Source organism: Pinus tabuliformis, chromosome 1_1 (assembly GCF_031772625.1).
Source record: "Pinus tabuliformis cultivar Carrire ecotype Pingquan chromosome 1_1, CPIR1, whole genome shotgun sequence".
NCBI lineage: Eukaryota > Viridiplantae > Streptophyta > Pinopsida > Pinales > Pinaceae > Pinus > Pinus tabuliformis.
In genome coordinates, this window is record NC_142297.1 from 345,116,031 (window position 1) to 345,188,119 (window position 72,089).

The window sequence follows — 72,089 nt, forward strand, 5'->3', positions numbered from 1 at the left end:
AAAGAGGAGGTGGAACCGGTATATCTAATGAACCAGCATCGTCAATGACAAACACGTCGGGCAGGTATGCCTATAGAACCATCTTCATTCCTTCATTCTTTGCAATTTAATTCTCAATAGTATTTAGGGGTTGTATGGAAGAAACAACCACCTTTTTCTACTTGGCCTCCTCAAGTATTTTCTATGCCAACATGGCCTAACCAATCAAATCCAAATAATAATTGGCCAAATTCCTCTTACCCTCCACCATTCTGGCAGAACACCCCCTATTCCTCTCAATTGGCAACGATCTTCAAACAAACCCATGGGAACAGTTCCTCTACCTCAACCAACCTTGACAGCACCTTATACATTGCAGTAAAATCCTCAACCTAATATACGACTGCAACTCACAACTCAACACAACCCAAATCCTAACAACAGACCGATCCAGTCAGTAGAAATTATTGAGAGTCTGGACCTTGAAGTTGAGATGAGAGAATGTAATGAAATTAATATAAGGTCTGGATGTATAATTGCTCCATATCAGGAAAACAATCTACAACCTGGAGTTAAAGAAGCATATCTGAATAAGCCTTCGACTATAGATAACCAACAAACAAAATAGGGAGAAGATACAGTTGGGTAGAAATACCTTGAACAAATCATAACTACTTCTCCCCCGTTCCCAGAAAGATTGATAATACCTCAACCTATTGAATATCCTGACTTTGATCTACTTGGTGAACTCAAAAATCTCTGTATAAAAATACCCCTCCTCCAGGCCATTCAAGATATTCCAATATATTCTAAAACCATTAAAGAATTGTGTGCAAATAAGTTTGTGAGTAAAACAAAAATAACACCAACTCTCCATGTTGTCAAAACATTGTCTAATTTACTACTAGGCAAAGAGACACCTGTAAAATATGAAGACCTAGGAAATCCCATTGTCATAGTCCAAATAAATGGCTACTCTTTTCCCGATGCTTTAGTTGACTTAGGGGTAACCATTAACATTCTTACGACATAAACTTGCGATGTGCTTGGCATGACAACCTTAAAACCAACCACTACCTTGCTGGAACTTGTTGACCATTCGCTAATTAGGCCAGAAGGAACATTATAAGATGTGATGGTTTCTGGGGAATCTTGGGAATATCTGGTAGATTTTTTTATTATTAACCCCAAAAATCAGCTAAATGGACATCACTTAATACTAGGAAGGCCTTGGCTATCAAAAACTGATGCTTATATAGGTTTCCAAATAGGAAACATGAGCATAACTAGAGGGAATGTTGTTAAGAATCTAGCTTTATACCCTCCTGCACAACCAACCCTGACCATTGAAAAAACTAGGAAACAACCATTATCATTCACCATTAACCGTGGGAGATGCACTTGAATTCAAAAACCAAACAGAATATGATGTCATTAACACCTTTATTAATCACCCTGTTGCAGTGTCTAATTTGAGATGTCACATGATTAAAGTGGTCCTTGATAATTAAATTGAAGAAGATTCCTTGAGAGACAATAATGATCAACTGATACCAACAACCATTGTCTATAATAGAAAACCTATTGAAATCGAGCAAGGGAAAATCTTGAACATTAATAGTAATCTAAGTAATGACCAACAACATAAACTTATCCAAGTCCTTAAGAAATATAAAGGAGCTTTTGCATGGGACTACCCAGACATGAAAGGGATTGACCCTCGGTTATGCATGCACGGAATCTACACTGAAAAAGATGCAAGACCCATTCGACAACCACATCATAGATTAAATCTTCATCTAAAGGATATTTTGAAAGAACAGGTTCAAAAACTGTTAGATGTGAATTTTATTTATCCTATGTCTGACAGTAAACAGGTTTCTCCATTAGTAGCTGTCCCCAAAAAGAATAGAAATGGCGTATATGTGTTGACTATAGAGAAATCGACAAAGCAATGCAAAAATACCATTTTCCCGTTCCATTTATCGACCAGGTCCTAGAAACAATAGTAGGAAATAAATTCTTCTCTTTCATGGATGGCTTCATTGGCTACAACCAAATTCAAATTGCCCTTGAAGACTAGGATAAAACTACTTACACCTGCCCCTGGGGAACATTTTCTTATAGGGTATTTCCGTTCGAATTGTGCAAGGCACTTGCTACATTCCAAAGAGCCATACTCAGTACTTTTGTATACTTGATAAATGAAGGTTTGGAGCTGTACATGGATGATTTCACACACTATGGAGATGAATTTGATTAGGCATTACAAACATTGGAGAAATTCCTAGAACGGTGTATTACTACTAGACTATGCTTAACTCATGAGAAAAGTCATATGATGATTACAAAAGGCCTGATTCTAGGTCATTACATTTCTGCGGTTGGAATTCAGGTAGATACAACAAAGATACATGTAACCCTTTTATCAGCTATTCCTTGCAGTCAAACAGAGGTACGCAATTTTTTGGGTTTTGCTGGATATTATCATAGATTTATAAAGAATTTTTCATAAATTGCTACACCTTTATATACCTTGATAGGAAATGTTGATTTTATATGGACTGATAAATGTGACATTGCCTTCACAGATCTGAAACGGTTAATATCGACAACACCAGTATTACGAGGCCTGAATTGGGATACACCTTTCCAAATATCATTAGATGCATCATATATAGCCATTGGGGTTGTTCTTGGCCAACAAGAAGACAAGAAACCCTGCACTCTATATTACATCAGTAAAAACCTAACTCCTACTCAGTTGAATTACACAGTAACAAAAAATAAGTTTCTAGTTGTTATTTATGCTATCAACAAATTTAGACACTATATAACTGGATACCCTATATTTTTGTATACTGATCACTCTGCCATTAAATATTTAGACAATAAACCAATTACAAATGGAAGAGTGACTCATTGGTTAGTACTTTTGTAGGAATTTGACATAACTATAAGGGATCGACCAGGGAAGGAGAACCTTGTAGAAGACTTCCTCTCCTGAGTGCCAAGAACAGATGATACAATGGCGATAAAGGATCATTTCCGAGATGAAAAATTGTTTACTGTGGCCATTAAAATGCCATGGTATGCATACATAGCGAATTACTTAGTAGCGGGAAAATTGCCCAAACATTTGACACCTAGAGAAATGAAATTAATTGTGCAACATAGCACTCGTTTCTCCTGGATTGGAGGATACCTTCTCCACACAGGAGTTGATATATACATCCGTATGTGCATGATGGAGGAAGAAATTTATGATATCTTATCAGCCTTCCATGTTGGAACTTGTGATGGACATTTTACAAATCACAAAATTGGACATAAAATGCTACATATGGGCTACTACTGGCCCACTATTTTTAAAGATGCTAAGAAATTTGTCCAAGCATGTGATAGTTGCCAAAGGATGGGCTACCTTGGCCAATATGATGAAATGCACATGCATCCACAACTGGTGATAGAAACTTTCGAGCATTGGGCATTAGATTTTCTTGGGCCATTGAAACCACCATCCAACTAGAAACAATATATATTTGTTGCAACATATTACGTAACTAAGTGGGTGGAAGCAGCAACGTTACTAAGAGAAACATAAGAAACTGTTATTACTTTTCTTCTCGAAAATTTTGTGTGGTATGGCTTACCCAAAGAAGTAATTACTGATGGGGGACCAAAATTCATAGGTCACAAGATTGCTGCTACAGTGAAAAATCATGACATCACACAAAGAATTACTTCTCTGTATCACCCACAGGAGAATGGGTAGGTGGAGAGAACCAACAAAGTTATTGAAGATATTCTAACAAAGACAGTCTCATCACATCGACACGACTGCACTGCTAGACTGCCAGAGGCCTTATGGGCATATTGCACAACTTGGAGAAACACTACTGAATACTCTCTGTATCGACTCGTATTTGGTAAGGAAGCCATTTTTCCCATACAATTTGAAATACAAACACTAAGGACAGCCTAGGAAGTGGGATTGAATTTAACTGAAACCCACGTTAACAGATTATAGTAGATGAACGAATTAGATGAAATTCAGCTACTGTCTTTATAGCATATGACAATTATTCAACAACAAAGAGCCAAATGGCATGATGCCTTGTTTAAGAAAAATACATTTCATGAGGGAGACTCAGCACTTCTCTATGATTCTCAGTTTCAAGACTTCCTTGGCAAACTACAGACTAGATGGTTAGGCCCCTATGAAATAAAGCAAGTACATGACAATGGCACTCTTACACTGGCCACAATTGATGGTTATGGTTCTTCTTTTAAAGAGAATGGGCATCGGGTGCATGTTTCCCAAAAACCACTTACTAGAGAACCTTTCTGCCACCAGATACGTGAGGAACCCACCATGCAAGTTTTAGCTACAGAAGGCAACCCTTCGACAACTTCATCTTTATAAATTTTATTTCTTCTCTATAAAATATGTAAATATGATTACTGAGTTTATTTTATTTTCTTTATTTTTCTTTTTCTCTGCTTGTTTTTCTATTCAGTTAATTGAACAACTGTTTTTCAATCTATTGAACAACTATTGTTCAATCTATTGAGCAGCTGATGTTCAATCTATTGAGCAGCTACTGTTCAATCTATTGAGCAGCTGTTGTTCAATCTATTGAGTAGATGTTGTTCAATCTATTGAGTAGCTGCCATTCAATCTAATGAACATCACTTTGTTTTCTCTGCGTTGTTTTTTGTTCAATCTATTGAACAACTGCCATTCAATCTATTGAACAACACTTTCTTTCTATCCGTTGTTTTACTATTCAGATAATTGAACAATTATTGCTCAATCTATTAAAGAGTCGTCGTTCAATTTATTCAACATCACTTTCTTTCTTTTCGTTGTTTTGTTCTTTAGATAGTTGAAAATCTATTGTTCAATCTATTGAAGAACTTCCATTCAATCTATTGAACAACACTTTCTTTCTTTTCGTCATTTTGATGCTCAATCTATTGAACGACTGTTGTTCAATATACTGAACAACTATCGCTCAATATATTGAACAACACCTTCTTTCTTTTCATCATTTTGTTGTTCAATATATTAAACAACACTTCTTTTCCTTTCATTGTTTTGTTGTTCAATCTATTGAACAACTGCTGTTTAATCTATGAACAACTGCTATTTAATCTATTGAATGTTTGCCATTCAATCTATTGAACAACACTTTTTCTTTTTTCGTTGTTTTGTTGTTCATTCAATTGAACAACTCCTACTCAATCTATTGAACAACACTCCTTTTATTTTTGCACTGTTTTGTTGTCCATATAATTGAACAACTGTTGTTCAATCTTTTGAACAACCATTGTTCAACCCAATTGAACAACAAAATTTTTCTTTTTGTGTGATTGCTCTTCACTTGTCTCAGCTCCATTTTTTCTTTTTGTTTCTCATTTTATTTTATTTTCATGGCATGAAGTACACTACTTTTATGAGGACAAAGAATTTGTGGATTCTATTGAAGGGATTTAATATCATTAACGTTATGATCTTTAACAAGACAACTTCTTGACGATAGATTATTTTCAAGAAATGAGACACAATTATTTATATACTACTTTACTGCATCTTTTTTTGTTGCACATGATACTGATTGATCATCTTAAATACCATGTTGGTTCCACCCTTCCTGGTTATAATCTTCTCTTTCTACAAAAAATAATACTATGGATATACTTTTTCTATTGACATGTTCAATTTCTTCCACCATCCTTGCTCTTAAGGAGTACTGAGCCTCCCTCTATTTATCATAAAAAAAAAAAAAAAAAAATGTGTAATAACAACAAAATTTTGTTTTCATATGGAGGATAAGGGGTCTCATTACAAGCCAGCCTACCATGTTCATAATGTTGTAGCAAAGTGACATTCCCACAATGACCACCACACTAGGGTTATGATCCATGGGATAGCCAAAATATCCTTGGAACAGTAGGTCTCATCATGAGCCGACGTGATCACTTTTGCTACATCCTATTGAATGGTAGTGTGGTCATTTGGTTACCACACCAACACACTGATCTCTTCTGTTGAACATCACTGCAATTCTCCATTTATAAATTGAGGATCTTGGCTCATATGGGTTAAAAAGAAACCCTGTTGAGGCTATTGATGACTGCCAGTAGCAGAGGTTCTTCTTATATTATTGAAGTTATATCTTTTGTCAATTACTACTATAATACCCTCTCCTTATTCTTTTTTTTTTATCAGAGAAATTATTTCCTTAATTTTTCTCCATTTAGAACCGTTATGCATGAGATACTACTTTTCAATCAATCGTATCATTCTCGGCTAAAATACCGTCAGCAGAGCATCTTTTTGGCATATTGTTGTGCTTTTCTTTCTCTCATAACTTATCATCCATCCATAGAATCCTATCCCTTACTCATAACTATCTTTACACACTACGCTCTCATTATAACCATACCTCTTGCCATCCTATCACTGATATCCATACTCTATTTCATTAGTTGTCGTACTATTCACCCCCTTGCCTTGCCATCAGAACATCCCTTTCCTTATCTACTCTATTGTAGGCAACCTCTAATTTTAAGGAGGGGGAGGACTCACATTACACCTTTGCATGCACTGTATTTATTTCGTTTATTGATCTTGATATTTTTCTATGATATCCCATGATCAAATGGCATGTGGTAGTATAATAGTCCTTGAATTAATATTTTTCATGGAAATTCCACTTAACATTATGGAATTTGGTTGTTACATCTACTTGTTGTTCTATTTAACCAAAAAAATTGATGTTCTCTACTCCATCTTTTATGTTGTATTAATATTTGAAATTGTAGGGAGAATATTGGAAGAATTTGAGCATTATGGGTGGAAAATTAGTTTGCTGAGAACCCTTAGTGTTGGAAATTTCTAACAGATCCAGGGAAATTATGGTGCGCATAGGGTGGATGTCATATTCCACCAGGCTTTAGGTCCCTAGCAGTGAAATCGCTCTCGAATTTTTACAACGCTTATAGAATGGGAAGTCCACAGTAAAGGGTATACGGATAACAATATTAGAGGCTATGATAACTGAAGTTTCTAGGCTACCAGCAGAAGGCGTAGTATGGCCTAAAAAGAAAATAATGTTGCATGACGCGGTGGAGATTTTCAAAGACAAAGGCAAAGAATTAACTCGCAAAAGAAAGGGCATTCAACCATCCTCTCTTGGAGAACTATGGTGCAAATTGGAAAGTGTCATCCAGAAGTACATTTCTTTTGATGGTCGATGGGATGTGGTAAAACCATGGAAACTCAAACTCTTAGCTGTTTTCAAGCAAAAGCTTAGTTTCAATTTGCCATTTTTCTTAAATTCATTATTTCATGATACAACTGGCAGAGTATGATAGGCTAAACATCTTGATACTATAATCAATCATGATCGTTTGATCATACTGATTGTTAGTCACAGTCTTACTCAACAAAATTTAATTTGGGATAATTTTATAGCGCCACTAGAGATTAGGCTAGACCTTGTAGTCCAAAGGTCCGTAACGTTCGAAATTGGACAGCAGAATCCTATTCTGAAGAGGAAAAGTACTGCCCATATAGTAATAGGACCTCATAAGAGTAGGAATTGTACAAGGCTAAACCCAGTTCAGAGGACTTTTGTAGATCCTCAGGGTAGCGCCGAACACCTAGCAGAGCCATTTAGTCCAATTATTGTATAGGAATCTGAACCATAGTTGGAGGAAGAAGGTAATTCTGAATCAGGAGAGGGTGAAGAATATGATTCTAAACATGAACAAGAGGAAGAACCCAATTCTTGATTGAAACAGGAGGAAGAACCTAATTCTGAACCAGAACAGTAGGAGGAAACCAATTCTGAACCAGGACAGGAGGAAGAAAATGATGATGAACCATAAATTGAACCAGGTCCTTCTAAAACACCAAATATGAGACCCCAAGATGATTACTTGTAGGAATTTGAGGATGGGATGGCCTTGTAGGTTTTAACCTCATAGAGAAATTACCTGCATACGAATTCTAAAACACAGAAAATAAACAATGCAAGAGAATAACACATAAAACACATATACACAAAGAATTTCCCCTGGATCCCAAAACCAGGACTACCAGCTTGATTTTTCATTATATTCCTTTCAATGTTATAATACATATTTATACATGCTAAAGCATCTAATACCATGGACTGAAAACCATCGCGTCTAAAACCATGGACTGAAAACCATCACATCAAAAAAACATGTGTGAAAATCATGCACAAAACCATAGGTGGGTCCGCCCAACCTAACATAGGTTCCAAAACCAAACTTTTTTTGGGTGATATCCTGAACCCCATAAAGTGGTGTTATGGGTATGCCTCAAATCCCTTGTGACCTCCCTCCCCCCTGCTACATAATCGGCACAATGAAGGGGGGGCTCCACCCCCCCTCTAAACCCTTGGTTAACTATGTGGGCTAGTTGTGGAAAGAATATAACAGAACCCAACAGGCCTAGATTCTTGCAAATTTAAATGCATATATGCAACCTAGAGGACCATTTGACCAGAACCTGAGCAAAGTTCAATCCTTAGGAGATTCTAGTCACAAGGAAAGTTTTCCTTCCCAAGAAGCTACAGACTGGGAAGAGGAAGTGGACACAACAATAATTCATGAATCTCATAACCAGTCATGTGACATGGTTATATTGGAACATAGCCAAGATGAGCGCCAAGAACCCTCAGATAAAAAGCCTATTGTTAAACCTTTTCTTACAAAATATGCTTCTCAGAAGAAGCAGGTGGCGAAAATAAAGTTAACGAAGCTGAGGAAGAAATTCCAGAAGCTTCAGAAGATGGTTAAGCAGCTACACTAGAAACTAAAAGAAACTTCAAATAGGAAAGCTCAGATCATTATTACTAATTTAATCACTGTGGCCACAGAAACGGAAATGTGTGAAGGTAAGGCAATAGGAACTCAGACCAAATCCATTTGTACTCAAACGGTCACCACACAAACAATCCCTCACATAGATTTGATAGATATGGTTATTTATAAAGATGAATTATCCTCGCACAATCAAAGCACCCAGACAGAAGAGATAGTCAATAATGCGCCATCAACCAGTGACCCTATTCTCCTAGAGTTACAGGAGGAGCTGGTACAAGCCTGGTATGCTTTAGAGAAATGTAAGAGGGAGACAGTTCCTCAGCAAAAGTATCAGGAGCTGTAGAAGAAATTCTGAGAATTGACCATAACTGAGAGTGAAACTTTTGACAAGTTTAGGCAGGAGGAAGAAGAGCATAGGAAAGTAAAAGTCAAGCTAGATAAGGTCATGGTTCAGATCGATGTTATTTTCTCTTTATATTCTGATGTCTTATCTTCCAGGTCTCTTGCTACAAATTATGCTATGTTTTCATTAGAAATATATTTACTATTGAAAATTAAAGCCATTAAGGCCAACAAGTCAGTTGAATTGAATACAATGGGTGAATTCATAAAATGTTGTAAGGACCATGGGATAAAAGTCCAATGTCTTCTCTATGAACTTTATTTGCATAATCTTTTACTAGAAGGGGAGGTGGATAATAATCCTAGCCTTTTTTGTTGGGGACATTTAGTTCCAGGACCTCATTTGCATCACAGCAAACCAACTCAAGTGGTTAAGGGCTTATAACACCTTTCAAAGAGAAGAACATGGACTAGATTTGTGGGTAAGGAGTGACCCTACTCAACCCTTGCATATTTTTTTAAGACACAAAAGGCTGATGACACAGGTGGGCGTAATTATGATTCTTGGTCCTATACATAAGGAAATTGTGCAAGCAGGAAGGATGTATTTCTTATCCATACAGGAAGGGTCCTTACTTGCATCCGAATAGAGATGGATGGCCTCTACCAATAGTGTCAGGAACAGAGAACCATTTGGCTACAGGAATTTTAAAGCTTCCGCAAGCCATTTTGTCATATACAACAATATTATCTTGAGGGGAGGACCATATTGGCTAGGATGTTGATTTAGGAGCCCTATTATTTGGTACCCTCGTAAAGGATACCATTCTAATTATGAGTTTCCTAAATGTCAAGAAGGGAGCCTTTGCAAATTTAATACAAAAGCATGGTTTTAGGTCGTATAAAGAAAAGGCCTTTTCTATTTACTCTTTAATTGCATTACATAATAACTACTTATTTCCATGTGGACATGGAACAAGGTAAGCAGGGGATTATGTTGGGCCATGCAACAAGTATAAATTTACGCTTGATTACATTACCTTTTTTCTCCTTTTTATGCATTTGTGACATGATGTAATAAGGTTTTAATAGAATTTCGATAAGTGAACGAAACTGCTTTTAATGCAACTTGGCTATCAAAACTAGCTTCGTTGCTTTTTATGCAGAAATTAGCAAATGGAACAGCTGTTGTTCAAACTAGTGAACTGGAAAGGCTAAACAGAGAGAAACAAGTGTGTCTTGTGTGGTTAAATCGGGCACTGAATCAACAGGATCAGCACAAGATAGAAGACTGAATGATAATAGTATTTGGTTGGAAATTCCTCAAGATCTACTCATCCTGAGGAATCACATTTATCTCCTTTCCTCTTTGACTATAAGAGGGGACAAATGAATAGAATAGGGGAGCTTAACTTTCGCCCTTTTACTTTGATTTTAATTCTAAGCTACGGAGCATTATTTTGAAGGATACATCATGTTGTAATGAAATTTGGATTTGATGAATAATCTATAATTTCTGTTGTAATTAAGCAGTAATCACTGGAGGCTTGGGCCCAGTCACCGATGAATTTAGTTGTTGTTCCATGTTTTATAGTTTAGCTTTCTTTTACTACAAATTTAATTACTATATTTTATAGCTTTATGTTTGGATTACTTTCACTAGTGTTGAGATTGTGTATTCGTTGCATTAATTCTTATTTCTATTGATTGGCTCCATTTATTTATGTCGTAGATTGATTTAATTATTAGGTAATAATCATTTCTTGTTAATTAAAAGCCATATTATTATTGATTATATCAGCTCTATTACTTTTATGTATAAGTTTAGATTTACCTGAAAGAGCTCTATTATCGCTACAGTGCACTCGGTTGATGTAATTGCAATTAGAGTTTTTGATTAAGATTGAGTTTTTATGTTTGAGTAAGTTAATTTTTTTGAAGTTACAAGTTGGTAGTTTATGGTTTGATCCATTTACTCTTGTATTGAAATCAATAAGTTATTTCAAAGAATTACTCTCTATAGATATAATGATTTCCATCACTTGCACATATTGTGTACACTCTTGAAAAAAAAGACTTACCTAGGTTGATAATTAATGTGGGGCATTTAAAATTTATAAAAAACACCTTATTTGCGCCCAACAGTTGGGCCTACTAATAAAAGCACACTCACATCCATACATCATTGGGTGGCTTCACCAAGGACGAGATCTATGCATCAGCTAGTAGTGTTGCCTTCCATGCAACATCAAGCCCTTTGAAGATGAGGTATTGACTGATGTTGTGCCTCTTGAAGTTTGTGATGTATTATTAGGAAAACCATACTCATGGAAGCGACATGTTGTATATGAGTGTAGAAATCACTCTTTTATTATTACTTTGGGAAATACGTTGTATAGGATACCGGAGGTAGACTCGCCTACTGCCATCTCTTTCATCACTACAAAGGAATGTAGTAAGATCATTTCCCAGACTTGGAAATTTGTTTTCCTTATGATTCACCGTGATAGCAAGAAGAAGGTTGTGGCCATGACTTATAGACAAGTATCCTTCGCACAGTAATAGCTGATTGACAAGGTCGTTGTGGAGTCTAGGGACATTTTCACCTCATCAACATGGATAGCTATGCACTGTCAGGACAAGCACTCCATTGATCTCACCCCAGGCACACCACTACCCAATGGATCGATCTATTGGTGATTTTTTCTAGAGATTGACGAGATCAAGAGGCAGATTAAGGAGTTTTTGCAAAAGGGGTACATCTAGCCAAGTTCATTACCTAGTGGAAGCCTAATTGTATTGGTACAGAAGAAGGATGGGACTTGGAGACTCTTTATTAACTATCGGGTGCTGAATAAGATCACTATCCAGAATAGGTACCGAATCCCACAAATTGATGACCTTATAGACTAGCTCAAGGGGGCTAGATATTTAAGCAAGATTGACTTGAAGTCCTGTTATCACCAGGTGCCCATCTAACCCTTCGATGTATGGAAGGATACCTTCAAATTCAAGGAGGGCCTTTTCGAATTTTTGGTCATGCCTTTTGAGATGACAAATGACCCCGCAACCTTCATGATATTGATGGAAGACATCTTGCGACCCTTCACCAATGCATTCATGGTGGTGTATTTAGATGAGATATTGATCTCTAGCCAAATTTAAAAAGAGCATGTCCACCATATTTGAAACGTCCTTTAAACCCTGCAACAACACACATTGTGTTCCAATTTGGAGAAATACACTTTTGTCATGACCCAAGTTAAATATCTAGGGTGCATCATTGATGAATAGGGTGTGCATGTGGACCTAGAGAAGATAAAAGTCATTCATGATTGGCAAACACTAACCCCTCTAACTGACCTCCACACATTTTTGGGTCTTGCCAATTTCTACTATAGGTTCGTGTTGGGTTTCTCTCATATCACCTGGCATTTAAGCAAGTCACCAAGGGCAGAGCAAAAGGAAATGTCTTTTCGTTAGAAACACAATATAAGGCATTTTTTGAGTTGAAGCATTGCCTTTGCTCTGCACTCATGCTCACATTACCAGACTTGGAACAAGCATTTGAGATTGAGATAGATGCCTTTAACTATGCTATTGGTGCAGTTCTTACTCAGCAAGGGCATCAAGTGGCTTACCATAGTGAGACACTTTTGCATATAGTTCAAAAGTATCCCGCTTACAACAAATAGATGTATTCCATTTGTGCAAGCTTGTCATCAATGGAAGCATTACATTCCGAGGAAGGAAACAATAAAACCCACACAGACCACCAACCCCTGTCATCCATATAGATATTAGGGAAATTGTAGAATGATCACCATCATAAATGGTCCACATACGTGGAATAATTCCATTTGAACATTAAGTACAAGAAAGGAAGCACCGCTAATTTTTCACACTTCCTCAGCCGAGTGCCAATATGGTGCTAATCATTGTGCTCGACACCTGAGGGCACAATACTTCAAGGTGTTTGCATCTTTACAAGAGTGATCTGGAATTCAATAGCACAAACCAGACACTCCTGGAAGGTAAGAAAGCTCAAAATTTTCACCCCCAAGATGCAATATTATGCCACTTAGAACACATCTATGTTCCTTCAAGCAAGTTTTCCAGGATTATGTGGGAGGGCACTACAGTCAAGTCACTGCACATTTAACAATAGAGAAAACAGTGGCAGTAGTGTAGAATTATTTTTATTAGTCGAACCTTCATTGAGATTTTGGGAGGTACATTAAATCCTACACTGCCTATGCCATTTCCAAACCAACCATCAAGAATCAAGGCGTATATACTCCTCTTCCTTCTCTTAGTTGATCTTGGGAATTCATCTCCATGGATTACAAGTTGGGCCTTTCGTCTACCAGGCACGACAATGACTGTGTTTTTGTGGTCGTCGACAAATACTCTAAGATAAGCATTACAGTGGCCTACAAGAAGGGTATCACAATAGAGCCCACTGCTAATTTCTTCTTTGAGCAAGTGTGGGTACACTTTGGGAACCCAATGTCCATTGTCCTTGATTGGGACAACAGATTCCTAAGTACATTTTGGTCAAGTGTTTGGTCAATGCTAGATACCAAACTCACCAAGTTCAAAAATTTCCATCCTGAAACTAATGGCCAAATAGAAGTCGCCAACAATGTTAGACTCCGTCTCAACATGAGATTGATTCTTCTTCAAAACAGGGTTTTGAAGAAGAAATCATTAATGTTGCTTTTCAGATTGTGTAATTTATGCTTCAGCTCTTCAAAAGGCAGCAGCGACTTCAAGCTCCTGTACCTACACAAGCCAAAAGAATGTCAGATCTATAGAGAGATACTTCAGCGGGCACTGACAAAATGGAAGGATATTGATGTTTTACTTGATAGTTTTCCCTATTTTCTTTCGGATAATACAAAGACTGCACTATTGGATGCCATACATTCTACTGGAGGCAGGGAAGTCAGCAATGAGATATGGTCTACTGCATGCTTCAGGCATACATTTCATGGTTCTGCCAGCGTGAAGGTATGGTGCAAAAATGTGTCCGTTCTTGGTGCTCACTCTTCACATCGGGGTGTATTGAAGGAATTCTTTAATCATGACTGTAGTTGCCCTGTGGGTGAACCTGCTGGAACTGTATTACAATTGATTGCTCCAATAAATAATTTTTGTAGGCAAATTGAATCAATGTGGGTAGATCGGTCTTCTATGATATGGAAAAATAAAAGAGATACACTTACAAAAGATGCCAGAGAATTAACATATGCCGTGGAAGAACATGCTACCAAGAAAGCATGTGGGATGGAACTTGGTGCGAATAAAGATGTTAGTGGGCATTTTGTTCGTCGTATCTTTTCAAGCAAAGACTTTAGTGTTGTCCTTGTTGGCATTCTACAGGTGACAGACTTCAGTGTTGTGGTTGAAGGTTTTTGTGGGCTTTGCTGTTCACTAGATACAATGGATTATGTTCAACCATTTTCATGTGCAAGAGTCATTGATGGATTTGTTTCTAAACGCAAGCTTTCTTCGGTAACATATTATGTTCATTTTTACTTGAAGAAGGCAATTAGTTTCAATGTGCCTAGATGGCCTGTAGCTTGTTTAAATAAAACTATTGATATCAAAAGGCAAGAAGTACAAGAGGGACAGATATTCTGGATAATTTTGGTGACACATAAATATGTCATTAAAGGTAAGGTAGGTGTTGAGAAGTCAGATTGGAATGCACATAGTTCTTTTGCTGAAGCTGTTGTCCTTCCATATAGAATTGTCACAGAAGATAGAAAACCTAGTAGTCATAACAGAAGTCCTGTAAAAGACAAAACTAGGAAAAAACTGGAAGGTGACATCTTCACAGATATTAACACAAACTATTCTTTTGAGGAATCCAAATGTTCGAACACATGGGGAAAAAGGGTGGATACAAAGAGATTTGATAATACAAATGTGAAGTGCATGTGCAGTATTTCAACTCCAAACAGCTGTGATGGTGATGGGATTCAAGATCACCCCTCAAGTTATTTTCATAAGGAGCATTTATATACAGAAAATGTTTTGCTTCATGGCAACCTTTTCATGCTAATTAATTGTCTCGAAGTCAAAAGTAAGTCCTTCTAGAATTTGGTTGTCAAAGTTTGAGCTATTATCAATTACTGCAGATTGGAGATTATTATCTGATTCAATGCCAAGCTGAAGATTGCTCTTCGGACTCACTCATGGGTTTTCCTTTTTTGAAGAATAGTAGAATTGTGGTGTCATCTCACAACCCTATTTGGAGTCTCTCAGTTGTTTCTTACCATTGGATAGGAAAACAAATTGGGCATCAAAACCCCATTATTTCTGCAAATGAGTACAATACACCATTTTGACATTGCAGTTATGTGACATGAATGAACCTACTAATATTATTAACTATGGCAAAAAGGAAAGATGCATGTTGCTGCTGTGGAATGCTGCTATAGCCTTCTGAATGTCATCCACAGCCTTTGGATTCCCCTGGATGGTGAATTCGATGACTATATTGTGAACCCCACGCTTAGTGGCTATCAGTCTCTTCACACAACAATGCAAGGACCTGATGGATCACCTTTGGAAGTTCAGATTCGCACACAGTATATGCATGAATATGCTGAGTATGGACATGCGGCACACTGGCTTTATAAAGAACCTGGAAGTGCGGGAAGAGGAATCTCCCCCCCATCTGATAAAAATGTCATATCATTTCAAAGTGAAACTGTTGGCATTGGAGGGAAATTTATAAGCCATGAAACAAAGCAGTATGTCAATAAGGAAACAAATCTTAGTGTGGAGGATAGCCGTTTATGTGCTGCAGTGATTCTGAGGCAGGATGGGAAGACGGACAAAGCGATGGGAAGCTTATGCAAAGCTTTACAAAAAGGTATCGAACGAATGGTGGTTTGAACCTGGGCAAGCTATCATTGACCAGAGCGTCATTTCATGGACCGACTAGAGGTTCTTGTTGCACCTTCAAAGCACAGAAGAGGATAAGAAAATGCTGAAGCATGTTTATGTGGGGTAGATATTTTCAGTTCTCGCTTCGAATGAAACATTTAAAGCAACAGGACTTGAAAAGAAAACAAAGCGAAAGCAACTCAGTTTTGTAAAGAAGCCTTCACTGGCTAATCAGCTGTGGCAATGATCATTTTTCTTGTCTTTGGGATATTCGCCAATTAGAAACTGGGGCTTTCCTGGGAGAGTTGAAACACCCACGTGTTGTGAGCTCTACTTATTTTTCGGCAACAACTGGCAGTAAAATCATAACTACCCGCCCAGCTAACCGGATACGTGTATAGGATTCTATCTTTGGTGATGTGCGCTGTACAAGCCATGAGATCGTTGATAGTTATGATTTTAATGGTCGCTTGGCTTGCTTTCGTGCTGAATGAGATCCAAAGTCCGAGTGCCTTGCAGTGATTGGTTGTTGCATAAATGATAATTTCGAGTGGCATCACTCTGCATATAAATGGACAGCGAAAGATTCTATCTTTGGTGATCTCCTATTTTCAAGACCCCAGTTAGTGATTTAAAGGTAGCTGCGGCCCCAACAGTTATTCCAGGTGCCAATCATCAGCGGATTTAGAGCAGATTTAGAGGAAGAGGGACGCTGCATTATTTTAGGATGATGTAACTCTCCTTTCTAATTTTAATAATTGTAGTGGAAATAGCGCAGAGGTCTTGGGGTCGATCTGTTTTCCCCCAACTATTTTTTTTATTTCATTTTTGGTAATGTGACTAAAACTGCGCCCAGCTTTTTTATTTAATGTATTAAAAATTCATTTGTAAGGGAGTTTTTTTTTTTAGAGTGAGAGAGGGGAGAGAGTTTTTCTGAGCGCTGGGAGCTGCTGGAGAAGCAGAGAGTTTTATAATGTACAGTTTTCTGCAGAGAATTTAATGGAATTTCACAGCTCTGTTTGCCGAGATTCATGTGGTATGTTGATTTAGCATAGTTTTTCCCTTTGTCTCATATGTAATCAGTTATATTCCATTTCATTTCATGACCTTTCAAGCTGAACAAATGAAGTGATTAGGTAGGAATTCATAGTATTATATGCTCCTATAAATTTGTTCGCATTCGATGTTTTCTACTGTTTAAGGAGGATTCAGAGTTATTGTCTGCCCTCCTTAACTCCTCACCAGTCTTGCCATCCCGTTTGAAACCAGATTTGGTGTTAAATTGCATGCCTACCTTGCCTCAGTTGACAACCTGTGTAGTCATTATATTTTTCTGTTTGAAGCTGTGATTTTGCCCATGTAGCCCAGAAAAGCCCCGTCATTCCATTAAAAAACCCCAAAAATCATCAAATCAAACCCCCTATCAATTTACTAGCCTAAAATCCTTATTCTTAATTGGTCAGCCTAATTATATTATAAGATCTATCAAATCTGACCCGAGAGAGCCTTCTCATACCTCGTAGGGCTAGCTACGAGGTGAAATGGTTTGATGTAGCCTTGAGAGTTTGTCTATCTCAGCCTAGGTGAATTCCAAGCGCTAACATATTGGCGACCATACTGGGAAAAACAAACTTGTTTGTGGGTTGATGTGTTTGTTTCATAAGTCTTAGACGGAGCCTGAAGTTACGCCAGAAGCCTTCGAAAACGCTCTTGTTTTACATCAGCGCAAGTAGATAAACGCTGCTTCAGTCAATCTCCGTGAGCTTGTGAATACGACCACTTCGATTGTATTTTACCCCAGTACATGTATCAAATTCAGATCTGATGCTGATGGTGGACAGCGATCAGATACATATGCAGGCTGAATCATTCACCTGGCGACTCCAACTTGATCCAGACATTCCAGTGCCTGTTGATATGTTCATGCAATGGTAGGGTATGTGGCAGACCCTGCACTTTGTGAAGTTCTAGATGGAGTTAGAGAGATGTTAGCGGATATTGAAATTAATGAAGAATTTTTCAGTATTTTCCTTCAATGTGTGAAATCTCCGAAGCTTCATCTTGAAGGCAAAACTAGATTTTATGAGTTAGTTGTTGAAAGAGTTGAAAATGAGATTCAGTATCTCGATGAGCAAATTCAGTCTTATGATTTCCAAGACCCTAAAAAGTTCTTGGAAATCCTTCTTCCTTCGAAACAAGCAATAACAGATTTGCCTATAGAGGTATACATTGACAATGTGCAGCTGGAAGTATGCATTGCAGAGTTGGGGCAGCCAACAGAGTCCGGCTTCCGTGATCCTATTGCGGCATACATGGACACATTTTTCAGGTTGATGGACAGATCAGGCTGTATTTTCTGTGACCAGGGTCAATATGTGCATGAAGGGCTGCCAGCAACTGCATCTGTGACTTCGTGGCAGCTTTCTCAAGTGGCTTCATTTTCAGGTCTATTAGCATGGTTAATATGGCATTTTAGCATTACTTGATCTATTCTTTGTACAACAATTTAGAATAGGTTATGTACATAAATAAGCAGCCATAAGGGCAGCATCTTGTTTCAAGTGTCTTTTAGTTTGTTTGAGTTCAGTTTCAGTGTGAAAATAAGTCTTCAGCTGTGTTGATTTGTTGATGATGACTCCATTGCCCAATGGTGGAGGCACGGTCTGCTCTCCCAAAGTTCTGCGGTTCTTGGCACCTCCAGGAAGCTGCAGCTGCCATCCCAAGTGGAGCCAATGTTAGACTCCGTCTCAACATGAGATTGATTCTTCTTCAAAACAGGGTTTTGAAGAAGAAATCATTAATGTTGCTTTTCAAATTATGTAATTTATCTTCAGCTCTTCAAAAGGCAGCAGCGACTTCAAGCTCCTGTACCTACACAAGCCAAAAGAATGTCAGATCTATAGAGAGATACTTCAGCGGGCACTGACAAAATGGAAGGATATTGATGTTTTACTTGATAGTTTTCCCTATTTTCTTTCGGATAATACAAAGACTGCACTATTGGATGCCATACATTCTACTGGAGGCAGGGAAGTCAGCAATGAGATATGGTCTACTGCATGCTTCAGGCATACATTTCATGGTTCTGCCAGCGTGAAGGTATGGTGCAAAAATGTGTCCGTTCTTGGTGCTCACTCTTCATATCGGGGTGTATTGAAGGAATTCTTTAATCATGACTGTAGTTGCCCTGTGGGTGAACCTGCTGGAACTGTATTACAATTGATTGCTCCAATAAATAATTTTTGTAGGCAAATTGAATCAATGTGGGTAGATCGGTCTTCTATGATATGGAAAAATAAAAGAGATACATTTACAAAAGATGCCAGAGAATTAACATATGCTGTGGAAGAACATGCTACCAAGAAAGCACGTGGGATGGAACTTGGTGCGAATAAAGATGCTAGTGGGCATTTTGTTCGTCGTATCTTTTCAAGCAAAGACCTTAGTGTTGTCCTTGTTGGCATTCTACAGGTGACAGACTTCAGTGTTGTGGTTGAAGGTTTTTGTGGGCTTTGCTGTTCACTAGATACAATGGATTATGTTCAACCATTTTCATGTGCAAGAGTCATTGATGGATTTGTTTCTAAACGCAAGCTTTCTTCGGTAACATATTATGTTCATTTTTACTTGAAGAAGGCAATTAGTTTCAATGTGCCTAGATGGCCTGTAGCTTGTTTAAATAAAACTATTGATATCAAAAGGCAAGAAGTACAAGAGGGACAGATATTCTGGATAATTTTGGTGACACATAAATATGTCATTAAAGGTAAGGTAGGTGTTGAGAAGTCAGATTGGAATGCACATAGTTCTTTTGCTGAAGCTGTTGTCCTTCCATATAGAATTGTCACAGAAGATAGAAAACCTAGTAGTCATAACAGAAGTCCTGTAAAAGACAAAACTAGGAAAAAACTGGAAGGTGACATCTTCACAGATATTAACACAAACTATTCTTTTGAGGAATCCAAATGTTCGAACACATGGGGAAAAAGGGTGGATACAAAGAGATTTGATAATACAAATGTGAAGTGCATGTGCAGTATTTCAACTCCAAACAGCTGTGATGGTGATGGGATTCAAGATCACCCCTCAAGTTATTTTCATAAGGAGCATTTATATACAGAAAATGTTTTGCTTCATGGCAACCTTTTCATGCTAATTAATTGTCTCGAAGTCAAAAGTAAGTCCTTCTGGAATTTGGTTGTCAAAGTTTGAGCTATTATCAATTACTGCAGATTGGAGATTATTATCTGATTCAATGCCAAGCTGAAGATTGCTCTTCGGACTCACTCATGGGTTTTCCTTTTTTGAAGAATAGTAGAATTGTGGTGTCATCTCACAACCCTATTTGGAGTCTCTCAGTTGTTTCTTACCATTGGATAGGAAAACAAATTGGGCATCAAAACCCCATTATTTCTGCAAATGAGTACAATACACCATTTTGACATTGCAGTTATGTGACATGAATGAACCTACTAATATTATTAACTATGGCAAAAAGGAAAGATGCATGTTGCTGCTGTGGAATGCTGCTATAGCCTTCTGAATGTCATCCACAGCCTTTGGATTCCCCTGGATGGTGAATTCGATGACTATATTGTGAACCCCACGCTTAGTGGCTATCAGTCTCTTCACACAGCAATGCAAGGACCTGATGGATCACCTTTGGAAGTTCAGATTCGCACACAGTATATGCATGAATATGCTGAGTATGGACATGCGGCACACTGGCTTTATAAAGAACCTGGAAGTGCGGGAAGAGGAATCTCCCCCCCATCTGATAAAAATGTCATATCATTTCAAAGTGAAACTATTGGCATTGGAGGGAAATTTATAAGCCATGAAACAAAGCAGTATGTCAATAAGGAAACAAATCTTAGTGTGGAGGATAGCCGTTTATGTGCTGCAGTGATTCTGAGGCAGGATGGGAAGACGGACAAAGCGATGGGAAGCTTATGCAAAGCTTTACAAAAAGGTATCGAACGAATGGTGGTTTGAACCTGGGCAAGCTATCATTGACCAGAGCGTCATTTCATGGACCGACTAGAGGTTCTTGTTGCACCTTCAAAGCACAGAAGAGGATAAGAAAATGCTGAAGCATGTTTATGTGGGGTAGATATTTTCAGTTCTCGCTTCGAATGAAACATTTAAAGCAACAGGACTTGAAAAGAAAACAAAGCGAAAGCAACTCAGTTTTGTAAAGAAGCCTTCACTGGCTAATCAGCTGTGGCAATGATCATTTTTCTTGTCTTTGGGATATTCGCCAATTAGAAACTGGGGCTTTCCTGGGAGAGTTGAAACACCCACGTGTTGTGAGCTCTACTTATTTTTCGGCAACAACTGGCAGTAAAATCATAACTACCCGCCCAGCTAACCGGATACGTGTATAGGATTCTATCTTTGGTGATGTGCGCTGTACAAGCCATGAGATCGTTGATAGTTATGATTTTAATGGTCGCTTGGCTTGCTTTCGTGCTGAATGAGATCCAAAGTCCGAGTGCCTTGCAGTGATTGGTTGTTGCATAAATGATAATTTCGAGTGGCATCACTCTGCATATAAATGGACAGCGAAAGATTCTATCTTTGGTGATCTCCTATTTTCAAGACCCCAGTTAGTGATTTAAAGGTAGCTGCGGCCCCAACAGTTATTCCAGGTGCCAATCATCAGCGGATTTAGAGCAGATTTAGAGGAAGAGGGACGCTGCATTATTTTAGGATGATGTAACTCTCCTTTCTAATTTTAATAATTGTAGTGGAAATAGCGCAGAGGTCTTGGGGTCGATCTGTTTTCCCCCAACTATTTTTTTTATTTCATTTTTGGTAATGTGACTAAAACTGCGCCCAGCTTTTTTATTTAATGTATTAAAAATTCATTTGTAAGGGAGTTTTTTTTTTTAGAGTGAGAGAGGGGAGAGAGTTTTTCTGAGCGCTGGGAGCTGCTGGAGAAGCAGAGAGTTTTATAATGTACAGTTTTCTGCAGAGAATTTAATGGAATTTCACAGCTCTGTTTGCCGAGATTCATGTGGTATGTTGATTTAGCATAGTTTTTCCCTTTGTCTCATATCTAATCAGTTATATTCCATTTCATTTCATGACCTTTCAAGCTGAACAAATGAAGTGATTAGGTAGGAATTCATAGTATTATATGCTCCTCCTATAAATTTGTTCGCATTCGATGTTTTCTACTGTTTAAGGAGGATTCAGAGTTATTGTCTGCCCTCCTTAACTCCTCACCAGTCTTGCCATCCCGTTTGAAACCAGATTTGGTGTTAAATTGCATGCCTACCTTGCCTCAGTTGACAACCTGTGTAGTCATTATATTTTTCTGTTTGAAGCTGTGATTTTGCCCATGTAGCCCAGAAAAGCCCCGTCATTCCATTAAAAAACCCCAAAAATCATCAAATCAAACCCCCTATCAATTTACTAGCCTAAAATCCTTATTCTTAATTGGTCAGCCTAATTATATTATAAGATCTATCAAATCTGACCCGAGAGAGCCTTCTCATACCTCGTAGGGCTAGCTACGAGGTGAAATGGTTTGATGTAGCCTTGAGAGTTTGTCTATCTCAGCCTAGGTGAATTCCAAGCGCTAACAAACAACATGATCATACACATTCTGTGCATGTACAACTTGAAGCATCCATTCACATGGGATGAAATGCCCCCCTATGTCTAACATATCTACAATAGAGCTCTCCACAGCTCAACAGGACACAAACCCTTTCAGGCTAGGCTGAGATTCCAGCCATTATGTCCCATTGATATGGCCATAGAATTTGTAATTACTCAGGCAGATTCATCTCATGTCCAGTCCCCAGCCGATAAGGCTAACAACTTCACTGAGAAAATTCAATACATTTGCTAGTAGGTCCATCATATATTGGACAAAGCCAATGATAAGTACAATAAGAACCATGATCAGCATCAGCTGCCATAGAAGTTCCATGTGGGCAATAAAGTTTGGCTACATTTGTAGAAGAAGCACCTCGATTGACCCCATCACAAGCTTTGGTTTCTCGTATATGCATCGTACACCATCACCAATCTCTTAGGGGATAACGCCTTCAAGCCCAACATTCCATCATTCCTTGGTCCACACCATTTTTCAATGTAGACTAACTTCAGCAATATATTTCACCATTGTTGGACACATCTGACATTGCAGAACAACTCACACCAACAAAGAGAAACCCAGATTTCATTCAACATGCCAGAATTGGTCGAGTGATGGAGACACAAATCAAGAACACTTTCCAACAAAAGATCCAACTATATCGGATTGTCAAAATAAACCAACTCCTGCACTAAGACAAGTGGCTCACCAAGGACAAAGTTTAACAAAATTTTCCCCATCTCAGTGACACACTCAATGCAATGGGGACCATTGAATCCTAAGGGGGGAGGTTAGGTCCAGGTGGATATTGGTGGCCACCCTCCTATTCCACTTTGACCCCCAACAATGTCTCTTTCAGTTTTTCAGTGTCCTTAATTGTAGCACAATTTATTATTTTTGGTTGTTTTTCAGGTCATGAACTTCCAGAGCAATTTTGACGCCATAAATGACTTTTTTAGGGAAATCAGAGAGTCTATAAAAGCTAGAAATGGTTTTTCCAGTTTTTTATGTGACCAATTCTTTGATATATTTGAAATGAGGTCTTGTGACAACCGAACAAGGATCGTATGCCAAAATTATGATCCTGGGAAATTGATGTACCAATTTACCCAAACAGTGCCCACAGTTTTGGTGCTTAATCTCCTAGCATTAGTTTTGTAGATGTTTAGGGTTTTTCATTATTTTTAAATAATAAATAGGCCTTGGAGCCTCATTGTATGATCTGATAATCACCCTATGGGTGACACCAATTTAAGGTTTGTTAAAAAAAGGTATTACAGACTCATGTGCCAGTGTGTGTTCTGTGTTATTTAAGCAAAAGATTGATTAGATTGCCAATACATAGACATTTAAATGGAAAGACAACAGAGAAATACAGTAAGCAACCACAAAAACACAAGCAACTTTAATAAGGAGTTCACCCTATTCTCTAGGGCTACATCTCCGGTCTAGCTTTCAGTGGTGGCCTTGTTTTATTGGGTCTTTAAGTAGAGAATTACAATGCAGGGACTCGAAGGGAGTTCTCCTAAAGCAGGTTTGCTTGGCAGGGTGATTCCTGGATTTCCCAGGCCACTGGAGTGCACAGACTCTTCTTCCTCCTACCAGCTCTGTGACCTTCAGGTCTACAATGGACAGAGCCAAATATGATGCTCAGTCCGGACAGATTCCTCTATGGGATGGCTTGAATCTTCAATATCTAAGGCATGATGCTGCCAATGGTCAGCTCGACCCCCTATCTCTTCTGCTCTGTTTGCTGTTCTCTATGTTTATTCCTCTCCAGGTTCATTGTTCCACCTTTGTCGTCTCTCGACTCTCTCTATGTGTCTACTTCCACTTGATTTGACTATCTCTATCCATGGCTTTTATCCATTCGTCCCCATGCCCATTTAGTTCCTCTTCTGCCTCTGATGATTCACCTTCTGTAGCTGCGCTTGGAGTTCCCTACTCACCATCAGCATGAATGCTCAGGGAGTGGCCACGTGTCCCCATGTGAACAACGCCAGCCTGCACGTCTATTCGTTTCTCCAGTTACGCCATCGATGAATTCTTCCTCCACCATGGCGGTGAAATGGACCTCAAATCTTTACAAACGTGGCTTAATCCTTCATCTATTATGCTCTCCATTAGGTGGAATCTTAGCCGTCCAATCTGGGTCCCCCAGATCCAATGTCGTATGCATGTCCCGCGCAGTTGACCTGCTCGACCGGTAATGTGCGATCAACGGTGGTTTTCTCTCACCTTTGTCGCCATGCGTCGATCATTAAGTGGGATTGCTCCACTTTCTCCAAAACCGTTTACCATTTGAGGGCCCCCCGATCAATACCATTGGTTTCCAGAGTGCAGGTCCCCCTTTGTACGATTAGCGCTTTTTGCCTTTCCCGCTTGCGATTCTCTGGTTCACCATGCGTCCAAGTGCTCAGTCTTCCCCCACTTTGGCCCTATTCACCCAGCAATCACACATAAAAAAATCACCTCCTTTTCCCGATCTGGGCCTCCCAGGGGCTACTTTGACCTCCTGCGCAGTCTCCATGGGCCTCGGTCAACGCACTTTGACCGAGGTCCTCGCCGTTCCACGCTGGCTTCCATTGCCATTGGTTTAGGGTGTTTTTGATCGATGTTTTTGGAATTTTTATAGATTTGTCCCAACCTTATACAGTCATGGGCCTTTGCCAGTCTTTGATGGATCCAATTCGGATCACGGCCTTCCCACTGAAAGAGATTTTGGACCATCAAAAGTTGGTTTTCAAGCATCGACTAAGTGAGGGTATTGCTTTCTCACTTTTCCAATATCAATCCACTTCGCACTGCTTGGCTTCAAACCTTTGAGCCTAATCTTGAGGTATTCCACTTGTCCACTGTGTGTCGTCCTTACCTTCCTGTCCAGCACTGGGTCTTCCCGTAATTCCTTAAGATATTTAGGTAGTAGGTCATCAACAGAAGGTAATTGACTCTGCTCTTCATGGTCCTCAATAATTGAAGGTTCAAGATACCTTAAGAGATCTGCATTTACGACTGAGTAGATGTGCATGTAAGCTAGAAGATCAAGGCGAAAAGCATTTTCACCAATCTTCTCAAGTATCCTGAAGGGTCCATACCTAATAAGTTTTAGCTTTAAACCTTCACCTTGGATCATGCCCTTGCTGATACACAGCCATACTTGGTCTCCAACTTGAAAAATATGCTCCATCTGATGCTTATCGTGCCTAGCCTTGTACTTGGCCTGGCTCTTTTCTAGTTGTTCTTGTGCTGCCTGGTGGATCTCCTGGATCTGTTCAATGAACCTAGTTGCCTTGGCCACATCACTGTGTCTATCAACCATGGTATCTTTACCAAAGACAAAATCCAAAGGAGACCCTGGTATGAAACCAAAACAGGTCTCAAAAGGAGATCTCTGTGTAGAAGAGTGTTTGGCTCTATTGTAAGCATGATGCACATAACACTAGCATTCATCCCAAAGCTTAGGGCGTTTGCTGCAATATCCTCTCAGTAACTGGATCACCGTCCTGTTGAATACTTCTGTCTAGCCATCTATTTGTGGATGAAAAGTTGTGCTTTTCTTTAATTTAGTGTCCATTAGTTCCCATAGACTTGACCAAAACTTCCCCACAAATAGGGTGTCTCGATCAGATACAAGAGAAGTGGGTAATCCAGAATGAACCCATACATGTTCAAAGGACAATTTTGTAGTTTGTTCAGTTCTGATCTATTTACTACAGGGTATCAAAATAAACATTTTTCTGAACCTATCCACAACAAGATATAGATAATCACAACCTTTCCTAGATTTAGGCAGTCCTCCAACAAAATCCGTGGAAATGCTTCCCCAAGGGTGAGAAGGAACTAGCAATGGAGTGTAGAAGCCTAGTTTTCTGTTGCTGGGCTTTCTTTTCACACAGATAGCACATCCCTTTACATATCTAGAAACTGACTCACTCATTCTCGGCCAATAGCAAAAAATTTGCGGCTGTGCAACTGTTTTACTTACCCCAAAGTGACCTGATATCAGAGAAGTGTGTGCTTCCCTAATTATCTTTACTCTCTCAGTTTTTGGAATGCAAAGTTTCCCACAATTATATAAAAGTCAGTCCTTCATGTGGTAGTCCAATTCTTCTATTCTTTTTCCTTGACTCAAAGTTGCATATACATCTTTAAAGTCCATGTCCTGAGCATACTGTTCTATGTAGCTTTCATGGAGCACAGAATTATGCTTAAGTATGGTAGATGCATTTATAATGGGTCTAGATAAGATGTCTGCAACCTTGTTATGTATGCCATTTTTATATCTGATGACTAAATGAAACTATTGTAGAAAACCCATCCATATATAATGTCTTGATTGCTGCAACTTAGTTTGGGAGTGTAGGTATTGAAGTGGCTGATGATCAGTGTGTATTACTGTTTCTTTTCCCATTAAGTAATGTTTCCATTTTTTTTACACTCTGAAGTAATGCATACAATTCTTTATCATATGTAGGATACTTAACTACTACGGGATTAAAAGTCTCAGAATGATAACATATTGGTTTACCGTGCTATGTCAACACTGCTCACATGGCATAGTCACTGGCATCAGTTTGGATCTCAAATGGTCTTTGTAGATCTGGCAGTGCTAGTACCGGAGTCGTACTAATTTTTTATTTCAAGGTGTCGAAGGCTTTTTGTTGTTTCCCTCCCCACTGAAACACCTTATTCAATCCTGTCAAGGCATGTAAGGGAGCTGAAATTGAGGAAAAATTTGAAATGAACTTCCTCCAATATTATGCTGCTCCTAAGAAGCTTCTCACTTCTGTAGCAGACTTGGGTTTAGGCCAACTTGCAGTGACTGCCACTTTAGAGGGATCTATTTTGAATGCACCACCCCCTACTATGTGACCCAAATAATTTAGAGAGGTTTTGCCAAATTCACATTTGGAGAGTTTAACATAAAGTTTTTCTCTTTTCAAAACATCTAATGTTTGCTTAACATGCCTTAAATGTTCTTCCCACGTTTTACTAAAAATCAGAATGTCATCCAGATACACAATAACAAAATCATCAAGAAAAGGTCTGAGTACATCATTCATTACTCTCATGAAAGTAGCAGGAGCATTAGTTAGGCCGAAAGGCATAACTAGCCATTCATACAATCCTTGCTTTGTTTTGAAAGCAGTCTTCCATGCATCTTGCCCTGCAACTCTGACCTGATGGTATCCACTGTGTAAATCCAGCTTGGTGAAATAAACAGCTTCCTTCAATTGATCTAAAAGATCATCTATGCGAGGAAGGGGGTAACAATTTTTGATTGTTATCTTATTCAATGCTCGGTAGTCAATGCACATTCTCCATGATACATCTTTCTTTCTCACCAAAATGATTGGTGACCCACATGGTGATGAGATAGGCCTGAAGAACCCTTTCTGTAGCAAGTCCTGCACCTGCTTCTTGATTTTAACATTCTCTAAAGCAGACAACTTGTACATCCCAATGTTAGGCAATGGAACATCTTGCTGCAAAAAATATCATGTAATATTCCCTTTTTGGGTGGCAGACCTTGAGGTTCTTGGAACAAGACATCATATTCTGAAACAATCTTTTCTATATCAGCTTGCTGATCATCATTACAGCCCTCAAATACATTGGTTTTATCAGGTTTCTTTTCCTTTATAACCATCAGTAGGAACTGTTTTCATGAATTTATCATTCTTTTCATCTGTCCTGAGTTTATGAGAGTATAATTATTCTTGAGCTTGTGATCTCTTAAAAAGTATTTGATTCCACATTTAACAAGTAGATACTTGTTCTCATCTCTATAGAAAATAGTCTTTCTATCATACAATTAAGGACTTCCTAAAACAATTCTACACATATCCAAAGGAATTACATCTAACTCAACCTCATCTACAAATGCTGACCCAAAAAAAAACTAAGTTTTCACTGTCTAGTCACTTGTAGTTGTGCTTTATCATTCAACCATCCTAATGGGTATGGTTTCTTATGAGGTGTAGTTGCTAATCCCATTTTCTTTACAATTGCTTGAGAAACTAGATTTACTTGTGAGCCACTATCAAACAAAGTATCAATATTTTGATTTTTGGAAACAACTCGAATATGGAAAAGATCATGTCTTTTTCTCTCATGTTCTTCATCAATAATGAATTGAGCAAAATTACTAGTAGATGCTTCAGAATTCTTACCTTTTATACTTTTGGCTGCAAAGATTGTTTCATCTCCCGAGTCTAACCCCAAATCTTTCTGAATAGCTGCAGCAATCTTCTTCTTCTTACCCTTGGACTTCTTAGGTCTCATCTCTGGATGCAGAATCCAACAGTGCTCGTCATCATGTCCATCCTTTTTACAGTGAGTGCATGAAGCTTTGCTTTTTTGTACAGTGTTAGCCTTCCTTGCTTTCCACTTCTGCTTTCTTTTCTCCTTGCTCTTGGTTACAGTGGGTTGGGATGGTACCCCAAATTTTGGATTTCCATTCTTTCCTCTAGCTTCTAGATGAGTAGCTTGTATAGATACCTCATCTATACTAGTGGGATTAAACATGAGGATGGTATGCCTCATGTAGCTATGTAGACCACCAATGTACTTCAAAATAGTTTTTGGTGAGTCTAATGAGATACCCAACATCAATGCTCTCTTTCTGAACTCTTGAGTATACCTTTGAACACTTTTCCCTTTCAACAGCTGAAGAGTTTGCCAACTCATCATAGCTTGTTACATGTAGGCCAATGGATAGAACTGCTTTTTGATTGCAGCAACAAATTCACTCTAGACAGAGATGGTCTTACCATGCTTCTTCATATCAGCTTGGGTTTTACCTTCCCACCAAACCAAGGTAGTGCCTCCTAGGCGTAGGCTTGCTAGTTGAATCTTACTCTTGTCCGAGTCTACGTTTTGTACCCTACAATATACATCAATTTGTGTAATCCAATTGTCCAACCTTTCAGCATTTAGCTCTCCATCATATATAGGAAAATCAAATTTAACATCTAACTTAATCAAAGATGCTTTCTTATTATGCATAAGGCTATTAGGAGGTGTGAGAAAGCTTTCCTCTTTCCCCTTTCATTTTGAGTGGTCATGGGAATGAGACTCATCTTTTTCTTTATCTTGTTTAGAACCTGATGAATCTTCATCCTTATGCTTTCTAAAGTCCCTATACATTTCTTCTACCACGGACTTTATAGCTAGGAAACTTTCTATGAATTGAGGGTCTGGCCCCATAGAACCTTCCTCTGAGATTGTCTTCCGAGGATAGACTCTCCCAATTTCAGGATTAGTTCCCACCAAGTTTCCTTCTCCTAATTTGAGCTTTTGATCTAGTGAGCATTCACAGCTAAACCAACACAAGCTTGTCTAACCTTATAGCCTACTACTCTGATACCACTTGATCTAATAATCACCCTATGGGTGACACCAATTTAGGGTTTGTTAAACAAAAGGTATTACAGACTCATGTGCCGGTGTGTGTTCTGTGTTATTTAAGCAACGGATCGATCAGATTTCCAATACAGAAACATTTAAATCGAAAGACAACAGAGAAATATAGTAAGCAACCACAAAGACACAAGAAATTTTAATAAGGAGTTCACTGTATTCTCCAGGGCTATGTCTCCGGTCTAGCTTTTAGTGGTGGCCTTGTTTTATTGGGTCTTTAAATAGATAATTACAATGCAGGGACTCGAAGGGAGTTCTCCTGAAGCAGTTTTTTTTGGCAGGGTGATTCCTGGATTTCCTAGGCCACTGGAGCGCACATACTTTTCTTCCTCCTACCAGCTCTGTGACCTTCAGGTCTACAATGGACATAGGCAAATATGATGCTCAGCCTAGACAGATTCCTCTATGGGATGGCTTGAATATTCAAGATTTGGGGCTCGATGTTGCCACTGGTTATCTCGATCCTCTGTCTCTTCTGCTCTGTTTACTGTTCTCTTTGTTCAGTCCTCTCCGGGTTCACTGTTCGACCTCTGTTGTCTCTTGACTCTCTCTCTGTGTCTACTTCCACTTGATTCGACTATCTTTGTTCATGGCTTTTAGCCATTTGTCCCCATGCCCATTCGGTTCCTCTTCTGCCTTTGTCGATTCACCTTCTGCAGCTGCGCTTGGAGTTCCCTATTCGGCATCAGCATGAATGCTCAGGGAGTGGCCATGTGTCCCCATCTGAACAACGCCATCCTGCACGTCAGTTCGTTTCTTCAATTACATCATGGATGTGTTCTTCCTCCACCATGGCAGTCAAACAGACCTCAAATCTATACAAATGCAGCTTAATCCTTCGTCGATTCCACTTCCTCCATCGGATGCAATCTCAGCCATCCAATCTGGGTCCCCCAGATCCAACGCTGTATGCACGTCCTGCGCAGTTGACTTTCTCGACTGATAGCGTGCAATCAACAACGGTTTTCTCTCACCTCTGTCGCCATGCATCGATCGTTAAGTGGGATCACTTCACTTTCTCCAAAACCAGTTACCATTTGAGGGTGCTCCAATCAATATCGTCGGTTTCCAGAGCACGGGTCCCGCCTTGTACGATTAATGCTTTCTTCCTTTCCTGCATGCGGTTCTCCGGTTCGCCATGCGTCCAAGTGCTAGGGCTTCCCCCACTTCGGCCCTGTTTGCCCAGTGATGCGCATCAAAAATCACCTCCTTTTCCCGATCCGGGGCTCCTAGGGGCTACTTTGACCTCCTGTGCAGTCTCCATTCCTCGTCCTTCCACGTTGGCTACCATTCCCACCAGTTCAGGGTGTTTTTTATTGTTGTTTTTGGAATTTTTAGAGATTCGTCCCGACTTGATACAGTCATGGTTCTTTGCCAGTCTTTCATGGATCCAATTCAGATCGTTGTAAGATAGTTCAGAGCATGTAGCCACAACATCTCTTGTTAGAGATAAGTTACCATTGCTTGAGCTAGTTTATTTCCATTCAGTGTGTAATCATATTTCAGTATTCTGATATTAATGAAATGAAGTGTTATTTCTGCTATATTTTTATATTTATGGTTATATATGTAATTCGTTGTGTTCCTATTTATATTATTTATCACCCTTCATGTTTAACCTAGGATAAGATTTCAAATCCTTATGTTCAAATATGCATTCATGACCTGTAGGTTTCATGTTTTCCATTTGTTTGATAGAATTCTAGTCCCAATTGGGAGGAGTCAGTTCAAGTCTCGGTTCAATTTTTGGTGTATAATCTTTGTTCCTATGTCATTTATGATTTCTAGAAGTTTCACTAAGTTCTGACCAGAGGCTTAAGTTCTGCCCCTCACAACATGGCTTAGAATTCATGGTCGCTACCATAGAACTAACTCAAAAAGTCAATAGTCACATGGAGGTATGCTTATCAGTGTGACTAGAGGGCTATAGTAACTTGAATGTCATTGAAAACAAGAAGTTGAGGCTCTATGTTACTAAAAAAGAAAGTTATGTTATTGACTCCATTTTCTTAAGGTCATATATGAGGTTTAATCTTATCATAGTGACCCTCATCTCATGTTTACCCCAGGAAAGTCAATGAAAGCAGGTAAATGTGGGAGGAGATAGTTACAATGTTATCAAATCCCACAACAATGACACTCTTATAATTGAAAAAGTGTGGAAAAAGTGCATAATTGAAAAAAGCCACACATAGCTAGTGAATGTGAAAATAGGGGGACAAGACAAACATAGAGGTAGATAATATTGAAGATAAAGGATGAGTCAAGGAGCATAAGGAAATTTCCCTTAAGGAACAAGACTAAAAATAGAGTATAGAGAAAGAAATTCTAGTGAGTTTTGGAGTTGGAAAAGTGTTGAGAAACTAATAGGTAACTAGTATGTTATTTGTTAAATTTTAAGAAAGAAGTTAACCCTTGTAGGTAGAAGAAACAAAAAGAGTTTTAAATAATTTGTAGGGTTCTTAGAGCAAGAGGTAAAGAACCCTTGTGGTAAGAGAGGCTACTAAAGAAGAAAACCTTGTCACACTTGGAGAGTGAAGTGGATAGAGGAGGTGCTTTAGAGAAGAGAAGAATAGGAGTTTTCAAGATGTAAGCAAGGTGGAGCACAATCCACAAAGGAGCATGGAATGATAAAGGGGTTCCAAAAGAAGGAAACAAGGGAATACCAATAGTCCATGTTGAGGAGAAGTAGGTAAGGTGTTCAATTAATAATAGATGGAGAAGACTTATTATAGGGCCTCATATGAAATTCACAGTGGGCAAGTGGAAGCTCATCAGGAGGGAGGAAAACATATTTCTATGGATTACCATAATCAAGGTTAAACAAAAGCCACTATAGAAGAAAAAATGATGCCAATCGAAATCGCATGAGAAAAAAATTCATTCAAGAGGAATTTGATAAGGAGATGTTTGAACTAAAGGAGAGGCTCAATTTAGTGAAGATTTTACTAAAAATGGATTACTAGAGGTAGAGATGGAACCTAAGGATAATGTTCAAATTATTGGTTATATAGAAGAGTTTTAAGAGGAAAATTATCAAATCCAAAAGTCTTTAGAGGAATACAAGTTAACTATTGAGCACATAACAAAGTGAAGAGGAGCTTAGAGCAACTAAGTCTAAGGATGCAACAATTTAATATTTTGAACTGACATAGGTCATAACCCTTCAAGGATAGGAAGACATTGATGACACACTAATTGAATATCTCAAGGAATGTGAGGAAGGTATTACTTAAGGTCAGCAAGAATAATTGGTAGTAGATATACAAAAATGAGTTATATGGGCTTTTGTCTTTAAAATTGGTGATTTTATGTGAATGCAAGCTAGAAGTATGGATAGAATGTCTAGTAGAGAGGACGAGATGCAAGAACCATTTGTCAACACTGAGGGAAAGAAAAATGGTAGCGTTGTAACCAGTTTCAATAAATATCCAAGATGGTAAATGAGCATAATGATGATGATGGAAAGGAACGACCATCAAGATATATTATAAAAGAGAGGGAAGGTGATAATGAGGATAAAGATAAGAGGCTGGTAGAAATCCTCTTCTATGGGAGATGTTTAGGACGATGGAGATGCCCATGAAAGAAAATGGCACAAGGAGCATATCTACCACTGTACATGATAGATACTGAACAAGGTTCAAGTCCAAGACTATGTGACATGCCTAGGAAAACAAATCACATGAGGAGCATCTTTGCAATTGTAATGGATATATTCTAGGCATGGTTCAAGTCAAGTGTTGATTGAACATGATGAATAATTTGTGTTTCTTGAAGAAGTCCAACCAAAATTTCATGGAGGAGAATGGAGGATAGAGGATGAGACTACAACTTTATTTCAAATTAGTTTTGATGATTTGTATGAGGAATTTAACTCCCTACAGGGGAGGATAGCTAATTTGAAGGTGCACATCTAGTGCACTAAGCTGGAATTTGAAGAAATTGTAACTGGAATATTTAGAGAAAAAGAGTTGTATAAAGGGTTTACAACACTCCAAAAAAAGAAATGTCATGACTGGAGGATTAATCTAAGAGAGAATTTAGATTGGCATGGATATTTGGGTGTAGAGATTTCAAATGAGGATGAAGAGCCTTAAATTTTTAAATGAAACAAGTTGTATGTGGATGCAAGTTCTAATAATAATGATGGGGGACAACCACCAACAATTGTCACAATATCCTCTCAAGATATGGAAATAATAAGGGAATTAGAATCTTTCATAAAGGAGGATGACATAAGCATGTATCATAAAAGCCATTAGGAGAATGAACTTCTAAAGAGGAAAAACTAAGAGGTTGGAAGTCAGCATGTTTTAAAAATTAATATACATGTGAATGTAAATTTCACAACAACCAAGGTTGAGTAGAATGTATAAGAGGATGAAGAGGAGGAAAAATTATTCCAAAGAGACTAAAATTGGCTTGTTAAGGGAAAAGACATTGAGGAATCCTTGAGTTAGTTGAATGACACTATGACCAATACCTTGATAGGGAGAGTAAAAACATATCTGGGTGCAATCATAGATCTTACTGAAGATTAATTTGTACTTCGTGGAAGCTACATGGAAGAAGCAACCACACAATGGTACCCAACAATTGCGAATTTTTTGGGAGAAGAATATGATGGAAGGACGATTGGTATTTTGGAGAAAGGAGAACAAATTCTTTCAGAATAAGAAAAGGAAAAGAGGTGTGAGAAAATTCTGTCTCATGGAACATGTTTTTATTTCCCAGCAATGAGTATAGGGAAGGAAATTGTTTCGGAAAATTACTAGCAATTTGAAATGGTTGAGAGTTATAATGAAGAAAAAGTAAAAATAATTTTTTTTTGTAGGTTGAAGATATAAGTCTACTCTCCATAAAGTTTCCAAGGAAAATAATGTTAATTATTTTCAAATATGGAGTTGAGAGTAAAACCCTGAAGGTATTGACGAGGTTGACTATCGCTAAAAAGTTGGACCAGCTAGAGATGTCGATGAAAGGATTACCGTAGAATGGTAGAAGTATGAGGAAAGAACAATCAATCTTACTACATGGATGAATGTAACGGGTTTTATTAACATAGTAGGTGTGGGACAACAAAAGATATGGATTTGAAATCATGGAAGGATAAGGGAAGCCAACAACAAGTTGAATTCACAAGATTCCCTTGAAAAGGCAAGTGGAATGCAGTAGAATCAAACTTCGGATCTTGGCAAAATGAAGTCATGACTACAACAACGGGATGATCAGGCATATGCACAACAAAACCACGTTTTATGGGACCCACAAGGAGTGAAATATTGGAAAAATCATGACTCCGAGGTCATGGAAAATTTTAACCTTAGGATTCTGATGTAGGAAGATAAATCCCAGCAAACCATCATTTTGAGACCCAAATGGCATGATCAAAAATGATTTATTTCCTAATTATAATTAATGTAAATTGTAATTAAGAAATCATAATTTGGAGATAGGTGCACTAATTATAGAATAGCCTAAGAGAAATATGTTGTTTGTTTATTCGTTGATATGTTGTTTTGTTTGATGAGATAGTGATTTGGGGATAATAGGGAGTTTACAATTGTAATAAACATTTTCTGAGTTATTAGGGAAATTGGGGCTAGGATAAGTGTCCAGATAAATATGTCAATTCATCGCCCTGTTTATATGCATATGCATAGATTTAATATACATAATATGTTTTTGAGAGAGATAGAGCTTAATAGCTCGAATAGTGAGTGCACATTTCACTATCTATATATATATATATATATATATATATATATATATATATATATATATATATATATATATATATATATATATATATATATATATATATATTTAATACAATCGGGATGATTTGTTGTGTCTGATCATTATCAAAATATTTGCTAATTTCCTATCAAAGGAAGGAAATTCCTTTTTCTAGTAAAGAGCATAGGGAATTTGTACGAGGATATGAAGCCAAAGTGATGTCATTAGAGGGCTAATACATTTCATCCAAAAAAAGGAATCAGTGTGAGTGGATGAAAGTATTATAGTCATTGATCGCCAAAGGGATCAATCCCCATTAGAGAGATTGAATTATGAAATCACTCATGGATGAAAATCATTAAAATTAGTAAGCGTGGGAATATGAAGGTTCATGTTCTATTTTTTATTGTTTTGACATCTGTGTCAGTTAATTCAAATCTGTATCAACAAAGAAGCCTCTCACTACAACAAGCCTAAGAATCTAAGGAGATACAATGTTTTAATATGTTTAATGATTATGGCATTGGTTTAGGCTACATGGTCTATTTTGTCAACTAGTGAGCACCAACATTGCTGAAATAATGTTGCAACTCTTGGCCTGCCTACTTTACTCTTATCAACAATTATTTCGTAACAAACATGGAAGTGACAGTGTTGTATGCACAAGTACTAGTCCTTACTGTAGGTTGTTACTTGCTCAACCAACGCAAGATCACTAGGAGCTCAAGCCAAATTCTATGGATTCCAGAATAAGCTTTATATGTGATGGAAGGAAAAAAGGATTACTCTATTGATGCTATTCTACTTGCAGAAAGGAAGACTAAAATGTAAAGCAAATCGAGGGAACCCTAGTTAACCACTAATCCAACTTTTGCAGAAAATGCTATGAAAACCATGAAAAGAATGCCATTATCTACTCAAGGAAGTAAACAACATCTACCTAAGCTATTTTTAAAGTAAATGAGCAAAAAACATCTTTTTGGATTTTTATGTATTTTTATGTGGATTTGTTATGCATGTAATTCATTTGTTTGTGAATGTGGCAGTGAATAGGTGGCGATGGAGGGAAGATTTTGGACTTGAGGGGATATAGGATGGTGTGGATGGGTCGTAGGAGGTCTCAGGTGGCCTTCTGGAGGCTTTTTCCCAAACTTGGACTTCAAAAGAAAGCCTACAGGAAAATCTACAGGAGGACACAAGAAATCTATAGGAGGAAAAACAATGTTCTATAGGAGGCCTACAAGAGGAGGCCGAGAGCAGTTTTCACTATTTTGAAGGTGTGAGACTGGATGGAGAAGGTAGATGAAGGTTGGAATGAAGTGTTAGGGCATCTAGGGTCTACCAAGAATCATTAGGAGAGAGAAAAATGATTGGATTGTCTCTTGGAGAGAGAGGAAAGTCTATGGAAAATGCAGTAAACTAGGGCAGAATTGAGGGGAGACTTGGGGGACCTGTAGGGCATGGATTAGATGGAGGATGGAGTGGATGATAGGTTGGACTATTCCTAGAAGATATATTCTGCATAAAAAACTAACAATCAACCATTGAGATTAAGCAAGGAAGGAAATAAGTGCATCTATAAAACATAGTTTTTGCATGAAAGTAAAATATGATCTATGGAAGAAAATGTTGATAACCATAGCATGAAATAAAATCATGAAGGAAGACTATTGAAAATAAGGAAATGAGCATGATGAACATGTTCTGAAGCAAAGAAAACTAAAATATGAACCAATTAGAAAGCTTCAAACACTAGAAGTCCTATGAAGAAGGGAAATCCATGTTTTTGGGGTAGCAAGAGGGTCTTTGGTTCATATCATTGTCCCAAAGGGAGGAAGAGAGGCCAAGGCACTACTACTAGCCTTTTGGATCTTTTATTTATCACTGCTTAACCTGCTATTGAAAAAAAAACTGGAACCAAACTATTGAATCATCAAAAACAACGCATTCTTAACCATAAAAGAAATATATTTAACAGCAACCTAATCTACGAACTGACATAGAACTAAAAATACAAGAAAAGAGGAGATTGGATACCTGGATTGGGCCCCAAACGAAGAGCTTCATCCCTCTAAGGTAACTCGGTGCTAACTCAAAAAGGATTCCATCTTTGTTCTCAAAACAATAACAAGGTTACATGAACTATCAAAATAATGAGCTCGATGTTGAGTAGAGTTTACCTAAGAAATACTGTAGCAAAAAATCAAAAAAAATTCAACCAACTTCCTAGTGAGGCCCTAGGCCTCCCTACTTATACAAATTAAGCTCCCAACAGCTTCCTCAAAATTAGTGAGGCTTGGCTCCCAAAACTCGAGATAAACATCAGTTATCCTCCACTTTTCTCGACTACCTGGTAATGTGTGACTTGGCTGCTTGTACTCTGAACTGAATGAAGGGAAGTTTGAAGTGAGGAGTAATAAATGAGGGAGATTACCTCCTATAAGTCCTATCCTTTGTCTACTTTGAGTTATTGATGCCATTTGTCCACTGGATCCTTGACTTTGACCACAAAAATCATCAATAATCTGTATTAAACACATATTAGACCTCATTGTTATAGACATTTCTGTGCCTCGCGTCAAGGAGCATGGAATGTCAATAATTACAGGGATCCTCAGTCCCTAAACATGTTGTTCTTACTCCTAAAAGAACAAGGTCATCAACCAACAGCACTTCCAATCAGTTCTCCACCTGAAAACACTTCAAAACAGGCTTATTTTGGATCATGTCAGCTGCTCCACTGAGCTTCTGCGCTGGAATGCAACTGTTGCTCCTTGTACCTGCGCTGGAAGTCAAGATTAATGAAGGCTACCTGCGCTGGGCGAGATTGGCCAAGTGGCACAGTCATCCTGCAAGGTGTCAACTGCCCAGGAAGCTTCCAAACTGACACTTGGTTCATGAGATTCGCCCTGTGATGAGTAAGAGGTACTTGATCACCATGTGTAAGCAAGGATCTCCAAGTGGACACAGGAACTGAAGATTAACTGAAGAGGGAGAGGACACTAGTCAGCTCTTTGCCAGCCTCAAGCTGACTCATCCTTTCCTCTTCTCTCCTATATATAGAGCTCTTCTATGAGGTCTAAGGAGGCTGGAATTTTGTTAGAGCAAGGAGGTGCTGTTGGTTTGCAGTCAGAGCTATTGGGTGATTGTTTTACTAGAGGTGAAGAGGAGAGTTCTTGCTGCTGGGGAGGTGCTGCTGGATTGGAGCCATCATCATTGGTTGTAACCTTCTCAGAACCCTGTTACTTTCTATCAATAAAGTTTTGCATGTTCTCCTATATACTTGTATTACATAGATGTTTTGTGTTTACATGTATATTTGATGCACCCTAATCCATGCTTCAGTTATGAGTACATGTATCTTGTAGTTTGCTCTCTTGTTTTGTGCAGGATCTGTGTGTAGCTGGACTGGCTAAGAGAGCAAGGAGCTGGGAACGAGATACAAAGAGAGAAGGACAAGGATCGACTAAGCGAAAGACACCAGGTTGGTTGACCTTCTTTTCATTCTCTCTGTATTTTCATAAAGTGGAACATGAAAACTTTACTTTCAGTTGTTGCTAAAGACTGTCACCTTTAGAGTAGGGATAGGGTCATCCGCATCGGATACTTTTCCCCACAACAAACTGGTGACTCCGCTGGGGAGCCTAGTATCTTGTTGGTGTTTGTAGTATTTTGCTATTCATTTCTTGAAGAAAAGAGTACCAAATCGAAAAGCTTTTGACTATATCAAAAGCGAAGTAGAGGGTCTGTTACTCTTGCTCCTTTGCTGAGAAAATTCAAGATTTAAAGAGCTAATCTACAAAAGAATCTTTACTCTTTGTGATAGATCTTCATCCTCTTGATCATCCCTTAGCCTGTACTTGACCTATAGCTTTTTATTTCAGCAAAAACAGTGCATTTTTGAGCTTTTTATGACCCGGAATTCTTTGCAGACGCAACTCTCGTGTGTCAGTGCAGGCTGTCCACAGGCAGTCTGCATTACAGCGCAGGTACTCCCTTCGGGAACTGCGCTGAGAGTGAAACTGGCAGACTAGCACCTGCGCTGGTCCAGTTAGCCTTAGTCTAGCTCAGTTTTCCCTTTGTGTCTTGGCCCTGTTTTCACTGTTTTTCTTGCTGATTGCTTGCTGGTCATTGTACTTGCTGTAGACCACTTCTCCTTGACATTATTCCGCCTCAGTTGTGTGATGAAACTGTGAATGTTCTTTTAGTATTTCTTGTTTCAGTTCCAGTTTCCCATTGTGAAAAGCAAACCAGTATAGCTGTGACCTCTTAGATCCTGAACTGTAAAAGTGTCTTTGTGATCTTATGAGTTAGTTGTATTACTGTTCATGGCTGTTTGAGTTTGTTGGCTTTTCATTTTATGGTTTGAATCTATACATTTCCTGTGTTTTTAAACAAGTCTATCATAAGGTGTCGTTTTGATTGTGGACAAGCTTGTTTACTTCTACTTGAAAGTTGATTCAAAAATCATACAACAGTTTCCTTTTTGTTAGCATCAACATTAAGGATAACGAAAAGAAATACATGCATTGTGCATTTTGCATTTGACTGTATGCTTGATGATTTAGGAAAATGTGCATTTTAGTGTGTGTTCTTTGATCTGTGGAAAAAGTTGTGTCTTTCTTTTCCCTCAAGTAGATTAAGGTTTTCAAAGTTGAAAGATTGAAAAGATTTTGCTTCTCATTCTTAGATTGCATATAGGAAGTTGTATATATACATCTCGTGGCGAACCTGAAAGGCAAACTGTTAAGAAAGATCAACATTAAAATAAACTCAATTTACATAACAACGCTTTGGAATTTAACGCAAACATCTACAGGTCTAGGTAGAGACGTTTTCCGGCGTCGTTAAACATAGTGACTGTCGATCTCTACGAAGGTGGGTGATTCCTCCTGAGAGTCGGTGGCACTAACACGGACTTGAGCTCCCGCGTACCGTCGAGTATATTGGGAGACCCCTATAGGCTTTTATCCTTTATCCTTAGGAAACCGTGTCGGCCGCCCTACTGATCGCGATGCAGTGAACACGGCATTCACGAAGATCGACCACCCGTACCGTAAAACGTATTCTGTGGTTTCGCGAAAGGTTTGGCACACCCTCTGCCTAGATCTCCAGAGCAGTTTCTTTTGGCCTTTTTCAAACTCTATAACTGAAAAAGTCCAACCGAGCATTTGTCACTTCGGGCTCGTTAATACATCGAAGGCAACTAGAGTCATCTTTAGCTTTTTCTCGACTCTTAAAACATGAAAAAGCAAGTTTGTGTCTAAAAGCGTCGTAAATAAAATTTATTTCAAAACGGAACATAATCACCTATTATTCCCACGTTGATCTTTCAGTTGAAAAGTATGGAGCCCACCAACCAAGGAAGTAACCTTGGCGGAAGTCCAAATCCCTTCTCCTCTTGGGGAGATGTTGGTGCGCCTCATATGGCTACATTGTCACTTCCAGGATTGACAATTGGCCTCCCTGTTTGGTTCTTTTCAACTAATGTAGTCCAAATCGCCACTAATCCTGAGCAGTCGAATCAACAGTCAGAACAATCTAGAACTACCCACCAGCCTTCCACTTCTTATGATACTTCCTCTGATCCTTCATCTTCGCAAGGTAGAGCCGGCAAAAGTCAGCCTCCCAAGGAGAAGAAGGAAAAGAAGAAGAAAGAAAAGAAGCAGAAGGAGCCTCTGGCGAAGGCGACTGGGGGCAAGCAAAAGAAAACTGACAAAAACCCACACACTGCACCGACCGGGCCTAAATCACCATGTGTCATTTGCAAAGGGATCCATTTCCATCGTGATTGTCCTTGTATTCCCCGGATACTAAGGGACTGGTCCCCAAGGTTGCACAATCCGGTAGAATCAACCTCTGGTTGTCAAGTTGATTGCATTCCGTCAACTAGCGAGAGTGAAAGACGAAGAAGGGGACCAAGATCACCCTGTCTATTGTGTGAAGGTAATCATGCCATCCACAAATGTCCATTCTTAGATGAAGCCAAGAGAGTTTTGGAAGATCGCCCGGTGTCACCGTTGCGACTTCCTCCTGGATATCAAAAACTCGCGCCTAATCCCTCGATAGTTGTAAATCCAGTTGACCCTCTCAAGTGGTCAGCTGAAGTGTCGGTCATTGACAATGAACCTACCAAATCCAGACCAGACGAAAGTCTAAAGGTCGAAACGGCAGTTGACCCGGTTCTTCCTTCAGAGGTTCTATCGTCCAATGACTCCGTCATTGAAGATCCATCTTCAAATGACACCGTCGCTGAAGAGTCATCTTCATGCGACACCCTAGCTGAAGAGAATAAGGATGACACCATCCAGGTTCTTTATATCAGCGCCGACTCTGATGAGCGTCAGGGCAATGCGCCCATTCCTTTATCGCAGGAAGGAACAACATCAGGGTCATATCCGGCCGTATATTCGGTCCCACCACCAAGCAACCTGGTTGTATCCTTTGATTGGAATCAACTAGGCAGACCCCGGTTACCAGCCAGTATACCATTCAGAATCATTGTCCAGATCTATAGAATGATTATGGCTGGTACTATCATTGATGAAGGGGCGTCTGTGAGTATCCTTTCCTCTATTGCTTGGAAAGCACTGGGTTCCCCAGCGCATTTACCTGAGTTGAGAAATCTCACAGGTTTTGATAAAGGAACCAGTCGACCATTAGGAATCCTCCCCAATGTACCTGTTACATTGAAAGGGAAGACTGTCGAGATGAACGTGTTGGTAGTCCAAGGACCCTTGGATTATAACCTACTCCTTGGACGTGACTATATTTATTGCATGGGAGCGATAGTCTCCTCACTCTTTAGAGTAATGTGTTTTCCACACGAAGGAAGGATGGTCAAGCTCGTAGACCAACTTTCATTTCCGGGATCTCGCATCGCAAATAGTCAAATACCAATCCTAAATGGTCTATTCACTCAAGATACGCCTCCACCCCCGGTCCTACTTCCCGATGAGCGCGAGTGATTCGGAAAGAAAGACTAGGACCCAGGGGGCATGCACCCTGGTCTGCTTCGGGCAGAAGAAACTCCGGGTATAAGGAAGAATTTCCGCAGAAGAATATGACTAGTCCGTACCCCGTCCATAGGAAGTGGGGTTGTTCTGGAATAATAATCTTTTGTTAAAGTTATGTGTCTGGGAATCATTCACCTTTGTCTAAAAAGTGGGCAATGCCCGAGTGGGATTTTCCTTATTGCAACAAATAGTAAACATCCTTGAATTCAAGCCTCGCCCATCGAAACATATGTTTTGAAGGATAAGCAGGGGCAACCTACAAGGAAGGGGACTATATTGTTTTGACAGAAGGTAACCATCTTTGGACAACCCAATGATAGACATCACCGAAGAAAGAGATTGATTTGCGGCAGCAAATAGAACCACTCTTCGAATAATAAGAAAGAGACAAACCCCGTTGATAAAGAGGCAGTCTCGAAATTCTACCATATACCTGGGGGCATGCAAACTTTTGGAATGCAAGCAAGGGACGACTATTTATTTTTTTAAATTTTTAGGTCCTTCCTTTTAAACCTGTAGGTCTAACCCGTTAAACTCGTAGGATTGGCCGTTTCCAAACTTGCATAAAGAAAGCCTGTGGGGCAAAAGTAAAATTTGCCAAAATTAGAGCATAGCTGTGGTAAGGCATAAGCTCTATAAAAATTGGTCCTTACGAGAGGCATTCTTCATATGACTGGTATATCGAGCAGTTTTAGCATATAGTTCATGCTCGTTAAAAAATAAACGCAAATTCGAGCAGTTTTAGGCCTGAATCTATGCTCGTTAAAAAATAGAAAAGTGTGAGCAAAAGTTTCCCCCAGAGTTCAAGCTCATGGAAAAAATGAACCGGTAAATAACCTTTTGAGATCGTAAATTCATCAGCCATAAGAGCCTTGATCGTGTTGTCATCCATCACCTCCACCGTTCATTTGGCCGATCATTCACTTCCATTTGTGTGTTTACCTCTTTTGAGAAACAGCTGCGAAGAGTGATTCCACCTAGCCATCCTCGTGACACTGCCGTGATTGGAAAATTCCAACCTGTACCTGGAATCTGTAGCTACCCCTGTTTATCACTCGTTCCTCAAAAGACGAGTCTTCTTTCAGCTCTTTTCACTGACTCGTAAAATATGAAAAGTTTGCCGAGTTTTGGCCTTCCAGCTCGTTAAATGACCGGAACGCTATCCCTCCTCTAAATTTTAATCTTTTTGGACCTGAGGGATTATTGCACAAAAGGATCAAGCGCTTGACTTGTTCGGCTCGTTAAAAGTACCGAATAGCCATCCCTTCTGTATTGTTTTATACTTTTTCGGACTTAAGGGATATGCTGACGAAAAAGGAATTATGGAGTTAACTTTCTGTACCTTTTCAGACTCTCTAAAAATGAAAAGGACCGAGTTTTCTTTGTCGTTAGACTCGTTAAAATGATTAAGTAGCGACAAACTTGTCTTTAGACGAGAACGAGTTTCCCTATCGCTAGGCTCGTTAAATCTTAGCGATGGGCTTGCCCGAAGGGCAGGTTATAGAACAAGCATATGTTATCCTCCTCAAGCTTGACAAAAATAAAGAGGTACTGGTCAGAAATGACTGGGGAAAAATTGGGAGAACATCAAAGTTTAAAGGTAGCAATTTACTCTTGAACATGACACTTTTCCTCCGTACCATATCGGGTTGGGTTGTTTCATTCACCGGTCTCATCACCATGGTCCTCGCCACACCATCCACATTTGGGGTAATGCTACCGATCCATCGCATCAGTGTCGTTATATGTTCAAGAGGGGTCATTCTGAAAGTGTCAACCGTGTCCCATCCACTGCCATACATTATCCTTCATCCATTCATGATCGCCACCCTGAATCATATGTCACAGTTTGTTTTTACCTCCACTAAATCATTAGCTCCGTTCCGTGTCATTGATGTGGGATTCATTAAGGCCCTCCTTTGACGGATCACTTCTTGTCGACATCAGCTCATTATCCAAGAAGTTGATCTAGGAACACCCCCATCAGTACTTTGAAGCTTGCATGCCTCAATGGCAAGTTTCTCACTTCCGGGGACAGGTATACATCAATGACCTTCGACCAGAAGATTTTGCGTGGCGTTCGACGCCAAGTCCTTTATTCACGCCACGTGAATTGTACTGCAGTACCTTGAGGGTCATCGTCATTATTGGTGATTCCTCTCGCGCTTGTTAACAGTTTTCATTATTGACCGGTAATCAAGCGATGTCTTTCCATGTTCGACTTCAGCGCAATTCTCACATGGATCGACTTGTACTTAGAGTGAAGATCGAACGAGTTTGAAGACCCCGGATCTAGTTTCATCCATCCGGGCTGCGATATATATTCAGGAAATATAAAAACATTTGCCATGTACACCATTGCAGCAGATGATCATCCTATCAAAGGATGATAATTTCATCGGAATATTATCAGTCTGTCATCAGACGATCATCTGTCATATGTACCAAAATGTATTTATAAAAGCTGAGCATGGGAATGCCCGCCTCAGCTAGATCATGAAAATTGAATGAAAAATAATGTATTGTATTGTATTGTATTACAGGGCACTCTCCTCAACACTGGAATGAACTTCGGACCCTCTAGCTAAAGCATTTCACCCGATAAACGGCCTCATACTTTAGGGGGCAATTGTTATAGACATTTTTGTGCCTCGCGTCAAGGAGCATGGAATGTCAATCATTACAGGGATCCTCAGTCCCTAAACATGTTGTTCTTACTCCTAAAAGAACAAGGTCATCAACCAACAACACTTCCAATCAGTTCTCCACCTGAAAACACTTCAAAACAGGCTTATTTTGGATCATGTCAGCTGCTCCACTGAGCTTCTGCGCTGGAATGCAACTGTTGCTCCTTGTACCTGCGCTGGAAGTCAAGATTAATGAAGGCTACCTGCGCTGGGCGAGATTGGCCAAGTGGCACAGTCATCCTGCAAGGTGTCAACTGCCCAGGAAGCTTCCAAACTGACACTTGGTTCATGAGATTCACCCTGTGATGAGTAAGAGGTACTTGATCACCATGTGTAAGCAAGGATCTCCAAGTGGACACGGGAACTGAAGATTAACTGAAGAGGGAGAGGACACTAGTCAGCTCTTTGCCAGCCTCAAGCTGACTCATCCTTTCCTCTTCTCTCCTATATATAGAGCTCTTCTATGAGGTCTAAGGAGGCTGGAATTTTGTTAGAGCAAGGAGGTGCTGTTGGTTTGCAGTCAGAGCTATTGGGTGATTGTCTTACTAGAGGTGAAGAGGAGAGTTCTTGCTGCTGGGGAGGTGCTGCTGGATTGGAGCCATCATCATTGGTTGTAACCTTCTCAGAACCCTGTTACTTTCTATCAATAAAGTTTTGCATGTTCTCCTATATACTTGTATTACATAGATGTTTTGTGTTTACATGTATATTTGATGCACCCTAATCCATGCTTCAGTTATGAGTACATGTATCTTGTAGTTTGCTCTCTTGTTTTGTGCAGGATTTGTGTGTAGCTGGACCAGCTAAGAGAGCAAGGAGCTGGGAACGAGATACAAAGAGAGAAGGACAAGGATCGACTAAGCGAAAGACACCAGGTTGGTTGACCTTCTTTTCATTCTCTCTGTATTTTCATAAAGTGGAACATGAAAACTTTACTTTCAGTTGTTGCTAAAGACTGTCACCTTTAGAGTAGGGATAGGGTCATCCGCATCGGATACTTTTCCCGACAACACTCATGGCATCATAACTAATTCAATTGACTCGATAAGCATAAATATAATTAGAAAATCATGCAATAAGCTAAGAGAATGGTTGATTTGACTAGGTTAGGTGGTAAAATGAACCCATATAATTACCCATTTATGAGGCTCATCATCACCCCATACTGAAAGTGTTGCTCATCCTCTGAGCAACTTAGTTCATCTCCTCATCTTTGATGGCCCTGGTGGCCTCCCTAGCATCTCATGCTTCTGATCTGCTATCCTCCTCTTTGTCATAGAATCCTACCTTTCTGTCTACCTCTTCGCACTGTTGCTACTCTTCTTCTTATTTTTTGCTTTCTAACGTTCCTTGTAGTAGTGGGGGACTCAACTTGAGGCCAATCTAATTGACCTACATCCTTTGCATTGAGCACTTGTACGTTGGCAGTCTCCTTAATGCCTCTTTCATCCTCATTGGGGAGTGATACTCCCTAATCTACAGACTGCGTGGTAAGGTGTTCCATCTCATCATACAAGCATGCACACAGTCATCCCCAAGTAACCTTTCCATATCCTCAAAATGTGAAATGGCTTGAACCTGATTATTGATACATCTAGGGGCAATCTGAGGATTATGTGCAAGTAGGTTATGTGTGTTGATGAGTTCCATGGGGTCTGATGGCTCAACTTTGATCATTAAGGGCTCATTCTTCTCCTTTATCATCAACTTTCTTATTTTTGTTGCCCTTAACTCTTCATGGTTCATCCATGAGGCCATGGCCATTAGATGTAGGTCCCCTAGCCTAGCATTGGGGTCCCACACATTCATTTAGGTGAGGGCGATGTTATGTAGATAGAATTCTACCATCTTTGCCTTATCTTCTAATGTGCTTTGGTCACACAGGTCCATAAACTACCTATAATCTTGTAAAGGCATTGTGCCTCTTTGTGCCAATGTCTTGATCTGAAATTGCATCCATTGGTCCTTGAGATACAGGCCATAGGATTTTGTTTGTTTCCTACATTGCAATGCCTCCATGGACCAGCTAGTCATGCATGCCAATTGGGTCTCTTTCTCTTGCAACTATCTTCTTAGCAATTCATTTTCAGTTTCCAAGTGACACTTTGTGATTTCTTTTCCATGTCTGACGACACTTAACCCTTTGCCGATTTCTCTAAGCTTGTTCTCCATATGGCCAATATCCTCAACCACTTTGGATTTGGCTATTTTCATCCATCTATGTGTCTTATCTTTTCCTTCTCTAATTCAAAGAATAGATGGATTGTAAATTTTTGTGGAATTATTCTCCCCCCCCAAGAAGATTGTAGTAGGAGCCAAGACTGGGTTGGGTATCAGGTTCTTGTGCCTCTGTTGCTTCATCTTTTCCCTATGGCTATCCTTCTACCATTTTTTCAAGCTTTTGGGTCTCCTGTAGTTTTAACATGGTCCCCTGTAGAATAGTCTATGCCTCCTGTAGGACTATTTTTGAGTCCTGTAGTTCTATTTTTTCTTTCCATGTCCTAGATCTAGGAGTCCCCCTTTCATAAGTGATAGGTGCCTTGGAAGGGGATTCTTTTCCTTGGGTAGAGGGTGAATCTTCAATAATAATTGGCACTTTAGAAGAAGGTTGGAGTTTCCCTATTTTGATTCTTGTGATCTTCCTAGCCGTGAAATATATTGAGGTCTAGCTCTTCCTCTTTTTTTTTCCTTAATTGGTGTGATGAGGGTAGTGAGAATATTTATTGCCGCTCTTTCAAGGGTCTCATGCGACACTTCTGTATTTTCTGTAGCTTTTTCTCCTCCTACTATCTCTTTCTCTGTCTCTATTTCTCCCTGCTCTATTTCTTAAGCTTCCTCCTCCTCTATCTTGGTTTCTTTCTTCTTCCCTTATTGTTCTTCTAAATCCCCAGCTGCTTTACCATATTCCCCTTGCTGCTCTTCCTCCTGACTACTAGTTGGACTGATATCATAGGTCTGGGTCTTTATGTCATCTTTAGCTGTCATGCTTCTAAATATTTCCCAAGCTATGGGGAGTGTGAATGTATGGAGGGCTTCTTCCACTAAAATTTTGATTAACCCAAGGTGAGCTAGCTGCTCTAAATTCCCTGCTTGAACTTTAATTCTAGAGTCAATGTGAGCTTCTAAGGGGCTGGAGTGTCCATGACATACCTTAATTCATGCAAGATTCTAAAGTGGTAACCATCGACAATGTTGTACCTCCCATCACAGAAAATATACATGATTATTTGATAGCTAACCTCATCCCAAGGGTATGGTATGATAGCTCTTCTTATGCCATTTTTATCTTCTAAATGGATTTCATTGTTTTGGAAGAAGTTTTTCTTAGCAGGTTTTCCAATTGGTTTCTCATCCTTGCTCCAAGGAAACTGAAGAGGAAAGGTAGTGATCCTACTGATAAACTCAGGGGTTATCGCCATGGAAAGACCTCTAAAGGTGATAGTGGCATGTGTTCCAGTGTGAGGGACCAAAGAGTGGGAAAATTATTGAGCAATTTCCTCATCAAACCCTCAGAATTTAACAAAAAAGTTCATCCAATTTTCTCTTGTGAATATGTCCACTACATAGGGATGTGCATGGAGCCTGGAGGAGTTGGTGGGCTCCTTCCTCATAAAAACTCCTGTCATTTTTTTTATGCTTCTTTGGGAATCCAAATTTGGAGAAGGAGACAACAATTTTTGAAGAAGAACAGAGAAATAGAGAGACTGTTTTTATTCAAGAAATAAGAAGAAATTCTTCTATGTATACCCTCCACCTAAAGGCTTTATTTCCCCTTCAAAATTTAACCATTGCTTGCATATTTTGATATTTAATGGGGATATGCATATAACCTACCTCGTTAGCCTAAGAATTGTGTTGAAACCTATGTTTTCTCCCTTCAAAACCACTCACTGGCCCTCCTGTAGAACACTGTTGTCCCTCCTGTAGAATTCCTGTAGGTTCTCTTGTAGGACCTGTAAGTGCTTTTGTAGGCAATGCCAAGAGCAAGCATATGGGAGAGATCAATGGAGAATGATGGTTACGAGGCTATGGGGGCACGAGGAGATTGCAAGAGTGGAGTTTCGAGGAGAGTATGAAGGAAATGGTGGTGAGAGTGCTTGGGGAGGAGTACTTATTGCTTCTTAATTATATTTTCTGGTGATGGAGGGTGAGCTGGCCAAGTGTATGTTGGCCCCATTTAGACCATTGGTCCCCAAATACCTTGTCATCATGGCCCTTTCCTCATAATCATCCCTCATGATTGCATTCAAGTTCACACTGCCTCCACTACATGTCCTTGACATCTCTCCTCAGTTGATTATGTGCACATGTCAGTGACATCTTCGGATGAGTGAAGGCAACTAGATGAAGGCAACCAAGTTAACTGGACACCTTTCCCTAATTCAACCTCAACCATCTCATTACTGTTGCATGGCTTCTAATTATACAAATGCGAATAGAGGAGCGGGTTAGTTACTTACTTGATATCCGAATGTAGTTGTTGTGAGGTGCTATTGCTCTCTCCCTCTGCTGCATGCCTTTATTTCTTTTGATGCATGTTGTCTACTTGTTGATGTGTGGTTGTGCCTTGTGCAGGTTCTTCTCTGGCTAGATCTGATCTTTAGGTGTCTGCTTCAAACTTTAGATTTGCACCCTCATGCTGCTGATGCTAGATTTTTATGGGATCAGCTGCTACAGGAATTCCTATAGGAGCTCTTATACTTGCTTCTCCCTTTGAATTTTTAGCTTTTTCTGTGCTTGGAGCTATGAGGATGATGCCAAAAACGTGGATAGAGATGGAGAGGAAAAGGGTAGGCTTCAGGTGAGGTGGATGGTGTGATTCCCTTTCTTAAATTCTTTTTTTTTCTTAAAAAAAACTGTTTTTTCTTGGGCGGGAAGAAGAATGATGCTTGGGATGTGACGGAGGTCTAGAAATAATGGAAAAGAGGTTTGAAGACTGCAGGAGGATTTATAAATCTTTTGCGAATCTTCTCTGTTCCTCAAACTGCCTTTAAAATCCATTTCTTCCTCTCTGTAATTTCTACAGGAGCCTCCTATAGAAATCACAGGGCCTCCTGTAGAAAACATAGTTTTCAAAAAAGAAGAACAGTGAGGTGAAAATAATGTCAAGAATGATGGAGAAAGGTGAGGCAAGATAGGATAGGTGCTAGTATTGATATCAGAGCTCCCTTGGCACCTATTTTTGCTTCCTATAGTCCTCATGCAAACCTGCAATACAACTGCAAATTCATTTTTTTTTTTTAAACAACCAGGGCTCCTCAAGGAGGTTTTCACTGTAGTTACCTACCCTGGGCACATCGAAGGGAGGTTTTCACCTAGGGATATTATTCTATTTCTTCTCACTTTTTTTTACACCACTAGGCCACCTCTGGAGATATTTTCAACCCAATGATGGGACTCAAACACCTCATAGAGGTTTTCACTTTAGTATTTATTATTTTTTCTTTTTTCTTTTTCTTCAGTGAGTGGGTGAAGTGGAGGCTAATACATGCTCCACTACCATCACTGACTTCTTCAATCCTTCAACGAATTCTCACTTGGAGAGGGGTTTCTTGTAGACTTTTAGCCGATGTCCATCGACAAGCATGGGGATGGCTTCATCATCAATGGTTCTGATTAGAACTAAACCATTGTCATTGCATTTCTCCACAGTGTAGGGTCCTAGCCATCTTGTCCTCAACTTTCCCTTGAAATATTTATACCTTGAATCATAGAGTAGTGCCCAATCTCCCTCTTGAAATTTCTTCTCTTTGATGTTTTTTTCATGCCATATCTTCCTCTGAAGCTGGACTACCTTTGTATGGAGAAGGGCCGGCAATCTTTGTTCATCCTATCCATTGAGCTAGAGTAATATATATTTCCATGCACGGCTAAGGTTTAGGTCCAGTTGAGCTACCATCCTTAGTGTATTGAATTCAAATTCTATTGACAACAAAGCCTTCTTCCCATAGACCAGTTCATAGGGCGTGAACCCTATAATGTTCTTCCATGTTGTGTTGTAGGCCTAGGTGGCCTCAACTAAATCTACTCGCCCTGTCTTTTCTGCTACTACTCACTACCTTGGTGAGGATACCTTCCAAAGATCTGTTAGTGACATCCACCTACCCATTGGCTTGTGGATGGTAAGGGGTGGAAGTCCTATGCTTGATCTTATGATGTTTGAGCAAGTCTTTAATCAGATTAGAAGCGATCTGGCTACCTCGATCTATGACGAAATCTCTTGGATACCCGAACTTGTAGAATATGTTTTCTCTCAAAAACTTAGCTACTTTTCCCTCTATTGTTGCTTTTATTTCTTTTGTTTTTGCCCACTTTGTCAGGTAATCGCTGAACACAATGATGTATTGCTTCTATTTTGAAGGAGGGTTGATAGGACCCACAAAATCCATGCCCCACTTCTCAAATCGTTCAAAGGTCACTTGAGACTACATGGGAATTTCATCCTTTCGATTGGGTTTCCCCATTCTTTGACACCAATCACACTGGCTGACATATATCCTCACATCCTGATGAAGAGTGGACCAATAGTAGCCTGGTTTCAATATCTTGAAGGCAGTTCTCTTTGCTGCAAAATGGCTTCCACAAGGCCCATCATGATAGCTTAGGAGAATATCAAAGACTTCATCCTCCCTGACACATCTTCTAAAGATCTGATTTGGGCCAAGTTTTAAGAGATTACCCCCAATCCTGGTGAAAGTGGTGCTTTTCCTTACTATCTTTCTCTTCTCCTTTGGGGACAGGTTCAGTGGAAAATGTGTTGAAACCAAGTAGTTTGCTATATCAGCAAACCATGGAGAGAGTACTGAAATAGAAAATAGATGTTCATCTGGCATTTGGTCATCCACCATTCCTTCTTCACCTACAGGAAAATTTTCTCTAGACAAAAATTCAGCAACAACATTTTCTTTACCAGGCTTATTAATAGTGGTTAGATCAAACTGCTGTTGTAAATGTAACCATCTAATATTACGAGCATTTACATCCAGTTTTTTCATCAAATATCTAATTGCAGCATGATCAGTGTACACAAAGGTTTGATAGCCTGTGATACAATGTCTGAATTTTTTTAAGGAATGCACAACAGCTAGGAGTTCCTTCTCAGTCACTACATAGTTTAACTCTGCCTTTGACAAGTTCTTGCTTATAAAGTATATGGCATAAGGCAAATTTTCATCAATTTATCCTAAGGCTACCCCTATTGCTTTTTTCAAGGCATCTATGTGAATGTGAAAGGGTAGGGCCCAGTTTGGGCCTCTCAGAATTTGTGTGGTCACGAGCTTGCTCTTGAAGGTATCTAGGGCGTCTTGACAATTATTTGACCATATAAATTTGACATCTTTACCTAAAAGGCCAAACAAAGGAGAGGCTAGCTTGCTGAAATATTTAACGAAATTCCAGTAATACCTAGCTAAGCCTAGGAAACTTCTAACATCTCTCACCTTTTGAGGAGGTGGGACCCTTTGGATGATGGCAATCTTGTTGGGGTCCACTTATAGTCCTTGTTCAGATATTGCATGACCTAAGACATTCCCTGTTAGGTCCCTATAATACTATTGATTACCCCATTACTATTGTAGTTGTATCGCTTATTAATATTATTGTGCCCCTATTTCCCCCATATTGTCATTACTGTGCCCCATAGAATCCCTTTATTGTTATTTTTGTGGGTTTATATTATTATTGTTAGGTCGGCTGGGTTGTATTGTGACTCCTTAGACTCCTATACATAGAAAGGAAGTTTTTTCATTTGAATCATCCAAGAATTGTTCATTTGTGTAATGTAAAGGAGGTTATCCACTCGAAGAGGCTGAATTCTAAGCTGTTCAACTATATTTTCTTTCTTTTTGTGAGTTGGTTTCATAACATTTGGTATCAGAGCTTTGGATTCTAGGGTTTCGCTGCTCCAAATAGGTCATTGTGGAATTTTCACTATAACTTGCTTTCTACAACGTTTCAAAAGATAAAAAAAAACCCATTTGAGATGAAATCACACTGAACCTCGGGTCCAAATCTCAGAGCTTTTCGCACTATATTTGGGGAGATATTATCTGAGGAAGTTGGTCTTTTTGTAGACTCCTGAATTACATTCCAAATAGGTGACCTGAGGAAAATCATCATAACTTTCTCTTTGAGAATCATATTGAAATTTCGTAAGAAGGTACAAAAAGAGGACGGGCTGTAGTTTCTTATATATATTTTTTAGAGCCAAAGGTCGAAACAATGACTCGTGGCATGTCGTACAAGTTCGTTGTACTGAACTAGTCTATAATTAGGTCACTGTGGGAGATTTGGCATAACTCTTCCGTGGAGAATCTAATTTGGATCAGACTGGTGGCATTCGAAAGCAGATGCAGAGAGCTACAATAGGTCGCAATTTCAGAATTGGATGATCTGAAATTACAGAGATACATTGGATTCAATATCAAGCTCCTACAAAGTGAGAAAAGGTGTGTAGTTTTTCTCAAATTTTTTAATAAGCTTGGTTTGAAAAATTAGTCTGAAGGAATTCAAAGGGCATAGAAAATAATTATTACCGGTAATTGATGCCTTGAGAAATGAAAATGCAAACGCCTAGTAAGCAACCTGAAAGCTCTAGCATCACTCATGAAGAAGAGGAAGAAATGCAACATGACATATCAAAATTACGAGACCAAGTGAAAAAAATGTCACTTGCACAAAAAGCAACAGAATCTAAGATGGATGGTTTAAAGAAAGATGTAGAAGCTAAGATGGATGGTTTAAAGAAAGGCATAGAAGCTAAGATGGATTGTTTAAAGAAAGGCATAGAAACTGAGATGAATGACGTGGAAGCTACGATGGACGATTTGAAGATAGGCATGGAAGATTTGAAGATAGTCATGGAAGATTTGAAGACAGATTTGAATAAAGATTTGACAAAGTTTCTACAAGAAATGCTTACTAATGGTGAAAGGGTAGAAAAGGAAACTCATGATGAGAACAAAAGAAATGTTAATCATGATTTCATAGACTCTAATGTTGGATCAAAGACCCACCATATTCCAAAAATCGATATGAGGAAGTTTGATGGCAAGGATCCCGCAACATGGATATTACAGATGGAGAAATTTTTCGATCTCAATAATGTGCAAAAAACACAAAAGGTACATATTGCAACTTTATATTTGGAACCAAATCAGTTTGCATGGTATCAATGGCTTTCTTCTCATAAACAAATTATCACTTGGGCAATTTTTACAGAAGAATTGACAGCACATTATGAGGATACAAAACGCAACACTTTTTTTAGCCAATTGATAAGTCTCAAACAAAACGGTTCAATAATGGAGCACATTGAGGAGTTCCAAAAATTGAACATAAGGGTAAAAAATATTCCAGAGGAGCATAGGATTGATGTGTTCATAGGTACTTTAAAGGATAATAACCAACATGATGTTCACCTTTGGGAACCTGATTCATTAGAGAAGGCATTCAGGTTAGCAAGAAAAATGGAAAGAAAAATTATGGAAACTAGGAAGCATACCACTCACAACTATAAAGATGGAAGCGTTGTTTCCCCTAGTCTTCCACAGCCTATAAGGTTGACACCGGAACAATTGGAAGAAAAAAGATCTGAAGGTCTTTGTTACAATTGTGATAGAAATTTACTAGAGGTCATAAGTGTGCTAAGAAGAAATTATTCTACATAGATTGTGAAGAGGAAGAAGAAAAGGAGCAAGAAAAGTCAAAAGAAGAGGCTATACTCCAAGAACAAAGCCTAGATAAAGAAGAAATGAATCTGACCATATCTTGTAATGCATTGGTTGGAATTACCACTCCTCAAACCATCAAGATAGAAGGACAAATCAAGAAGAAAAAGGTAATAGTGTTGATTGATTCAAGAAGTACCCACAATTTTATTCATTGTAAGATATCAAAAGAATTGAATTGCTTCCTATATCCAGCACCAGAGTGTCAAGTGATGGTTGCAAATGGAGGAACGATAAATTGCTTTGGAAAGTTCCATAATATCAAGCTATCCCTGGGAGAATATGTATTGACTAGCCCAATGCTTTCCATTCCAATGGGAGGTGCTAATGTTGTATTATGAGTCCAATGGCTACAATCCTTGGGTATAATAGCTTTTAATTTTCAAGAACTTTTCATCAAATTTTTTGCGGAAGGAAAGGAAGTTGAATTAAGGGGTATTGCAGGGAAATCAGGAAAGATAATCAACTCTAATAGTATGACAAAGCTTCTAAAAAAGGAAAAAAGAGGTGTAATTGCACAATTATGTTCACTAGATGTTTCCACATCGGAATCATCTATTTCTCCAAATCTCCAAAAAGTCATGGACAATCATTCCAAGGTCTTTGAGACTCCCCAAGGCCTCCCACCTATTTGTGATCATGATCATGTCATTCATCTAATTCCAGGAAGTGTTCCTCAAAACATCAGGCCATACAGATATCCCTATGCCCAAAAGAGTGAAATTGAACGTATGGTTGCAGAAATTCTAGAGGTTGGTATAATTCCACCTAGTCAAAGTTCTTTCTCTGCTCTAGTAGTATTGGTGCACAAGAAGGATGGATCATGGCACATGTGTCCAGATTATAGGGAGCTCAACAAGCTCACTATTAAAGATAAGTTTCCCATTCCTGTCATTGATGAATCACTGGATGAATTGCATGGATCAATTTACTTCACCAAGTTGGATCTTCATTCAAGATATCATCAAATCAGAATGAAGACTGAAGACATTCTGAAAACAACATTTAGAACTCATGAGGGTCATTATGAATTTTTGGTCATGCCTTTTGGCCTTACCAATGTACCTTCTACATTTCAAGGTTTGATGAATTCCATTTTCAAACCCTTCCTTAGAAAATTTGTGTTAGTATTTTTTGATGATATACTAATCTACACCAAGTCTTGGAAGGATCATGTTGAACATGTTGACAAGGTGCTACAACTATTGGAGGAGAGACAATTATATGAAAAAATATCCAAATGTTTCTTTTGAGTACAAGAGGTGGAATATCTGGGTCATATTGTATCTCATGAAGGAGTTAAGGTAGACCCTAGCAAAATTAAAGCCATTAAGGAATGGAAAATACCCACATCCATAAAGCATCTGCTAGGATTTCTCGGGTTGACAGGTTATTATCGCAAGTTTGTTAAGAATTATGGGAGAATAGTAGCACCTCTAACAACATTATTGAAGAAAGATGCATTTTCGTGGACTCCAGGAGCAACAAAGGCCTTCGAACATCTTAAAGAGGCAATGTGCCAAGCACCGGTCTTAGCTACACCGGACTTCACAAAAACCTTTATTGTGGAATGTGATGCTTCAATAAATGGAATTGGTGTTGTTTTAATGCAAGATGAAATACCCGTTTCTTTTGAAAGTTGTCCAATAAAGGGAAAGTTTTTGCACAAAGCTATTTATGAGAAAGAAATGTTGGCAATACTACATGCACTTAAGAAATGATGACCCTACCTAATGGGAAGAAACTTCAAGGTAGAAACGGATCATGATAACCCTAAATACTTTTTAGAAAAAAGATTATCCTTTGAAGAGCAACAAAAGTGGGTCATAAAGGTGTTGGGTTACGACTTTGAAATCATCTACAAAAAAGGGAAGCAAAATGTGGTGGCAGATGCACTCTCAAGAAAGGATGAGGATGTGGAAGCATTGTTGTGTGCCATTTCTATTATCCAACCATATTGGATAAACAAAGCAAGGGAGGAATGGAAGAATGATGAAGAAGTGTGGGCACTCATTCAAAAGTTACAACAAGATTCCAGTACATCTGATACATTTAGCTGGAAAAATGATTCGTAATGGTACAAAGATTGCTTATATCTCTGTAAGAATTCCCAACTCAAACAAAAGATTTTTATGGAATTGCACACTTCTCCCTTAGGATAACATTCAGGATTTTTAAAAACTTACCACATGGTTAAGAAGTAATTTTTTTGGGATGGCTTTAAATCAGATATTGAAAAGTTTGTGGTAGAATGCTTGGTTTTCCAACAAAATAAAGTTGAAACAATTAAGACCCTGGGTCTATTACAGCCTTTATCCATTCCAAGCCAACATTGGGAGGAGGTTTCAATGGATTTTATCACAGGTTTACCCAAGTCTAAGGGAAAGAGTGTCATCAGGTGGTAGTTGACAGACTTACCAAATATGCACACTTTTTTGCATTATCACATCCATTTAAAGCCAGTACAGTTTCTACTGCATTTATGGAAACAATTTAAAAGCTACATGGAAATCCAAAGATTATTGTAAGTGACAGAGATCCCATTTTCACTGGAAATTTTTGGATAGAATTATTTTCTTGTCTTGGTACTCAGTTAGCTCATAGCTCATCTTATCATCCTCAATCTGATGGGAAAATTGAGATAGTAAGCAAATGTTTGGAAGGATATCTTTGTTGCTTTGTATCTGATAAATAGACACAATGGGTCAAATGGTTGCCTCTAGATGAATTGTGGTATAACACTTCCTTCCATACAGCAACAAAAATGACCCCATTTATGGCACTTTATGGATATCAACCATTGTCCATCACATCATATTTAAGAGAAAATTCTAAGTTTTAAGTAGTGAAACATCACATCGAACATCAACAACAAGTCCTCCAACTCTTAAAGGATAACCTTGTGTTGGCATAGAATAGAATGAAACAAAAGGTAGATCAACATCACAGTGAAAGAAGTTTTGATGTAGATGATTGGGTATTCCTACAGCTACAACCATCTAAACAAATGTCCCTCAAGCAAGCTAAGAAGGATTATAAATTATCACCAAGGTATTATGGTCAGTACAAGGTGTTGCAAAAGATTGGTACAATGGCATACAAATTGGAGCTTCTTGCAGCATCTAGAGTGCATCCAGTTTTCCATGTTTCATGTTTAAAGAAGGTTATAGGTGATAAGCTCCCAGTTCAAACAATATTTCTAGAAATTTACGAGGAAGGAAAAATTATATTAGAATCGGAAATAGTCACAGAAACAAGGACTCGACAGTTATGAAATCGATCTATTTCGGAGTATCTAATCAAGTGGAAGAAGTTATCTACTAAAGATTCCACATGGGAGGATGAGAATTTTATACAAAAACATCCAAAACTACTCAAGCATTGAGGACAACACTTTTTTGAAGGAGAGGGGTATGTTAGGTCCCTATAATACTAGTGATTAACCCATTACTATTATAGTTGTATCCCTTATTAATATTGTTGTGCCCCTATTGCCCCCATATTGTTATTACTGTGCCCCATAGAATCCCTCTATTCTTATTTTTGTGGCTTTATATTATTATTGTTAGGTCGGCTGGGTTATATTGTGACTCCTTAGACTCCTATATGTAGAAAGGAGGTTTTTCCATTTGAATCATCCAAGAATTTTTCATTTTTGTAATGTAAAGGAGGTTGCCCCCTCGAAGAGGTTGAATTCTAAGGCGTTCAACTATCTTTTCTTTCTTTTTGTGAGCTGGTTTCATAACAGTACCTTCAGTCATAAAAAAATTCACATTTTTTCAAACTAAGGGATAGGTTCATCTCAATACACTTGTTTAGAACTTTTCCTATGTTAGATAAATCTTCCTAAAAGTCAGAACCATAAGTAGTAAAATCATCCATATATATTTCCACTGCATCATGAACTAATTCAGAAAATATACTCAGTACCGCTCTTTGGAAAGTAGCAGGTGCATTACACAAACCAAAAGGAAGGACCTAGTATGCAAAGGTACCCCAAGGGCAAGTGAAAGTGGTCTTATGTTGGTCTTTTGGTTTGATTTGAATCTGATTGTACCTGCTAAACCCATCTAGGAAAGAGAAAAGCTTTTTCCCTGCCAGACCGTCTAATACTTGATCTATGAAAGGTAAAAGAAAATGGTCCTTTTTAGTGGCTTTGTTTAATTCCCAAGAGTCGACACAAATTCTCCACTTACCATTTTTCTTTGGCACTAGCACTAGAGGAGAGACCCATTCACTGTCAGAGAAGGGATGGATGAATCCTGCATCAAGCAATATCTGTAGTTCTTCCTTAATAATATCTTTTAGTGGTAGATTCATCCCCCTTCGAGGCTACCTAACTGGTTTGCAACCTTCGTTAATGTATATATGATGAGTATATACTAAAGGGTGTGCTCTCTTCATCTCATTATAACTCTAGGCGAAGGCATCTAAATATTTTCTTAGTAAGTTGCACAGCTCCTTCTCCTTGGAAGTGGATAGGAATGGATTGATTTTCAAGGTTCTCTCTGGGCCAAACTCTATATTCTTAATATGGAGAGAGGTCAAATATGCCACACAATGATCAGTTGAGAGGTTGTTTTGGGTTTCTCTCACTATGTCCTCTAAGAATAATACATTGGGAGGTGGATTCTGAATCAAATTTTCAATCATATCATCCTCATCTTCCGATTTTCTACCCATGACGATTTCTAATGAAAAAAGTGGTGTCAAATAGACTTCATCTTCATCCTCCTCCTCCAACCAAATAGGTAGATCATGTTCTAGCAAAGGTTGGGTAGAAGGATATAGGATTAACTGTTTGGACATATGCATGTTCTTTATAGTCATGTTTCTACCTCGACAATTGATGTGGGCATTGGCAGTAGCCAACCAGGGTCTTCCCAGGATGAGAGGATACCCAGTGAGATTTTCCTTGGGCTGGAGAACTAAGAAATCAGTAGGGTACTCCCAAGAATCAATGGAGACCATCACATCTTCCACAATCCCCTCAGGGGCCACAATGGAGCGGTCTGCTAACTATAGCACGGTTGTTGTCTTCCTCAAGGAACCTTGAAGGTTGAGTTTGAGCATTGTGTCCTTTGTCATCACATTAATGGTGGTTCCCAGATCAATCAAAGTGTGTGGGATCATGGTGTCATTGATGTGGACATCAACTACAGGGCTTCCAGGGTCTAGATATTTTGGATAGATTACCTGCCCCAACATCAGGTCGGATAGTTTTCCTATGACATTGATGGTTGGGCATCTCTCTTGCACCTTCCTGGATGCATAAAGCACTTCTCTTTGATCAAACTATTATAGATAGGCACATCCTTTATGGCTTGGAGAAGTGGTATCTTCACACATAACTGTTTTAATTCTACCATGAGTTCAGTTTCTTCTGGGGTAGGCTAGACTGTCATGGATAGTCTTTTAGGAATGGGTGGATTTGATTTCGGTTCACTTTCCTCTTTATCTTCCTCAACATACCTAGCTGGAGGCTAGTTATATGGGAGAACTTTCCCAAATCACAAGTTAATCTCCTGATTCTCCACAACATAAGTTGGGCATGATGGTTCCCCACTATACACTTGTTGAGCCTGTCTGTTGTTCAGGTTCTGGTTTGGCTAGGCAATCATTTGGGGTTTCCTTGGTGGAGCAGAAAGTAATGGTTGTGGTAGAGCAGGTGGTGGAGGTAAAAGAGAGGGAGGAGAGTTGTATTGTGGGCTCCACTCCTGATGAGATGCATTCCACTGAGGCTGCAGCTGAACATAGCATTAGAATGAATGGGTTGTTGGTTGGGCATGATATTGAGATGGAAAGGACCAAGGAGGAGGTGTGGGCTAGGAAGGATGAGCAGGAGGGCCCCAAGAAGGTATGGAAGTGACTTGGTTTGGGTGTTAGTATGCCTAAGATGTCCCTTGCATCCCCTGCTAGTATGGTCTAGGTCCATGCGATCCCCTTTGGTTCATGAAATAGAGTGGTTCAATGGCTCCTTCGGCCCCTTGGTATATTTCTTTTAGTCCAGGCAAGGAAGGGTACTTATCTGTAGAATGATCTTCTTCACAAACTGAACAAACGTCTATAGAGTTCAATGGACATTCGTTCCCAGGATGCCTCCTAGTGCGTCTAGAACGAAAAATGGCCAAAGCCCTCTTTTATTCCTCTTTTTTTCTTTTGATATGGAAGATATCCATTTGCATTGCAAGAGTCTGCAGCACCTCACTCTTGAAGTCTTCCATCATGTTTCCAATTTCTCCTTTAATGGATGAGCTAGTGGAAGAGGTACTGGCTATGGGTTGACTACCCCTACCTTTCTTTATGGATACTCTCAAATGGTTTCTAAAGACAGTGTTTATGTCCTCATAGGGTAGTTGGTAGATGTCTCCCTTGGCTAGCAGATGGAGGGTGTCTAGATGGTCTTTAGGAATTCCCCTGAGTAGGACCAACTTCAGAGATTCAGGGTCAAGTGTAAACTTGGCCCTTTTGTAACTGAGTTGGAGCCTCTCTTCATAATATTCCAAGGATTCATCACTTCCCATGGTCATTTGGAAGATTTCTTCTTTGGTATCTTTTGAGCTACAGTAGTCTCGATACTTGGCATTAAAGGTCTGCTTCATCGAAGCCCAAGTTGTGATGTTATTGCCAGGTAATCCCATGAACTAGCACAAAGTTGCATCCTTAAGAGTAGAAGGAAATAATTTCAACTTTTTCTCATCTTCTATATAGTCATAGGTTCAACAGATAACAACAAACTCAAACATGAATGTGTCAGGATCTTCTGTATTCAAACCATTGAAGTGAGGTAGGGTTGAAGGAATTATATTCTCCATTTTGGTGTTCCCATTGGTTTCCCAAATGGGAATGTTACCCTATATTCTCTCTCCATTTCCCCTAGCATTTCTATTTTCAGCCATCGGCTGAGGAGGGATGTTTTGTTCTTCTTCTTCCTCGATAGGTTCTTCAAATATCTGAGGTTTCTCACCTAAAGGTTCTTCTTGATCAATGCCACCGAAGAAGTGAGAAGGTTGGCTGTGTGAAGTAGTGGGGGTGTTGGGAAATTTTTTTCCTGAATTATCTCTATTCCTATGAGGCATGAAAGGAAATATTTTTGGTTGGTTTTTGTTTCTTTTTTCCCACACTAATAGTACCTACAAAACTAAAATTGATTGAACAAAACAATTTGAAACTAACTGAAATGAACTTTCTAAAATGAAATTTGCTGAATTGAAGAGGAAAGCAAGGAAATGCATAACTAAAAGAAATGAAGTGACTAATCTACTTTTGCTGAAATGGAAATTGCAGAATTGAAGGAAAACAAAAGAAATGTAGAGCTGAAAGAAAGGAAATGACTATTGTAATTTTAGATATCATTTTTGGGATTCAACTATTGTAATTTTGCTGAAATAAACTATTAGCACAATGTTGCAAGAAGAAAATAGAAGAAACCAGTAATTACAGAATACTCTGACACTTCCCTGGAAACGATGCGAAAAAGTGGTGAGCACCAGTATTGCAGCAATAACAGTACAACTCCTGGGCTGCCTACTTCACTCTTATCAACCTAGTAGTTTGTAACAAACTTGGAAGTGACGGTGCTATATGCACAAGTACTAGTTCTTACTGTAGGTTATCGCTTGGTTAGCCAGTGCAATATCACGAGGAGCTCAATACAACTTCTATGGATTCCAGAAGAAGCTTTATATGTGATGGAAGGAAAATAAATTACTCTACTGATGTTATTCTACTTGCAGAAAGGAAGACTGAAATGTAAAGCAAACCGAGGAAATCGTAGTTAACCACTAAACCTACTTTTGCAGAAAATGCTATGAAAATAATGCCATTATCTACTCAAAGAACTAAAAGACATATACCTAAGATATTTCTAAAATTAAATGAGAAAAAAATATCTCTTTGGATTTTTATGTATTTTTACGTGAATTTGTTATGCATGCAATTTATTTGTTTGTGGATGTGGCAGCGAATAGGTGGCGATGGAGGGTGGTTTTGGGACTTGAGAGGATGTAGAATGTTGTAGATGGGTCCTAGGGGGTCTCAAGTGGCCTTTTGGAGGCTTTTCACAAACTCAGCCTTCAAAAGAAATCCTACAGGAAAATCTACATGAGGACACAGGAAATCTACAGGAGGAAAAACAACGTTCTATAGGAGGCCTACAGGAGGAGTCTGAGAGCAATTTTCACTATTTTGAAGGTGTGAGAGTGGATGGAGAAGGTATATGAAGGTTGGAATGAAGTGTTAGGACACCTAGGGTCTACCGAGACACATTAGTAGAGAGAAAGATGATTGGATTTGCACAAGGAGAGAGAGGAAAGTCTATGGAAAATGCAGGAAACTAAGGCAGAATTGAGGGGAGACTTGGGCGACATGTAGGGCATGGATTAGATGGAGAATGGAGTGGCTAATAGTATGGAATACTACTAGAATATATCTTCTACATAAACAACTAACAATCAACCAATGAGATTAAGCAAGCAAGGAAATAATTTCATCTAGAAAACAGAGTTTTTGCATGAAAGTAAACTATGATCTATGGAAGAAAATGTTGATAACCATTGCATGAAAGAAAAGCATGAAGGAAGACTGTTGCAAATAAGGAAATGAGTATGATGAACAAGTTTTGAAGCAAAGAAATCTAAACTATGAACCAATTTGAAAGATGCAAACACTAGTAGTCTTATGAAGGACGAAAATATATATTTTTGGGGTAGCAAGAAGGTCTTTGCCTCAGATCATTGTCCAAAAGGGAGGAAGAGAGGCCAAGGCACTACTTCTAGCCTTTTGGATCTTTTCTTTATCACTACTTAACCTAGTATTGAAAACACAAATGGAAGCAAACTACTAAATCATAAAAAACAACCTATTCTTAACCATAAAACAAATATATATAACAAAAACCTAATCTACAAACTGAAATGGAACATACAATATCAAGAAAAGAGGAGATTGGCTGCTTATATTGGGTCCTAACCCAAGAGGTTCAACCCTATGATGTAACTCAGTAGTAACTCAAAAAGGATTCCATCTTTATTCTCAAAACAATAACAAGGTTACTTGAACTGTCAAAATAATAGGCTCGAAGTTGAGTAGAGTTTACATAAGCAATACTGCCACAAAAATCCAAAAAAAATTCTACCAACCTCCTAGTGAGGCCCCAGGCCTCTCTACATATACAAATGAAGCTCCCAAAAGCTTCCTCAAAATCAGGGAGGCTTGGCTCCCAAAACTCGAGATAAACATCAGTTATCCTCCACTTTGCTCGACTACCTGCTAATGCATGCCTTGGCTACATGTACTCCGAGATGAATGAAGAGAAGTTTGAAGTGAGGAGTACTAAATGAGGGGGATTCCCTCCTATAATTCCTCTCATTTGTCCACTTCGACTTATTGCTGCCATTTCCGCACTAGATCCTTGACATTGACCATAAAAATCATCAATAATATGCATTAAACACATATTAGACCTCATGGCATCATAACTAACTCAACTCACTCTATAAGCATAAATATAATTAGAAAATCATGCAATAAGCTAAGAGAATGGTTGGTTTGACTAGGTTAGGAGGTAAAATGAGCTCATATAATTACCCATTTATGAGGCTCGTCATAAACTAGGGTTAGTAGACTTTTGAGGTCCTCTTGCTATATACATAGGAAGAAATACCCCACACTAATTAGAATTACTTATTGAAAAGTTGCATGGCTATTTGTGATCAAATGAGAGGATACACCTACCAACACAACACAGTTATATGGTGCTACAATCATCCAATTTCTCTAAGGGCATCCTCAATGTCACTAGGTGTAAATTGGACTATAGTGTGTATTTATGCAACCCTTACACATGTGGCAAACCACTATATCCCTAAGCCAAACTAAGAAAAACTAGGCATTCACACATTATAAAAAATAAAGCTTCATAGAGGATGAAATTAAAACATCACATTGAGTGGAAAAAGTAAATCCACATGCGCACTTGCAATGAAAGTTAAGAAAAATCCATAAAATGAGAAAGAATCTATAAATCTACTTACAAATTAAGAGAGAAGAAATATTGTCACAAGACCATACCTTGAGTGGGCTCCTGCTCAATGTCGGGTTGTGCCTCTACACCTTTTAATCATTCAACATAGGCACAATGCTAAGCTCCAAGTTTCATACAAGATAGTAGAATATAAGAACTCAAGTGGTCACACACAAAATGATATGTATATTACGCAATTAAAAAATTATAGTGTCTCGAATTTCTTTTCATTACAAGAACTTATCTCTCTCTCTCTCTCTCTCTATATATATATATATATATATATATATATATATATATCTATATATATCTATATCTATATATATATATATATATATATATATATATATATATATATATATACACATATATATACACATGTGTGTGTGTGTGTGTGTGTGTATAGATAGATAGATAGATAGACACACACACACACACAAACAAACAATTCATATGTTCTAAATTAAAAACATAATAGTATGGTTCACTAAGGAAACTAATTAAGAAGATGAATATAAACTTCTTAACAAATATCTACTAGCTTCGGTTAGTCTTCAAATATAATTTGGTATTCTTAGCCTTTAGTGCATATGCTTCGGCTTGATAGTCATATATATACTTACAATGAATCATATGAAGTGGACATAAGTTGATTAGGGAGTCTTATAGACTCTCAAGAACAATTATATTAGTTAGAGATGTGTACAACCTTTGGTTGCAACCCACCATGAAATTGGCTAATGGTCGACATATTAGAGGTATCAAGTATATTTTAAAACAACAACCCTTTAAAACTCTAACAAACTATTTGTATGAAAAATTCACATGCACAAGTAGTTCAACCAACAAGCCAAAATCTTCGAGGGTCCACATACAGCTTGGTATGGTCCATATAGCTTTACAAACTTGATTCTTGTAGCTATAGATCACGTCTTCTTGGCATTCATTCTAATTACTAAAAGGCTTATATATTTATCATAAACCTTTATTTATAATAAAATTATATATATATATATATATATATATATATATATGCAAACCATCATAAGAATATATGTATGGACTTCTATCTAGCCATACACGTCGTATCCACCTTGAACCATACTTGATTACTGAATAGGTATAAAATGTTGCTCGATTAAGTTCTAAGCCAAAATATGGGTACCCCATAGGGTGCTTATCCCAAATTAATGTCACTAATCCTTATCATATATCCGAAGACACCATAAGAGATTCTAAAGAATAGATATGTGCTAGTTCATGGTACTCTATGAAAACATATTGTTGTTTGTACTTGATAATAATAGAATCGTTATAGTCCTCTCTCAATCATGCTAAGTCATTAATCGCAAGACCATGAAAAGGATACTCTTATCACACCATTAATCGAGCTTCGAATTTTTTTCCATAGGAATTTGAGTCTCTAATCCTCTTAATCAAACTGCTGATGTAGGACATGAAGGCTTAGACTTAGACATTACCAACAAAGCTGTTGGGATTCCAATGAGAATTATCTCATAGAAAAAAGATGAATAAATATAGTTCACATAGTAAATTCCTTTATGATGCATTTGAATTGTGGTAAACTTCAATAAAGGTTTCTAGTTGGTATATCTCATGGGGTTCATTATCCCTTGTCTATCTTAGTTGGAAATATTCCCATAGATCATGTAGGAAAATTGGATAAACTCTTGAGGGTACTCGACAAGTAGAATATAAATTGTCACTACACTAAGTTTGAAGGATGTTGACATACTCGTTTATGACTTCAGTATAGCAAAGAGAGGAACTCTTTGTTTCAAGACCATAGTGATTATCATGTGGCTTCTACCACACAAAACAATGATAAGATGGGAGTTTGTTGAACCTATATGTATATCTATAAGACTTTTAACATATAAAACTGGTGGGCATACATGCCAACTCAAATGGAGTATTATTTATGAAAGAGAAAAATGTGGGGCATCCTCATCTACGTATAGTCATTCATCTAAAGACGATGTAGATTCTGATGGTGTGCCAAAACCTATCAGTGAATTTGAATAATTGTCAACACATTTTATATAAATGATTTTTGCATGATAACTTGAAATAAATATTTAACTTGCATATGATCTTACAATATGTTATGAGTAATTTATATGTTTGTTGGATTATATGTTTTAATTATGAGGCCCTTCATTTATTTCGAACATCCATAATCCAACAATAACTATTCAAATTAATTTATGTTCCATTTAATCTACTTAGTGTTGACATTCTGATTAGAAATAAAAGAATATTAGGGATTAATGTACAATTTTATAATCATATGGTTATATTGTCATGATATTATTTATTGTTCTGCTTTGTAGGCCATAGTTAAAAAATGTTGCAATTTTAGTGCCCCATTAAAAATGGGATACTTTAGTTTTGTGCTTGATTTTAAGTTTTCTGTTGTGTCCCTATAATACTAGTGATTACCCCATTACTATTGTAGTTATACCCCTTATTTATATTGTTGTGCCCCTATTACCCCCATATTGTTATTTCTGTGCCCCATAGAATCCCTCTATTGTTATTTTTGTGGCTTTATATTATTATTGTTAGGTCGGCTGGATTATATTGTGACTCCTTAGACTCCTATATATAGAAAGGAGGTTTTGTCATTTGTATCATCCAAGAATTGTTCATTTATGTAATGTAAAGGAGGCTTCCCCCTCGAAGAGGCTGAATTCTAAGGCGTGGATCTCTCTTTTCTATCTTTTTGTGAGCTGGTTTCATAACATTTGGTATCAGAGCTTTGGATTCTAGGGTTTCGCTGCTCCAAACAGGTCATCGTGGCATTTTCGCTATAACTTTTTTTCTGTGACGTTTCAGAAGTCGCAAAAAAAACCCATTTGAGAAGAAATCGCACTGAACCTTGGGCCTGAAGTTTAGAGCTTTTCGCACGATATTTGCGGAGATATGATCTGAGGAAGTTGGTCTTTTTGCAGACTCCTGAATTACATTCAAAACAGGTGACCTGGGGAAAATCGTCATAACTTTCTCTCTGGGGATCAGATTGAAATTTCGTAAGAAGGTACAGAAAAAGAACGGACTGTAGTTTCTTGTATGTGTGTTTCAGATTCAAAGGTTGAAACAGTGACTCGTGGTATGTCGTACAAGTTCGCTCTACTGAACTAGTCTAGAAACAGGTCACTGTGGGAGATTTCACATAACGCTTCCTTGGAGAATCCAATTTGGCTCAGACTTGTGGCATTGGAAAGAGGATGCAGAAGAATACTACAGATAGAAATTTTAGAATTGGATGATCGGAAATTACAGAGATACATCAGATTCAATATCAGGCTTTTATAAAGTGAAAAAAGTTGTGCAGTTTTTATTTTTTATTTTTGTGTAAGCTTGGTTTAACGGAATTCAAAGGGCATAGTAAAGCATTATTATCGGTAACTGATGCCCCGAGGAAAGAAAATGCAAACACCTAGTAAGGAACCTGAAAGCTCTAGCATGACTCATGAAGAAGAGGAAGAAATGCTACATGATATATCAAAATTACAGGAACAAGTGCAACAAATGTCACGCTCACAAAAGCTAACAAAAGCTAAGATAAGTGGCACCGAATCTAAGATAAATGGCGTGGAATATAAGATAAATGGTGTGGAATATAAGATAAAGGGCATGGAAGCTAATATGGATTATTCGAACACAGATTTGAAGAGATACATGGAAGATTTGAAGATAGATATGAAGACAGACATGGAAGAATTGAAGAAGTTGCTACAAGAAAGGGTCACTAATGTTGAAAAGGTAGTAAAGGAAACTCATGATGAGAACAAAATAAATGTTAATCATGATTTCATATATTCTAATGTTGGGTCGAAGAATCACCATATTCCAAAAATCGATATGAGAAAGTTTGATGGCAAGGATCCCGCCACATGGATATTACAGATGGAGCAATTCTTCGATCTCAATAATGTGCAAAACACACAAAAGGTACGTATGGCAACTGTATATTTGGAACCAAATCAGTTTGTATGGTATCAATGGCTTTGCTCTCGTAAACAATTTATCACTTGGGCAATTTTTACGGAAGAATTGATAGCACATTATGAAGATACAAAAAGCAACACTTTTTTTAGCCAATTGATAAGTCTCAAACAAAAGGGTTCAGTAATGGAGCACATTGAGGAGTTCCAAAAATTGAACATAAGGGTAAAAGATATTCCAGAGGAGCATAGGATTGATGTGTTCATAGGGTCTTTAAAGGATAATATCCAACATGATGTTCGCCTTTGGGAACCTGATTCATTAGAGAAGGCATTCAGGTTAGCAAGAAAAATGGAAAGCAAAATTATGGCAACCAGGAAGCATACCACTCACAACTATAAAGACGGAAGTGTTGTTGCCCTAGTCTTCCACAACCTATAAGGTTGACACCACAACAATTGGAAGAAAAAAGAGCAAAAGGGCTTTGTTACAGTTGTGATAGCAAATACACTAAAGGTCATAAGTGTGCTGAGAAGAAATTATTCTACATAGATTGTGAAGAGGAAGAAGAAAAGGAGCAAGAAAGGTCAAAAGAAGAAGATATACTCCAGGAACAAAGCCTAGATGAAGAACAAATAAATCCGACCATATCTTGTAATGCATTGGCGGGAATTACCACTCCTCAAACCATCAAGATAGAAGGACAAATCAAGAAGAAAAAGGTAATAGTGTTGATTGATTCAGGAAGCACCCACAATTTTATTCATTGTAGGGTAGCAAAAGAATTGAATTGCTTCCTATATCCAGCACCAGAGTGTCAAGTGATGATTGCAAATGGAGGAACAATAAATTGCTCTGGAAAGTGCCATAATATCAAGCTATCCATGGGAGAATATGTATTGACTAGCCCAATGCTTTCCATTCCAATGGGAGGTGCTGATGTTGTACTAGGAGTCCAATGGCTACAATCCTTGGGTACAATAGCTTTTAATTTTCAAGAACTTTTCATCAAATTTTCTACGGAAGGAAAGGAAGTTGAATTAAGGGGTATTGCAGGGAAACCAGGAAAGATAATCAGCTCTAATGGTATGACAAAGCTTCTAAAAAAGGAGCAAAGAGGTGTAATTGCACAATTATGTTCGCTAGATGTTTCCACATTGGAATCATCTATTTCTCCAGATCTCCAAAAAGTCTTGGACAATCATTCCAAGGTATTTGAGACTCCCAAAGGTCTCCCACCTATGCGTGATCATGATCATGCTATTCATCTGATTCCAGGAAGTGTTCCTCCAAACATCAGGCCGTACAGATATCCCTATGTCCAAAAAAGTGAAATTGAACGTATGGTTGCAGAAATGCTAGAGGCTGGTATAATTCAACCGAGTCAAAGTTCTTTCTCAGCTCCAGTAGTATTGGTGCACAAGAAGGATGGATCATGGCGCATGTGTCCGGATTATAGGGAGCTCAACAAGCTCACTATTAAAGATAAGTTCCCCATTCCTGTTATTGATGAATTACTGGATGAATTGCATGGATCAATTTACTTCACCAAGTTGGATCTTCGTTCGGGATATCATCAAATCAGAATGAAGATTGAAGACATTCCGAAAACGGCATTTAGAACTCATGAGGGTCATTATGAATTTTTGGTCATGCCTTTTGGCCTTACCAATGCACCTTCAACATTTCAAGGTTTGATGAATTCAATTTTCAAACCATTCCTTAGAAAATTTGTGTTAGTATTTTTTGATGATATACTAATCTACAGCAAGTCTTGGAAGGATCATGTTGAACATGTTGACAGGGTGCTACAACTATTGGAGGAGAAACAATTATATGCAAAAAGATCCAAATGTTTCTTTGGAGTCCAGGAGGTGGAATATTTGGGTCATATTGTATCTCATGAAGGAGTTAAGGTAGACCCTAGCAAAATTAAAGCCATTAAGGAATGGAAAATCCCCACATCCATAAAGCATCTGCGAGGATTTCTTGGGTTGACAGGGTATTATCGCAAGTTTGTTAAGAATTATGGGAGAATAGCAGCACCTCTAACAACATTATTGAAGAAAGATTCATTTTCATGGACTCCGAAAGCAACAAAGGCCTTTGAACATCTTAAAGAGGCAATGTGCCAAGCACCGGTCTTAGCTACACCGGACTTCACAAAAACCTTTATTGTGGAATGTGATGCTTCAGGAAATGGAATTGGTGTTGTTCTAATGCAAGATGAAAGACCCATTGCTTTTGAAAGTCGTCCAATCAAGGGAAAGTTTTTAAGCAAAGCTATTTATGAGAAGGAAATGTTGGCAATACTCCATGCACTTAAGAAATGGCGACCCTACCTAATGGGAAGACACTTCAAGGTAAAAACGGATCATGATAGCCTTAAATACTTTTTAGAACAAAGATTATCCTCTGAAGAGCAACAAAAGTGGGTCACAAAGATGTTGGGTTATGACTTTGAAATCATCTACAAAAAAGGGAAGCAAAATGTGGTGGCAGATGCACTCTCAAGAAAGGATGAGGATGTGGAAGCATTGTTGTGTGCCATTTCTATTATCCAACCAGATTGGATAAACGAAGCAAGGGAGGAATGGAAGAATGACGAAGAAGTGTGGGCACTTATTCGAAAGCTACAACAAGATTCCAGTACTTCTGATACATTTAGCTGGAAAAATGATTCGTTATGGTACAAAGATCGCTTATACCTCTGTAAGAATTCCCAGCTAAAACAAAAGATTCTTATGGAATTGCACACTTCTCCCTTAGGAGGGCACTCAGGATTTTTAAAAACTTACCACA